A 72,089-nucleotide genomic window follows, 5' to 3' on the forward strand; every position below is an offset into this window, starting at 1 on the left:
TACCGATTTTGTGGTCAAATCAGCCGGTCCAATCCGATTTTAATAACTATGGTTTAGATTCTTGGTTCACACATAAGAGATTTCTCAGAATGGTAAAGGAGGAATGAAGGGGCTAGGAGAGCGTCAATTTACTGAAAATTTAAAGGCTTTAACAGTATCATTGAGTAGATGGTATAAGAAGAAGTTTGGTGATATTGATTTGAGGATAAACAAGCTAGAGGATGAGATCCGGAAGGTAGATGATATGTATAAACTCTGGGTAATTAGTAAATAATTAGTTAATAAATCTATTATTATTTTTTAAAAAAATAGAAAATTAAATTTAATAAGTTAGAAGGGTAGAAATAATTAAAATATGAATTTTGACACTAATTTCAAAGGTTTTGGCACAAAATTTGGCCAAACAGACCGAACCAAGCGAATCGAGCCCATAACGGGCCCAAGACCCAACCTAATAGCCTTTTAATGAAGAGCTTCAGCTCTTCTTCTTCCCCAATTCATATGGGTTTCACACTGAAGACACAAGGAGGGAGAAGAAGCCATAGCCAAACCCTTGATTGAGTTTCAAACCGGCACAACTTTTGATTTGGAGCTTCGATCACCGCACCGTTTGCGACCATGCAATCACGTCGAGCTCTACAAAACACACTGAACAAAATTGTTGGTAAGCCTTATTCTCATTCCTAGCTGTCCAACCCTTGAATTCGAAATTTATTGAGCTTTTGTGTTAAGATTTTGTGTAATTTTGGTGTTTAGGATCAAATTAATTTTGTGGACTTGCCGGGTCTTGTCCCAAACCTCCGTTGGTAAGGTGAGAATTCTCTAACACTTGTGTAATTGTTGGTATAGCAAATCCTATATTGATTTAGTGATATTTATATGGTATTAGATTGAAATCATGAGTTTTGGAGGCTAATTAGTGGTATTAAAAGCTTGAATTTGGGTCACGGTGGCTGAAATTCTATTTGTAGAGGCTTCGGAACTTTGGACACTTGAGGAATGGGAATATTGGTGGTGTTTCGGCATTAGGGAGAAATTGGCTAAGGTATGGTTTTGGTTTTTCGTAAATAATGTATAATGTAACGTGAAAACTTAGGCTAGGTGACCGTAGAATAAGTTGAACTACGTGAATATATTGAGGCTTAGTGGTTTCTAGTGATAATATTGAGTTATTATTAAAATATGATGATTATTGTTATGAATGAGGTTGGTGATAGTTAATGATATATTGTTGTTGATGATAATAAGTGATGATAATAAGAGTGTGTGGTAGGGTGTTACAATATGGCTAGTGAGAGAGTTTATGATGGAACTATGGAGGCAATGCAAAGAGGAGGGCCTTTGTTAGATTCTGTAAGAAATGGTATGTTAGGAAGGAAATATATTTGAAGCAGATGTCAAGGTCTCGACATGCTAAGCAAATGGATAAGAACACTAGATATTTTCATAACTTAGCCTCAGCAAGAAGATGGAGCAATCGGATTGACGCTTAGTGATAAATGGAAGATTGAAGAGGAATCAAGCAAGGATTAAGCTCGGCATAAGAGATTTTTACAAGAACTTGTATCATCAGGAAGTGTCACCTTTGATAAGTTTTCGTGATGGACTAGTTAATAAGATATAGGAAGAAGAGTCTGTAGAATTAGAGAGGTTGCCTTCAGTTGAAGAAATCAAAGATGCAGTTTGGGATTACAAGTCGACTAAGGCTCTTGGTTGTGACGATTACAATATGAACTTCATCAAGAAGTGTTGGGAGAAATTGGGTCTGAATTCACGAAAGTTGTTATAGATTTCTTTCAATTAGTTGAGTTACCAAGAGATTTTAATGTTACATGGGTGGCGTTGGCTTCGAAATTTGTTGAAGCTAGAAAGATTAAAGATCTTTGGCCGATTAGCATGGTAAGATGTATTTTCAAGGTCATATCAAAGGTGTTAATTCGGAGAATGCGGAGGGTAATGCTAGAATTAGTAGGAAAAACTCAGAGTGCTTCTGTGCAGGGGAGAAAGATACATGACAGGACTTTGATTGCGTGTGAAACTGTGCGGTGGCTGAAGGCGAGTAAGAAGAAATAGGCGATTATTAAGCTGGATTTTCAAAAAGCTTATGATAGAGTAAAATGAATCTTTGTGGATATTGTACTTCAGAAGATGGGTTTTGGGCAAAGATGGAGAGGATGGATTAAGGAATGTGTTTGTACAGCATCGATGTTGGTTCTGATAAATGGTTTGCCTTCTAAATCTTTTAATTAAGATGGAACGGGGCTTAAGACAAGGTGATCCTCTTTCTTTATTTCTCTTTGTTCTTGTTGTTCATAGGATGGTAGGAGAGATAGTAAGACATGGAAGGATTGCTCCTATGTTGGTTGGTAAGAATAATATTGAGTTGTCACACTTACAATTCGCGAATGACACCATACTTTTTTTCCCACAGGAAGAGGAGACTGTCAAAAACTATAAGCGACTTCTGTGGTGTTTTGAGTTGATGTCTAAATTGAATATTAATTTCGATAAATCTAGCTTGATTCCGGTTAATTGCAAACAAGAGTGGTTCCAAAGGATGTGTAAAGTTCTGGGGTGTAAAGAAGCTTCGTTGCCAGTCAAATACCTTGGTATCTCTTTGAGAGCGAATCTGATATTAGTCAAGATATGGAAACTGATAATTGGCAAAGTGGAAGACATACTCAATTTGTGGAAAGCCAAAGTACTTAATAAACCTGGTAAGGTGATTCTTATCAAATTTGTGCTGAATAGTCTGCCAGTTTACTACCTTAACTTATATAAGATACCCAAAGCAGTAGCAGAGAAGTTGATCTCTTTGCAGAGGAGGTTCCTGTGGAGTAGAAAAGATGGGAAGTAGGGGATAACTTTGGTGAAGTGTGAAATTGTGCAAGCTCCAAAACGTTTAGGGGGATGGGTGATGCAGTGATTCGGAATACAGCGCTGTTATTCAAATGGTGATGGCGATTTTCGAAGGAAGATTGCCCATTATGGAAGAAGATTGTGTGATCTTGCAATGACTTAAATCCAAATTTCCTAATCTCTTATCAGCTTGTACCTAAAAGAGGAGGTCTATGGAGGGATATCTATCAGTTGCAGATAAAAGAACAGAAGGTGAAAGATAAGATGGTTAGCGGGCTGGCTTTGGAGGTCGGGATGGAAGAATTCGATTCTGGGAGGATAATTGGCTGTCCTGTGGTGTGCTGAAGGACATTTTTCTACAGCTTTTCTCGGTTTTAAACCAAAGTGGATCTATAATAAGAGATTGTGGGTTTTGGGATGGGTTAGAGTGGATATAGAATTTTCAATGAAAAAGAAAATTATTCTAATAGAAGTTGGAATTAGTGAACCAACTTCATGGGGTGCTACAATCTGTCAAATTAGCATCTAAGAGAGAGGATAGAATATTGTGAAAATTTGATAGGTCAGGCGTTTATTCTACTAACTTATTTATACAGGTTTTGCAGGTTGAAACTATTTCGGAGGACATTACAAGTTATAGCTTTACTAGTTCTATTTGGAGGGAGTTGGTACCACCAAGAGTTGATTTATTCACTTGGTTTGTGTTAGTTGGCAGCAGGGAGAGACACAAATGGGGGTGGGGGTGGGGGGTGGAGGCCTCGACTCTCCGGCTTTTTTTTTTTTAAATAATAGTAATAAATTATTAAGTATGATTTAATTTTTTTAAAAATATATTTAGTATTTAGTCTAGTATAAATAAAAGTCTAATCCAACCTAAATATTAATAATCTCTAACATATAAAAAATAAGTAACAATATTAAAAAAATTTGAAAAAGATATTATTACTAATATTTTTTAATTAAATAAAATTTTTCAAATCTTATAAAGTGGATTTTTTTCTTCTTGTGACTGTCCTTCTTGATTTGTTTGGTATTAATTCTCTCTGTTTCAACTGCTACAACTGAGAGATCTTTTGCAGCTACGAATATTGTGAAGAATAACTTAGAAACAAAATGAAAAATGAATTTATTGCTAATTGTCTTTTAATTACATTGAGAAGAAAATTACTGAAAGATTTGACACAAATTCTATTATCAATGAATTTTATGATACGAAGAATCGGCCATTTTTAGTAAAAAGTACACATATTTTTTGTACTTTAAAATAATTCTTTATCGGTATATTTTTGTAATACATCTTACATTATATAATTTTTTTTACATATCTTTTTAATATTATATGTATTATTGGCCCCATGATAATATTCATGAATCTGTTCCTGCTTGGCAGGGTCAATACGAATGATAGATTGAGTAGATTTGGCATTATTGATCAAAATGATAATCTTTGTGTTTTATGTAAAAAAATTTACTGAGAACGATTACCATTTGTTTCTTGATTGTGAGTTTACTTAGCAGGTGTGGTGTGTTTGGTTGTTCGTCTATAATAAATTATGGTCTATTATGGGAACAATTGAAAAATATTTTGAGAGTTGAACAAATGTTCCTAACAAAAAGGGACGGCATAGGTGGTTGATTGATTTTTTTACTATAAATTTAAAATACTTGACTGAAAAAGAATAACAAAATATTCAAAAATGAAAAAGTCGGTGTTGTAGAAATTATCAATAAATTGATTAAAAATTATAAAAATTGAACTAATTTTAATTATTTTAATTATCGATTAGAATGTTAGAAATAATTAAAAAATAATATCTTTTTGTCTAGCTAATAAATTTTATTGTGTTAGAACTTTTTGGTTAAAAATACTTTGCCGTAAAAGTAAAGATATAAACAATAGCAGGTACAAGTGGAACGAGAAAGACTCAAAGACAAGTCTATTTCGCAGAAAAGTCCAAATTAGTGAACGGCTATAGCAATCATGTGCCAAATGCAAGAAAAAAAAAATGTGAACCTGGTAACATTGCATGTTAGTGGTGCACTTTTTATTTTTGATATTGATTCAAAAGTAGTCTTTTTTTTTTTACTGTGGATTATTAGGATATTAATCTCAAATTTAAAACGGTCTAATTTAAAGTGTAAAAATAGAATCTAATTTTTAGATTTTTGGGTATAAAAATCAGATTCTTCAATAAATATTAAATAATTTGAAGTATAAAATATGAGATTCTCCAATTTTAATTTTTTCTACAATTTTAAAAAATATTAAAATTTATAATATTTAAATATATCACTTATTTTTTCTCTGTAAAAAAATAGTCCTTAGTTGTGCCCTTCTTTTGATACTTTGTTTAATAGTTAATACAGATTCTTCTACCGGTATTTAACTACTAATAGTTTGAAAAAAAAGAAATTTTTATATACACTAAAGAAAAATATTTACTTTTTCTTGCTCTATTATTATTATTACTATAACAAATGTTTAAAAAAATGAAAAAGATATAAAAAGTTATGAACAGAAATACATGAGTGCAATGTTTTAAAAACTTAAAAATAGTTATAAAATAGAAAAGCTTTTAAGTATACTAGCACATCTATGTTTTAATAATTTTTAACCGTTAATTTTAATTATATATGTATTATATATTTTTTATAATTAAGATTAATTGTTAAAAATTACAAACACCGGTATACCACTATACTCCCAAATTTTTTTATAGAATAATAGGATTAGGCGGAAAAGTGCTGAATTCCGAATGGTGTGTGCGATGAGCAAGTCGTTTTCAGAAGTTACTGTTGCGTGCCGTTGTTGTTGCTGCGTTGTTGGTTTGCATTTTATATTATTTAATTAATATTTCGACACTCCAAAGTCCAATTCACACCAACCTTACTGTTAGGGTGGGGGAGTATGTATTGAAGATATATATAATATATTCAACAACTCATAGAATCAGTTACTAATAGTGTTTATTTTGATTAACAACCTGTAACAAATGCACTACAAAATGCTTAAATGTTGAGTTTGAGGCATGCTGGATTTCAATTGTTGACTTGCCACCATGCTGCTAGTTGATCATTTAAGAAAAATATTAATCAATTTCTCTAATCTGTAAGCAAATTATAGTTGATCAAAATAGGTTTACCTTTTGTGACGATTTCTTCTTTCATGTAAAAGGAGAATTGCACATTTGCATGTGAAGTATAAAAGCAGCACTCCGAGTGAGAACATGACAACAAATTCAATGACAATGATTGATCCTAAGCCTGTATCCACAAAAAGAGAAGAAATATCTTGCTGACTCATTCATATAAACAAAATCTAAAATACCATTATGCTTCGGCTTCTTATGTATCAACTGATTTTGGTACTTACTATGAGCAACAAATGAACTCATTAGTTGCTTTCTCATTAAAATAACCATAGCCTCAGTATATAAAGGCATTGACATTCCCTCTGCACAATTAGGATAACATCCATGGTTTCCCATGTCATTCAATGTCAATGTCAGAACACCTCCATGCTCACCACCCTGTCCAAAATAACAACAAATTACACACAATTTACTAACAAGTTTTTTTTTTCCTCCAAAATTAGGAGAGAGACTCGAATCCGCAACTTCTAGGTGAGTATGAAGAGACTATGTCATTTGAATTATAACTCTTGCAACAAGCTTTTGATAATACACTAAACAAAAAAAACTATAACTTAAAATTTTAAAATAATATTATATATATTTTGAATTGCTCACACCTCACATTATTCCAACTCGATATATCAAGGATTAATCTACCATGAATCTAAATTCCATTTAAGAATTTATCACTGGTCAATGGATTACTATGAGATTTGAACCCCAACATTTAATAAAGCAGATAGTTGAGTTATCCACTCGACCAACCCAAATTGATTAACATTTTATATCTTTACAAGACTCTTAAGATTCTATTTTAGTTTAAATTTATACTTAATATAATACTCTATGGATATTAACTATACTTAATAAATCTTAGTATTTGTTATATTAAAGGAACATATAATAGTTCATCTGCTACTAGTCATAAACTTTTGTGTAGTCTTTAAATTTATATTGAAGAGCGTGATTAGTGCTCCAACTTCAAGTTTAAAAAGAAACACAACTCACATGAAAAAACAGTTGCTCCATAACACCATTGCAGTCGTTGACTGTGCCCTGAAATCTGATTCCAGTAGCTTTGACCATGAAATGCTTTGAGATTGTAACATATGTCTGAAGAGGCTGCCATTGATAACTATCCTTGTGCTTCACTTCAGTTGTGTTGATCAAGTTAGATGGAAGATTTGTTACTAATAAACCATCATTTACTTCCATAGAGAAAGTCAACATAAAATTACTTTGACCTCCTGATATATATGATTCATCAGCAAATTTTAGAATAATGAGTTCAATATAATTTAAGGTTACATCTTATATAATTCATAATTTATGTAAAGCAAAAAAATTCTCATAGAGACTAGTTATCTTAATTAATAATGATATAAGACATTAATAGAGCTTCCAAATCATACCAGGGAAATTAGGAAGATCAGGATCTCCAATGGAAAAGTTGAACTTATCTTTCTCTTTGTCAAAAATAAGGGTCTCATCTTCATTACTCTTCAATACAATGAAGTTGGGAACTCTAATATATGGAGGATCATTGACAGGGTCAATGAAAATGGGAACACCCAATGAATTCATTCCATTCTTATTCTTAGCAGAAACCTGAATAATATCTCCACCATAAAAGTTCTCATTTCTGAAGAAAGAAACACAAGTTAATAATAATAACAAAAAGTTTAGGAGGTTAAAATGCAATTAATTTTCTTCTATAAGAAAACATACCCCAGATACTGAATTGAGTGAAGAGCATAATTAATTACTTCCACAGTGCCTTGTAGTTGCAAACTGCTTGCAGTTTCATTCCCTGAATTTATGGTAAGTTCATTCCACATTGCTTGTCCAAATTGCATCACCATAGGAAACAAAAGTATACTTCCAAATTGTGCACTCAAATTAACTGAAATATTCTCTATTGGATTTGAATATGCTATCTCAAACCCAGAGAAGCCACTGCAAGAAGGCACACAATAAGATCACATAGGGAAAAAAAGTGTAAAAATTATATTAATAAAACATTTTTTTTCATATGCTTACCCAAACCTAGGACATATCAAATCTTCTGTTGCTTGTAGTTCACTTGGAACAGAAGCAAATTGTGGTGGAACATTAAGAACAGATATGTTTACATAAGCATTAGCAAGGTTTTCATTCACATCAGATATTGTGTACCAAAATGAATCATTTCCATAATAATATTTATATGGAGTATAACGAAACATCCTTCCATTCTGTAGAAGTGAACCATGGTCTGGCTGAAAAAATAATAAACTCTTTCAGTAACCAATTATTGAGGTTTTAATTTGATTGATTCTGTAGACAAATCAAAGCTAAAGATACTTAAAATGGTAGAAGAAAATGAATCCTTTTATTGTAAACTAATGTAATTGATAACTAATTAAGGATCAGGATCTTCTCTAATTAATGATCTTACTTTTAAGAATTGAACTATAGTTGCATTATCAGCAGCAAAGTAATCATTTGCTAAAGCATCAATGGCAATTGATTGATCCTCCCAAACAGATACTATATCATTGTTGGCTTTGGGAAAATACTCACCTGTGACATGAAAAATCAGTTTTACATCTTCATATAAATTTTATAAAATATAATTAGTAATAAACATTTCAGCTTTTCAAGGGTCAACTACTGTACTATATAAAATAAATTAAGTTATAAATTAAAATCACTTAAAAAAAAAAAAAACAAGCACATCATAAGCAGAATGCAATTTGAACTTACTGCTATACACATTGATACTGAAGGGACATGGCAGAATATCCTTGCCATCAAAGGAAGCACAAATCTCATAAGTTCCAACATCTTTAGCCATATAGCTACAATTGTATGAACCATCCTTGTTATCCTTAATGTCCAAAGTTTGAAAAAGAGATTTGTTAGCTGAAGTAGTCTCCAACTTCAACCTTGATTGTTGTGCAAGAACAGGGTTTGAAAATGAATCCATAAGCTGCACTTGTATTTCATTTTCTGACATCTTTGCCACCTTAGAAGAAAACTTGACCACATTTGACAAGGAACCATTAACTTCACCTGCACCAAAATCAAGCACTATAAAGTAGAAACCATTTCTCTCTACAGAAGCAATTGATCTTTCCTAGCTAAACATTCTTATATGTTAAAGTTGAAATCTTTTCTTTTGGTCAAATGCAAACTAATTCTTTACCTGCTTTTACTTCTTTTCTGAGTGTATGACCCTTATTCAATAAGACATTTCCACAATATACATGTATATCATAAAAACCACTTTTCTCAGGTGTGTAATCTACATGGAAGGCACTCATAGCTATAGAGCTTTCACTCCTGTTAATCTGAAACCAGGGTAAAATGACATTAGAAATCCAAATAATTATTTACCACAAACAAGGAAGCTATAAACAATTTGGTATGAGAAAAAGAAATGAGTACAATAACACTTAGCTTATATTTCATACATTGTTATTAAGGTCCATTGAAGGGGAAGGGGCAACATTCATCTCACTGATAAAACCATATTGTTGCACTCTTGAAATTGACACAGTATCTGATACCAAAACCAGGTATGAGAGTTAATCAAAATTAGATTCTAGAAGAAAAAAATTATGAAATAGAAGGTTGATCATACCATTTTTAGTTAGGATGGGATAAATGAATGGAGAAACACTATACGAGTCATTTTCTTTTAGAATTTGTACTTCAACTATGTCTACTTCAACAGGAGAAGGATATTCATAAACATCATTTAAATAAACAGAGAATTCTTGCTTTATGCCAGCTACTGAATCATTCAAACCAGATCCATTAACAATACTTTTTATTCCATCACAATAACCTATTCAAAGAACAAGAACACAAAATCAGAACTACATTAAAATTGAAAAATAATCATGCAAAAAAAAATCAAATATAATACTTTGGAATCTGGATAAAATTTTACCTACAAAAACAGAATAAGCATATGGCATATTGGAAATGCTTTTGTTATGCTTGGCATCATATAATGTTAAGAGGAACTTTCCCGGTTCCCAATTTCCAAATGAAAATAATTGAATTCCAGCTTCCACTTCTTCAAAATGTTGATCTGATATTGGTATTGACAAGTTTGTATCTCTTTGGACGACTTCGGCATCGAAAGGATACAACCCTGAAACTAGATTCCCATACTGATCTAATTGATGAATGAAGATTTCCATCTTAGAAGACAATTGCCATGCATGTGAATCAATGTTCCATTTGGCAACACATTTAGAAACATCTACAGGTCCTAGTGGTACAAAATAGGAGAATAAGTGATATTTATTGCAAAATTAAAAGTAAATATAACTACTAATATAATTGTTTATTGATATTTAATTACAACTACCTGAATTCACTTTCAATGGTAATGGAGAGCCATTCAAGGTTTGATTCCCTCCTTCTATGTACAGTGAGAATTTTCCAGCTTTAATAACAAGAAACTCAATGATAACATAATCAAACTCGTTCCATCCAATATTGGATATGTCTGGCATACTAGCAATAGAACCATTATTTTCATATAGCGCAAACAACTTAAAGTCAGGCAAATAAGACACTTGAGTTGTCTTGTTATTAGAGATACTGTTCCCAAATGCATCTTTGAGGAGTACCGTGATGGTAGCTTTTGCACCAGCTTCGTACTCATGTTTCATGCCATTCCATGATGCAACGCACACAGAAGGGTACATATTCCCTTCAATCACAACAATATATTTTAGTGTCAAAAACTATGTGTACAAATTTTTAAAATGTCAATCATGTCCTCAACACCTTTTAACATTTCTACGCCAATTCACATTGAAAAACATATAACAACAAAGTTTCAAACCCAACCTAAGAATACACAATATTAAAGACCATTGTACTAAACCTGGTTCAACTTGAAAATGCAAGGATGAGTCATAGACTTGATAATAGTCATCTTTGATGAATACATTGAACACTCCAACCTTTATGGGAGTGAAATAGATCTTCCAATCATCACTGGGTTTACCTTTGAAAGTCAACAACATAGTAGACACATAAGAACTGTTCCCTTCTTTCCCATTAACACTTACAATAGGTTTGAAACCTTTCTTATCAATCATATCAGCACGCTCAAGAACTTTCACCTTTACGGCTGCAGTCTCACCGGCATGGAACGTATTCTTATCATCCCACCAACTGAACACAAGAATGGGCAATTCCGCTCTATCTGTGACAAAAAGAAAATGAATATAGAAATAGTAGAAGAGTATACGAAAATTTAAATTTTTTGCTACAGGGAGAACCGAAAGTAATAACTACCTGAAGATGTAAATTTAAAACAAGAGAATAAATATAAGAAGAAGAAAGCAAAAGAGAGTGAATTAATGGTAATGATTTTGAGAATCTCCATTTGCACGAATGTGCAGTTTAGATTTTGGACAGTAAATGTACTGTCTGTACATGCTATTGATCTAGAAATACTTTGGCGGTTACAAGCGCTAAACTTAAATGGTAACTAGTCAATAACTTTTCTTTTTTTTTTTTCAATCACATTTTTTAATAAATTAATTATCACATTAAAAACATTAATTTAAAATAATAAAATATTAATTTATAATTATTCTAAATTATTTATTTTTAATATGATTAAATATCATTTTTGCTACATATGTCTCTAAATAATTATTCAGCTATTTATTATTTTCTATTTCATTCCAAAATTTATTAAAATATTAATGATATAAAAAATTATCTTAACCAAAATAGTCAATAAAGATAAGAAAATTTTAGTATTCAAACAACAACAACAAAGCCTTGTCCCACTAAGTGGGGTCGGCTACATGAATCAAACGACGCCATTGTGCTCTGTCATGTATCATGTCTACAGAGAGACCGTTTACATGTAGATCTCGTTTGACCACCTCACGGATGGTCTTCTTAGGTCTTCCTCTGCCTTTCGCTCTTTGTCCATCTTCCATCTCATCCACCCTCCTGACTGGATGTTCTATCGGTCTTCTTCCCACATGTCCAAACCACCTGAGACGCGATTCAACCATCTTTTCCACAATGGGTGCTACTCCAACTCTCTCCCTTATATCTTCATTCCTTATTTTATCCAATCGCGTATGACCACTCATCCATCTCAACATCTTCATCTCTGCCACACTCAGCTTATGTTCGTACTCCCCTTTAGCCGCCCAACACTCCGTACCATACAGCATAGCCGGTCTTATAGCGGTGCGATAGAATTTACCTTTAAGTTTTAAAGGCACTTTTTTGTCGCATATAAAACCAGATGCACTCCGCCATTTTGACCAACCTGCTTGGATCCTATGATTTACATCCTGTTCAATCTCTCCATTATCCTGTATGATGCACCCAAGATACTTAAAACTTTTAACTTTTCGTAGGATGTTTTCTCCAATCTTCACCTCTATATTGGAGTTTTCCCTTCTCAGACTGAATTTACATTCCATATATTCCGTCTTGTTACGGCTTATGCGCAGACCATACACTTCTAGAGCTTCTCTCCATAACTCCAACTTCTTATTTAGGTCTTCCCTTGACTCTCCCATAAGGACGATATCATCGGCAAAAAGCATGCACCATGGCACAGGCTCTTGGATGTGCTCTATGAGTACTTCCAAGACTAATGTGAAAAGGTATGGACTTAAGGATGATCCCTGGTGTAATCCTATACCAATAGGGAATTCCTCTGTCACACCACCTTGAGTCTTCACACTAGTTGTGGCCCCATCATACATGTCTTTGATTGCCCGAATATATGTGATCCTTACTCTCCTCTTTTCTAAAACCTTCCATAAGACCTCCCTTGGTACCCTATCATACGCTTTTTCCAAATCAATAAACACCATGTGCAGATCCCTTTTATTACTACGATACCTCTCCATCATCCTTCTTAATAGGTATATCGCTTCAGTGGTAGATCTGCCTGACATAAATCCAAATTGGTTCTCTGTTACTTGTGTCTCTTTTCTCAACCTCCGTTCTATCACCCTTTCCCATAACTTCATAGTATGACTCATAAGCTTAATCCCTCTATAGTTTCCGCAACTTTGTATATCCCCCTTATTCTTGTAGATAGGTACCAAGGTGCTCTTTCTCCACTCATCAGGCATCTTCTTTGACCTTAAAATCTCATTAAAAAGCTTGGTTAACCAGTTGATGCCTTTTCCTCCAAGACCCTTCCAAACCTCAATCGGGATATTATCAGGTCCTACTGCCCTGCCATTTTTCATCTGCTTTAGAGCCTCTTTTACCTCGAAGTCTCGAATCCTTCGATAGTAGTCAAAGTTTTGATCTTCTTCCCTTGTGCATAATCGACCAAGGCTCGGAAGAGTCTTCTGTCCCTCATTAAATAACTCGTAGAAGTAGCTCTTCCACCTTTCATTAATCTTCTCCTCTTGAGCCAACACCTCTCCATCCTTATCCTTTATGCACTTAACCTGATCCAAATCTCTCGTTCTTCTTTCCCGACTCTTTGCGATTCTATATATACATTTTTCTCCTTCTTTCGTGCCCAAAGACTGGTAGAGACCCTCATATGCTCTTGTCCTTGCTTCACTTACAGCCACTTTTGTCTCTTTCTTAGCCGCCTTATATTTTTCCCAGTTATCTGCATTGCGGCATAAAGACCACTCTTTAAAGCATTTCCTTTTTATCTTTATCTTTTCTTGTATACTTGCATTCCACCACCAGGACTCCTTGTCTCTTGGTCCTATTCCTTTAGATTCACCAAAACTTTCTTTTGCTGTTCTTCTAATAACTTCTGCCATCTCCCTCCACATCTCTTCCGCGCTTCCATTCCCATCCCACTTTGCCTCTTCTCCTACCCGTCTTAGGAAGCTTCTTTGTTCCTCACCTTTCATCCGCCACCACCTCGTCCTTGGGTTCTTCGTATGATGTCTTTTCCTCAACTTTTGCTCAACGCGAAAATCCATGACGAGCACCCTATGTTGTGTTGTCAAACTCTCTCCCGGGATAATTTTACAGTTAATGCAAAATTTCCGGTCGACTCTCCTCAACAAGAAGAAGTCGATTTGAGAGCTTGTCATGCCACTCTTATAGGTTATAAGATGTTCGTCTCTCTTTTTAAAATATGTATTTGCGATGAGAAGATCAAAAGTTGAGGAAAAGTGCAAAATAGTCCAAAATAGTTCGTCTCTCTTTTTAAGAGTTATTTTTAAATAATGTATATTTTACATATTATTTTTTTATTAGGTTTTCTTAAGTTATTAATTGGTATTTTTTTATATTTATGTAAAATCATTATATACAAAAAATTGTATATGAGAAATAGATTGATTAATATTTATTTATGTCTTAAGTAAATATTTAATCTTTAACATAAAATTACTCATTTTCAAATTTTAAGTTTTTAAAATTATCTAATCTTATCCTGTTAAATCAAATTTATTTTTTATATTTCAAAATATATTATATTTTTGAAAATTTTATCTAATATCATAAATTACAATTATGATAAATTTTTAAAATTTTAATTATAATCAATAAATTTAACGTAGGAATCCATATATTAAATATTTTGCGGTGTTATGTTGAACATAATTGTTATTTTTAATTTGGAATCCATATATTAAATAATTGTTATTTTTAATTTGGAAAATTCCTCATATATAAAAATCTATTATACAGTATATAAGACTATTTCATTTTTTATTTATAGAGGCCAAAATAATTTTATTGTTTTTCTAGCTGGTATTAGAAAATTTTACTTAAATATAAAAGTTATTATATTTATATATTTAAATAAATGTTACACTCTATTACTTTTATAGAATCCAAAAAAATTAAAATTTTAACAAAAATAATTTATATTATAATTAGACAAATAACGTTTACTAATTAAATAATATTTAGTTATATTATTAGATCCTAGTATATAGTCTGTGATAGAGTAAGTCATATACTTAATCTACTTTATTGTATTTATATATAGTTTATTTATAAAAAGATTGGTATATATTTATTGAAAGGATTAATTTATTTATTATACAAAAAAATTAAGTGATTAATCTCTTTTGTTATGTTGATGTTTAATTCGATTAAAAATGATAATCTTTAACCATTATGTAAATGTGAAATTAACTATTTAAACTATTTTTTTGGTATATTTCTCATCCTTGGTGTCATTTGTTTTATAAATATATTTTATTTTTCGGTTTCTTAATCTATGTAAAAAATAACTTATATATGATTGGGTTATATAATTATATTTATTTAATCATATAAATAAATTCTAATACTTTTTTATTAATTGTTTTAATGATTCGAAAATTCTTAAAACTTATTACGGAAGCAAATATTTTTTTAAACAGTCAAAATGTCAAGATTTCTTATTACTATAGTTGACAAAAATTTGTATTTTAAAATATTATTAATACAAATATACAAATATGAAAAACCACCCAATTAATTTTTTGCATTTTTACTATGAGTCAATGCAAAATTCAGTAAATTTATTTATGGCAGAGTACTCATTTATTATTACTGTAATTAAAATAGTAAAATATAATCAATTAAAATTGTTTTCCCTCACTTCCTTTATTAATATAGTTAAGAATAGTAAATAAAATAAAAAAGAAAAAAAATTATGGTTAGATGCATCTTTATCATTTTATTTTTATTTTTGAATTAAATTACTAATCATTATTTATATCATTGCATTATTTTTATTGAAGCATCCACATATTTTGCATTTTAATTATATTAAGCATAAACAATTCAATTGTAGTGGTCTACTATTTGAATCAATCATCCAATAACTTAATTTCCTGGCTAAATCATTGATCACATTACTATATAAGTATCTAAGTATAATCAACCCAAATTTTTATATGCAAGAACAAATATAAAATATATATCGCAAGATATTTTTCGTGAATTTTTTCTTAGCATAAATATTTCGAAGAGCCTTCTCTCTTTTGAGAGGAATTTTTTGTAAAAAATAAAATTAGGTGAAAATTTTTTTTATTAAATTTAGACTAAAAATATGCATTATACATTATATATATTTTGTCAATTTTTTTGGTCAAAAAATAAACTTCACTTTTCTAACTCAATGTATTCTTGAGTGAACCTATTCCACTCATTCCTTTGAACATTCTTTCAAGTTTAAACTTAAACTCTCTTACTATGACTTCCAAAATAAGCCTAACCCATTCTTGTAACCAACTCCTAAAGTCAAAGTGCTCTAATCACTCATGTAGTTATTTTGATTCCCTCTTCTCCTATATGTGTATTTAAAAGGGGTATTTTCTCCATGTCCTCAATTTTTTGGCTGATGGGGTGTTAGCTTGAAGAATGTGGCATTGTCTTAGAAGATAAATGTGAAGGTGAAGGTGAAGATATAATACCAAAAACAGACAAACATCACAATTAACAACATTGTTAGTGCAAGCAAAGAGATGCCAAAGAAACTTCACTGGTTTTGAACAATCCAAGAATCTCCAAACTAAAGTACATATTTTATATGGCTTTGCCAAATTTTATTTGAAAAAAAAAACAAAAGTTTAAACACCTAATCTTGTCCTCGATTTCCTCTGCACAAATGCATCCCTCACTGTTAAATAAAAAAAATATATTAATCATCACATATATATACATGTTTTGCTGGTTCAACTCGTCTTTTTCTTGCAAGTTAACGAATTATCTCATGAGTTTTAACTTGTTTTAATGACTCTAATTATAGGCAAAAGCATACATATAAACAACTTAAAATGGTTGATCATAATAGATACTATTTTACTGGTCAAAATAAAAAATCTAAGGCAAACTAAAGAGTGATAACATCTTAAAAAATAGTTAGAAGTTAAAAAATTTGAGTATATCATATCATGACATAACTGATGTTGTCCCTGTATCAATTGTTTAACATGATATTACTTATCTCAACGGTATTACTTAAGTGTTGAATGAGACAACAAGGTTGTGCAGTCAAGTTAAGCCATACCTTATTAATGTTTGAAGTTGTAAAATTCATTCATTATATCTCTAAACCAATCAAAGCAGTTTTGCTCTCTTCTAATAAAATATATGCTTCAAATGGATCCTTTGTTAAGCTATTGTATCATCTGAAACCGCTTTATCACAAATGTAAAATATCAAAATTTTGGTGTTTACTTAATGGAAAAGATGGTCTTCAAATTGAGTTTTAGTACTATGCAGTATAACATAAAAAAAAATAGAAAGCAGACTACATATATGAAAGCCCCAACATGATCAATGTGTAGTAGCTACATATTTTCGAATGCTAATGAAAGTGGTGGGTGCAACACCAAAGCCAATCAGTAGACAGTACCACAATGTCATACTTTACATGGTCTTGAGAAGTGGAACCAAAAGGACCATTTATACATAATTTTGGACCATGAACTGATCTCTTTATGGTATAATGGAGATATATCACATTCTTGAGGTCCATCCTCAGTTTGAAAATAATCTTGACTTTATATTTTTTTACAATTGAATAAAAAATTGAATAAAAAAATTGAGGACATATCAAAATATAAAAAAAGTACAAAAACAAAAGAACAATGCTCATCAACACCATGTAAGCAAGTACCTTGAGAATAAATCGACATAAGGTAGATATCTAACCAAAAGAAAAATGAGAAAAAAACAAAGAATGAGGTGTTAATTAAAGTGTGTTCAAAGTCATCCCTGAAGAAATTAGCCTTTTCTTAATTGGAAAAGTCACTAATTTTTTTTCCAGGAAAAGCACAATGTTTCTTTAAACCGTTGGAGCTTGTAGCATATTTAGTCGGGAAGTTGCACCAGATTTTCTTCAAAATCCTAATAATAGCTATTGTTCAAATACAGATTTTCTTGTTTTAGGAGGCAAAACAAATTTTCATTGAAAATTACTTGATAGATACTTCTTAGGAACACTAAAATATATTTCTAGTGAAGGAAATAGAATGTATGCATTTAAATTTTACCTCGCATATGTATGCTTTTAAAGGTTGGAAGTATTCCAAAGTGACTTTCGATTAACCAATCTAAAGATTTCACCACATTTTTTACCCACTCCCATTCTATCTTCTTCAGCAAACACAACCTGGATGTCATATTCTTTTAGAATTTATAAGGGAAAATTTTAGAAAATTAAAATGCAATAATAAACCCAGAGATGAAATCATTTTGGCAGGCACATACATCCCCAAAGTGGTGATATGTCAAGAGATAAAAGCATTGCATTGATCATAGGGAACATCTCATATCCTAGTTCGATAAGTACTGATCTAGATGAGCAAAATGGAAATTGAGATCCAAAAGCATTATTACCTTATAAGTTTGCCAGGACTTTCAAGCCATCATGAGCAAGCTGCACTGGAATTCCCTCACTAATCCCTTAAATCACAATGAAACCATCTCATCAAAACATCATATGTTAAAGCTGCAAACAAAAAATAAACTGCTCCTGCTCATCAAAATTCAATTTAATTAAACCAAAATCTTTTCTAGTTCTTATCAATGCTTTTAAATGATGAAATATATATTTTTCAAATTTATTGGATGATACAAAAATGCCAGCAATTGACATTTTAGACAATGGAGAATAAAGAAAAGAAAAAAAAAAACAACAAAGGTCGACTGTTTAGCTTTATTTTCTTTCTTAATTTCATGTTCTAATCTCTTTTTAATAAATATTTTTTTGAAGTCACAAACTTACAGGAGGAATAGAAATTGCATCAAAGGTTATATATAAATTTAACAAAACAATAAGTTCATAGTTGCGCTTCTGTCTAGTAGCCATTGCCACAAAATTGAAGTTTGAATGAAGGAAAGCGTTGCAGCCGCAGTGGTTTGTTCATTGGTTAGCTGGGAATTGGGTTCTTCACTTCTTCCTACATTCTTATAGCTTCTGAGTCCTGCTTAATTGGTTGTTTTTGAATTTTATCTTTATTTATAATTACCGTAAATATTAAAGTTAATTTTTTACACGTTTAAAGAGAAAAGTAAAAGACAAATGTATAGAAAAAAACAATGCATTAATAAAATACTATAGAAATCCATAGAAGACGAAGAACATCAAGAAAAAAATAGCAAGATAGCAATTAAGAAAAATAAATTTATCCAAAATAGCTCAGGCAACAGTTATTTAATATGGCTAAAAAATTTGTGAACAATATTTTCTAATGTATTTGCACACAAAAATAACTTTTTTCAAATTTTGGATATAAACACCTCTACTAATGAAATACAATTAATTTTATGAAGAAAAAGTGAGAACAATTTTGAACAAAACAAAGGAACCCCCTTTAAAGTCCATTTGAATTATAATCACTTACCTTAAGAAGAAGAACATTACACACATACCCTAGTACTGCTTTCTCAATGCGTTTTGCATTAGACATCAAGAGATCATCTCCAACTAACTGCACAACATTGTAATGAGTGGAAATCATTCAAATAATGTTCCTTATGAATAACATCTCAATGGTAAGAAAAATGTTTAATAATCTGAATTTTGAGCACAGCAGAACAGTTTTAGTTCTCACAAAGCATAAAGAGCATTTCAGCCAAATTGGATCATTCATTAGTTCTGACTAAGAAAAACCTATACAAACAGCCACAACTTGGCACTACAATGATGTAGTGGATACTGAAAGGGTATCAAATTCTAAAGTTTACATGTTTACTCACTGAATCGAATTTGAGTTGAATTTTAACATTGTTAGCATTAGCTTGTCATTTGTCTTCATATAAGCATTTAGAATTCCACCCAGTTTAAGAATCATATTCATTGTTGAAGAGTTTCAATTTTTCAAAGAGCAAGCTAGTGCTGTAATCCAGGAAACATAGGATGATAATAAAAAAGCTCAACATACTGTTTCAAATAAAAAAAAAAATCATCCTCCCAACCCATATTTTATTGGTACAATTATGATAGAAACATATATACTGAAACTTGTTTAAGAAAGGTTTGTATTTCTCTTCTTTCAGCATTTTTTCTAAGTGCCTAAACCTAAACTAACTGTATCTGCATTAGTCATCACCAAGACCCAAACATAGCATAATGAACAATTTAGCTCAGCTCACCAAAATTGTAAAAGACCACAATGCTACCTACCTAATACATATATGAGACCAAGAAGTAACTCAAAAAATTAAATTGCCGCTGAAAATAACAGATTGGCAAAAGATAATCCTACCAATATATCTCCTACCCAAACTGAAACAGAGTTTCAGTAGTATGTGTATCCCAAAAGTTTCCCATTAATACAGAACACGCTCCCATTAATTCACCTCCAATGTTATTAAGTGAAACTGGAAGGGTATGCGCGATCTGTAGGAGAACAAATTTTAACCAAATGAAGAACAAATTTAAAAGATGAAAAACTGATCAACTACACAGAAATCTTAAATTAGTTGTACAACACAAACACAAAACTGTGAAAAAATTATCTTACAGAATTTTTTTTTGCATTACTTAATGATCTTCATTGCTCCAAAATTATCTGTTATAGAATGTCCAAAACAGTAAAAAAAATAGGAAGAAAAACATGAAGAATTTTAAGTATGAGGAACACTCCCTCCTCCACTTACACTCCCTGCCAAAAATAATTATCGGATCAACTATGAGGGGAAAAAGAAAAGAAAAAAGGAAGCAGATTATACAAAAATATATAATTTTTAAAAAATAATTCAACTTTGGAGATCTATTGAAAGGAAAAAAATTTTTACTCAGAAGTGTTAGATATAGCAAATTATGCAGTTAGCAAAATATTTTTGACATCAATCATAATCTTCATAGTTCATAATAAGGAGAAATCAAGAGCATTTCCATTTGATCAAGTAATGACAACAAAAGTGATTAAAAGCAAGAAATGCCTAAAACACATAAAAAAGCATGCTTAAGACAATATCATAAAATTCTATAAACAAATCATAAAATTCTATTACCATTTTATATTTTCCAAAATCCAAACAATAGAATTCAAGAAAAACATATTAAGCTAATAAAATCAAATAAGAAAAAACTAACACAACTCATGAGTTGCATTCCTCAGTGATACCTACTAAACCCAGTGCTGGTATGAGACTATGAGTAGATCATATTTAATTCAGATTCCAACATGCTAGCATATGTATGATGAATCTGATCAAAATCTTGAAGCTGTACAGCCTTAGCAATTTCTTTATGATTTTTCTCGTCCTACTTTCTCTTTCTTTCTTTATGCCGGTGAACATTCCATAAGGAGAAAAGGGAAATTACATCCATTTACCGAAGGTAAGAAACCGAAAAGAATACTCAATATATATCATAGTATATATCATCACATAATAATAATATATATGGAAGCATAGAAAATAGTAAGACAAAGAAACGTGATACCTTTTAGCTATTGCACAATATTTTAAGTTTGCTTTCTTATTTTGGAAGTTCAGCCTCATCCTTAGTCAGAGCTAATTTTGCTTTTTCAAATTCTTCCTTGTAAAGCTTGACACTGTCTTGATATGTAGCAGTCTTCTTCCCAGTCTTCCAGCAGGTATTTTAGCATGTTACTTTGCCATCAGTTCCATCACAGCAGACTATACATTACAACAATGGAGTAAAAATAAAAAAGTGAGACAATGATAATGAAAAAAAAAACGATACTCCAGTGAAAAAAGTGAGACAATCATAATCACTCTTATAATTGCTCCATTGAAACTCCAGTGTATTTGGTCCAATAGTTTTCTTAGATCAGGATTGTCTTGTTCCAATAGTTTTACAACAACTACAGCACCCTTAGCTCCAGCATTTGATGCAATTGAGTGGATAGGTGCCTGGATAATTTCTCAAAACAATTAATGATAAAGTGATCAAATAAAAGAATATACTTCTCCTTATCAACCCCACAGAGGCAAATAAGAGAGATTCTGATCTCAGGCTTCAACCCCACAGAAGGCGTTCATACCACACAAATTTATTCTTCCCCTGTTGTTCTTTTTTGGTAGAGAGACCAAAAATTGCACAAAAATTCATTACACACTTATAATCTAAATTACAATTGGAGAAGTTGCAAACTTTTTGCAGCACAAACAAAAATTCCAGGAAACCAAAAAGAAAAAGATAGGAAAGGAACATGAAGGATTTTAAGTACCTCATTTCTAGTTGAACCGAAACCACTCTGGTCAACCTCAGGGTCCAAATCCCCTACGTACAACAACGTCGTAATGATGACATTCGCAGCACCTGCTGCCCGGCTGCAAAGGAGCGGTTGTGATGCGGTTCTACAGTGGACGTGGGTTCGTCACCACCCTCTTCTCCTTCTCCCTCCGTCGTGTTTTCTTTTCTGCTTCGTTCTGTCTTTCTCTCTCTCACCCTTAACCCTTCTTCTTCGCCGGAGGAAGTCTTTATTCTGCCAATGCCACCTATTCCATGCCAAATATTGCATTTCTGTATCTCTTCTCATTGAAGAAACAAACATATATATGAGGATGAGATAGAAAGTAGAAACAATGATTTTGAAAGTGATAGACAGCTGGAAGTGGAACAAAATGGTTTTGAATTTGAACTTCATTGAAGTCCCGCCCAATACTCTTCTATATTACAAAATTTTTAATTTTTATTATTTTATTAATTTTTGTTGTTTTACCACTTGTCAAACATTTAACCTATACACTTGTCATTATATGAGACTCAACACTTGTCAAGTAAAGACCACAACTACACTCCTATTTAGAAGATAGATAGATAGATAGATATTTGAAGACATTGTTGTATTTTTTAGTTAATATATTTATTTAGTTACTTTTACTTTTGGTATAGAATTAAATTTTAACAAGATAACAATTGTTATATGTTAAAAATTTTGTTTAACTCAAGGTTCTGAAAACCGAACCGGTCATCAAACAGTAATAATGTTCTCATAATTTTCCAACCAATAATACTCAGAATTAAATTTAATTGATAATACCTGCTTCTTTATAAAGGAAATTAGGGTTAGTTTCAAAATTCAGCATTAAAACTAAAGGAAATAACATTAACTTGCAATAGATTTACCAGGACATGGACAGCAACTCGCACAAACTTGAAAGGTCTGCTTTTTATATCTGCTTCCTATTGAAACTACCGAGATTTACAATGGAAGAAATATTATTAAACAGCAAGTTTATTTCTAACCTGTTGATTACCCAAAAAAATCACACAGTATAGAAATTTTTCATTCAAAAATAGTACTCAAACACAGCAGAGCATCCGGTGCTAATCAAGAATCAAATAATCATTCAACAAAAACACAAAACATTCAATAATCATTCAATCATTTCTGAACAGAACATAAAGAATCGAATTTAGGGGAGGGTTTGGTGCAGAAAAAGCTTTTTTCCCTCAATTTTTCGAAGTACTTTTTTTAACTCAGCAACAAGTATCAACAACAAAGTTCATAGCTTAACTAACAATGATTATTCAACAATTATTCAACAAAGTTCACAGTTCAATTCACAGAAAAATCACAATTCACAGTAACCTTCGAACTGGCTTGAACAGAACTTAACTAACAATAATTAAAAAAAATTATTCAATTATAGTTTTAAAAAAATACCTAGAAGCTAGAAGCCTTAAAGTCTTAAACAGAGCATGCAAGAGGGAGAGACCGAGACAAGAGCAACTTCGAACAGGCTTTGGAACGGGACAGTGGCTACGGTGGAACAGAGCTGGCGTCGGCAGGACCGTGGTTGCGCGATGGAGGCTTCCACGTTTGCAAGGGAACAGCGCGATGGAGGGTTAGGAAGGTTGCGATGGCCGCTGCATGATGGAGGGGAAGTGAGGGAGAAGGTGGTGGCTGTTTGAAGTTGGAAGTTCCGACGGCGGCAGTAGCAGGCGGTGGCTGGAAGGGAGTGACGGATGACCAGGAGCCCGATGAGTTCTGGAGTCTGGGGTTGGGTTAGGGCTGGAGTAGTGGAGTTAGGTTAGGGCTGGAGGTTGCAAACGACGTCGTTTGCTTCCTAATTTAAAAAACCGGCCGGTCCACGGTTCGGTTCAACCGACCGGTTCCCGGCCGGTTCGACGGTTTAATTACGGTTTTTAAAATCAACGGTTTTAACATTTAACCAATTCGTTTTTAGCAACGGTTTACGGTTCGACCGGTTCGACCGGCCGGTCCGAACCGGTTTTCAGAACCTTGGTTTAACTTAAACCTCAAAATTAAATATCATTCATATTTTCTTGTGCGACACATACCATATAACAACCGTGGCAAACCATGGAATTCAATTTACTAACAAGTAACAACACTGAGTATTGCTTTATTTCTACAGATACAGACTAGACAAATAATCTTGATGATAAAAGATTTGTCGTGTATTTATTTTAGTAGTAATTCAATCTTTTAGTTCAATAAAAAACAACCATTTATAAGTAGATCTTTCATGGTATAGATGTTTAGTCGATATTGTAACCGAATTTTTTAGATTTAAAAGTTATTTATAGAATTCAAAATTCAACCTTTCAAACTCTAATTTAGTGCGATAATTTGAATCTAAAAATCCAATTTTACATAATAAAAATAAACATTTCAAAATTAACATTTTATAAAAAAAAATTACTAAAAGTCAACTACACATAGTTCGTATTCCCCTGTATTCAAATTGTTGATGTATTTAGGTCATGAGTATTTATTATTTAATAATTCTATTAACTCTATCTTCAATATTCTAAGACAACTTATTTTTTTTAGTTTGATACTACTAAATATTTAAAGTTGGATTAGTTTGTGTCTATTAAATAATAAAAAAATGTGATCTTAATATTATCTATATATTTTAAATGTTATCAAAATATGTTTGTCACAACAATTTAAGACGATTCTGAAACAAGAGAACCATTTTTTTTAAAAAAAAATCTAAGTCTAAGCTTCTATGCTATCTTAGAAAATTATAAGTTAGGTTAATTTTTTTAAAAAATCAAAAGGCCATAATAGTATATAAAAAAAATAATTGTTTCATTTTAAATTTATAAGTGATTAAAGATGTAATTTTCTTAAATTTGAACTAAGCATAGTCTTTGCATATTCATCTAAGAGGTTGCGGGTTCGAGTCTCCTTATTTTTGGTAAAAAAAAAAACTAAGCATAAAAATTAAAACTTTATTCTTGTCAATTTTTTTAATTTTATTTAAATTTTAGAAAAAATATTTTTTTTATTGATATTTATGTTAATATAAAATAAAATAAATAATTGACATAAAATAAAATATGTGAATAATAATCAAACTTGGAATTATTTGGTAGCTTCTACTTTAAGAAACTTCTATTTTAACCCGAATTGAAAATTACGGAAATTTTTTATATTTGAATAAAAAATCTCAAGATGCATGGTTATTATTTCTATTTTCTAGATGTTTTATTGCAATGTATGGTTGAGTGTTTTGAGTGATATACAATATAGATAAATCGATTATTACAATGACAGTTGGAGCAACCATGTAATATTTTCCGATCCCTTGTTTTCTTTGCATTTTTAAGGAGCTATTTCAAATTACTTTGACGAAGCTTTGGGATCATTTGATTCTCTTGTACTTTTTTTATTTCTCACCTTGTTTCAAGTGATGAGTCAATTTTTTATGTCTTGTGTATATTTTGTTTCAGCAGTTATATATTAAAGTCCAATTTCACATTCTTACAAATCCTTAAAATTTCATAAGACCATTTGGAATTTAAAGCTACAAACTCCTTTGTCCTAGTAAATTATTGTTCATAGAAGATGCATCAATTTGACATATTGAAAGGCTGATAGCTATCATGGCCTTGGTCTATAAATACACCTATGGGCTTTCCCTCCTTGTTTTGTGTTTTCTTCCTAAAAATTTTTGTTTCCACTATCAACTACTTTGCAAACAACTTGTTTATCTTTATCATTACAAACAAGTAAAGCCTTGTTTGTAAATAATAATAAAATTCATGAAAAAAAGAAAATGCCTTGGTTTAATCCTTTATCAAACAATTATTTAAAAGGATCTAAACAAAGGTCAAACATAGAAAGTACATTATCACATTGTTCATGTGTTCATCAATAAGATTTACATATACATGAAGGTAAAAACTCAGGTACAGCCAACTTTATGTAAAGTTATAACTGACAGCCGTTAGATATAAAGTTTTCACCATACATGAAATAATATTTATATAACTTGATGAGAGCAAAGTTTTAATACATGTTAAGGAAATAAAACTAAATGCATAAACTAAATTTCAAGAGGTAACTTCTTTTTGAATACAAAGTAAAGAAAGAAAACTATACATTCTTGTGGTTTTAAGAGTTATTTAGTCTTTAAATCTCTTTGATTGTTATTATTTGTTCATGTATGTTCTTGATGAGAAGGATAAAAAGAGATTTTCTTGTTTCATCTTCTAAAAATATTTAATCTGAACCAACTTTGTAAGAAGACTACATGTATGTGGAATGGAGAATTTCCCATTCAGCAACAAATATATAAGGAAAAGTCTACTGGACAGCAACTTTATTAAATTCTAACCAGCATATAATCAACAAAAGAAAAGTGAATAATCTGTCATTAAAATTATCATTAATGGTTATTTAATGGCTACAAATCACAAAAATTGCTGTTCGTAACACTCCTCAATATATAATTTGTTTGAGACCAAATTAAACTTATGTATTCATTAAGTTTGTATTGACCGTTGAAAAAAACGAGTAAAATATAATTATATAGTACTAGTTTGATAGCATATTAACTATTTTGTTGATGTGTTTATTTATTGAATTATGCTACGTGTACACTAAAATTAGTCATTAAAATTAGCTATCAGTATAAAATACATATTGAAATATAAATACACATAAAAAATAAATTAAATCACACATGTATACACAGATACATTAGTGGCTGATTTTAGTAACTGATTTTAGTGTACAAATAGCATTTTTGTTATTTATTTATTTAAGAACTAACTCACTACTAGCAAGGAGAAATCCAAAAAGCAATGAACAAGCAAGTGGAGGAATGGACAGATAGAATCTATTCAAAAATATCAAAAAATTGATTTAGAATGGTGCTAGCTAATTAATTAAGTGGATTAATTAATATCTTATATCTTTAGAGTGAGGCCCATATAAATATAATGTATGTAATTGGTTATTGATATCTATCTGTCTATCTCTCTTTACGAAATGTTGAAGCGATTATTAGTCAATTAAACTTTGAATCTTTGATGAGAAGTGATGGAAGAAACTTGCAACCCTTTCCATTCATAGAGGGAGTAAAAGAGAAAAAGGTGTCGGTTGTTCGAATTTTTTGAAACAGTGACCAACATTTTGGGACATTAACGAGGGTGTATATATCACATTTTAGTTACATCATTTCATATCATTCTAAATGTTCAAGGAATCCCATGAGAGATGTGTGACACTTTGACGCATCCACTTAAGTGTTATGATCGGATTGGTTTAATTTTGGAAGGTGTAGAATCCCATCTTAATTAGATATTTTATATTGGATAAAAGTTATGAAAGAGGTGCAAATTGTGTCGACATGATTATTTTGTGTGGGGATCTAATTAATTGATTATTACTGCTGAGGATATTGATTATTCAATTTCCATAGGTCATTTGGTGCAACTACATTGCACATGCATGGTCCTTAATTTTTAAGCTTAACGATGAGTAATAATCATATATCTACTATATCTATTTGTACCACATTCAAGGAATGGTGTGAGCCTGTGAGGTTTCATACACAATTTCTTTTTAAATATCTATATTTTATCATCATTATCATCAATGGTGGAACCAGGAATTCCATAGAGGAGGGCGACTCAACAAATACAAATAAACTAAACCTAATAATATAATGAAAAGTTAATAACACATGATCTATAAAAGTATATCTTAAGCCAATAATTGCATTATATTATATCATATATGTTAAAGTCAAGGTCTTTGAGACTTTTTTTTTTGGTGTCCTCAAGGTCTTTGAGACTTTGATACTGTTAGATCTGCTCCTTGATATTTCATAAAATTAAAATTATCAATATCAAATTTGAAATAAATTTTGATGAAATCTAATTTTTAATATAATGTTGCTTAGATTTTGGATATTACTCCTTATTAAATTTGAAATAAGAGAATTAGAATTTGGTTTATCTTATGTTCTCTTTTTTCCTTTGAAAAATGAGTTAATAATTATTTTTATTTTTTTAACATTTATTTTTGTTTTTTACGGTATTTTTTAATTCGATAAACTAAAAAAATTTCACCACGAATCTAAACTCTAATTAAGTGTCTGTTACTGAACAATGAATTATTACACACTTACTTAAACAGATAGTGAATTAACTATTAGATAATTAACTCAAATTGGTATACAATTTTTTAACATTATTTATTAAAAATTAAACCAATTAACTTTTTTTTAAAAATAGAACATATAACTACAAAAGATTGATATATAAAGCAATTGTGCAAGGAATAGATAAATACAAAAACATAAATAATAAATAATTAACCTTAAGTGTCAGTCTCAGTTAAAATATTGAACTAATATTTTTACTATTTAATTCTCGAAATTCTTAATTTGAATTATTTTCAAATTGTTCATTATTCCTAAATAAACCTAAATTACTATATTAATTCATGTTAAATTATATAATATAATTCTTTGAAAAGAAAATTAGTAAGACACCACTCACTCAGCAACACACATACACAACATGGATACACATATTTTTAAAACTTTTAATTTTGAAATGTTTCGGTTTGAAATAACAGATTGCCGAGAAATGATCGTGTCAGTCAAACATTATATTTTGACCAAGGGTATTAATGAATTTAATTAGGAATTTTGTCAAATATATACACATCACATTATCTAAATTTATATATCGAGTAAAGTATCGCAACGTTTGGGTAAGTTCAAAATTGTTTCTAACGTTTCAATCGTCATATTTAAATCCCTAACATTTTAAAATTGACTCAATATTGTTCTGCCATTAGGGACCGTTAATAGAATTGACGGCAGGACAAAATTAAAACGATTTTAAAACGTTAGGAACTTAAATAGAACGAAAATATTGGAAAAAAATGATACATAGAAATAAATTTTAATTTTATTCTTTAATAATATCAATTTTTTACTATACATAGTATTTAATTATTTTTTAATAACATCTAAGTAAATTAAACTTAATCATATTACTTTTATTTTAAATAAATTATTTTTTTTCATAATTTTAATCTTAAAGATTTTTAGTTATCATGAAATATTTGTAGAATAACTAGTATATAAACTTGCAGAAAAAAATAATATATATACAATAAAATATAAATTATACCTTTTGTCTCTAATGTATCAAAATTTTTTAAACTTATAAAAAAATAAATTTATTTAAAACGAAAGTAATGTGATTAAGTGTAATTTGTTTAGATGTAATTAAAAAATAATTAAATACTATGTACAGTAAAAAATTAATATTATTGAAAGATAAAGTTAAAGTAAAATTTATTTTTATGTATCGTTTTTGTTCCTAATGTTTTCGTCCTATTTAAGTCCCTAACGTTTCAAAATCGTCTCAATTTTGTCCCACCGTCAATTCTGTTAACGGATCCCTAACGGCAGAATAACATTGAGTCAATTTTAAAACGTTAGAAACTTAAATAAGATAATTGAAACGTTAGAGATAACTTTAAAACTTACTCCAAACATTGGAGTTTACTCTTTATATATCTATGTGGAACTTAAAAACTTCACTCTTAAACTCAAACAATTTCATCCCTTATAGTTTGGTGGCTGTTCTAATTAATTAGACAATACCATGATGAGTCCAGACATTAGGTAGAAAAATATATTTTAAGAAGAGAATGAAAAAGTTTAAAACTATTCTAAAAGGGATAACTTTGAAAGAATAGGTATAATTCTAAAAATTTTTTAATATAAAAGGTGTTACTTGATAGAGAATTTTGTGTGGACTTATATATATATATATAATACAGCAACACACAACAAAATATAATTTAAGTAAATTTGTTATTGAGTTTGTTATTATTATTGTCATTTGAAAGTAGTTAGTTAGAATTAAATTAGCACTATATAAGCTTGTTGCTATAGCGATAGTTAGTTAAGTTTTTTCACTGTAAATTGAGTTTATGTTAATTTCATTTCTTCTTTCAATTCCTTCTATTTGTGTGTTCTCTCTTTCTGTTTCGCTCACCTTTTAATTAACATGGTATAGTAAACATGAAAATCGAAGAGTGTTTTAAGGGATTGAGATTGAAGAAGGGCCTTAATCATTCAGACTTGATAATCATAAATGTAAGTTCTGAATCACTAGTTAGCGTGAAGTGATGGAACCACTTCACAAAATCGCACAACCAAAAGCACGATCACCATTGGAGAACCTAGATCCTCAAGGAATTTTAGTATTTTTGAATCAACTTTCTGCAATTCAAGCGGACATAAACAAAAACAACGGAGGACCAAGCCAAGATCTTACGAGTCCCTTTTAGTTACATCCCTCCGAAAATCCAAGTATATCCATAACTCATGAAATTCTGAATGGAAGGAACTGTGGAGATTGGAATAGAGCTATGAATCTTGCTCTAAAATCAAAGAACAAACCTAGGTTTATTGATGGTAGCTTAGATACGCCAGAAAAGCACGATCCCCTATTTGAGGCATGGAAACAATGTAACATATATGTACTTGCGTGGATCAACCGTTCACTAGAACTTGACATTGCCAAAAGTGTGAGCTGGAATTCTATAACATTAGATCTCTGGGATGACCTAAAACATAGGTACTACCAAGGTGATCGCTTTCGAATTGCTGAGCTACAAGAAGAGTTGTATGCAATTAAGCAGAGAGAAATGAGTGTGACCATGTACTTCACGAAATTGAAGGCGATATGGAAAGATCTAGACAGCTTTAGAGCAATTTCATCATGCGAGTGTGGAAGAAATTGCAATTTTGGACTAGGAGGTATAAGGAACTTTAGAACTGAAGATCAAGTTACTTGATTTCTTAGAGGATTGAATGAACAATATGCTGGGATTAGGTCACAAGTCGTGCTCATGGATCCGCTCCCAAACATCAACACTATTTTCTCTCTTCTCACACAACAAGAGGGACAATTTCAAAACCTAGATTTTGTCTCAAAACCAAAAATGATAGCTCAGACAATCACTCAATCTGCCACTCTCTTGAACACTGCAGAGACCTCTCAAGACAGAGGGAGAGGGAGGGACAAAGGAGGTAGAAATCCAGGCTTTGAAAGAGGACAGGAAGGCAGAGGCAAGATGCAATGCTCACATTGTAGCAAGATGGGACATGTTGTTGATACATGCTACAAAAAGCATGGATTGCCACCGCATCTTAAGCAAAGATATAACACATTATTCACCAACATAAGTGCAGCTGAATCTGAAGAAAGAAATGAGAATTTCAGAAACTCTTATAGCAGATAGGATAGTAATGTAACAAGTTTTGATTTCACACCTGAACAAAAATCAGCCTTATTAGCACTTCTCAGTAAGGAAGCGCAGAAACCAAGTCATAGTGCTGATCCTCACAAAGAGCCTTTGCCAATACATCATCCAGATAAGTTGGTACATATTATGCATTTCACACAAACATTCTCGCATTAAATGTTTTAAATAAGAATTTGCATCATGGGTAATGGACACAGGAGAAACTGACCATGTCTCTTACTCACTCAATAACTTTCGTACATATCATGAGATAGCTCCAATCCTTGTAAAATTGTCTAATGGTGCATTAGCCATCAGCAAAATTTCTGAAACTATCATATTCACAAATGAACTTTACCTTGTTGATGCATTATACATCCCTTCCTTTAATTTGAAACTAATTTTTGTTTCCAAGGCCACATTACATCTGCATTGTCATATAAATTTTGATGACAAAAGATGTAAGATACATGATACCAACTCGAAAAAAGTGATTGGAGTAGCTAGAGCTTGTGGGAGACTTTACACACTGAACAATGAAGCAGTGAGGCCTAACTTTACACAAACAGCAAGCATTCTTACCTTGCCAAAGTCAGAAATAAAAGGAATAAATCTTTGACATTTTCGATTAGAAAATTTACCTTTTGAAAGACTCCATGTAATGAAATCTATTTTTTTTATAGATTGTAACACAAAAATTGATCCATGTGATACATTCCATTTTTCAAAGCAAAAAAAATTGAATTTTTCAAACAGCAATACTATTTCAGCAAGCATATTTGAACTTCTTCATATTAATATATAAGGACCTCTTGCAATTCTCTTAATTGCTGGCCACAAATACTTTTTAACAATAGTGGATGACAAACCTAGATTCACTTAGACTCATCTAATAAAAACCAAAGCTGAAGTTAGCATAATAGTAAAAAAATTTATTTAATTTGCAAAAACTCAGTTCAGCAGCTAAGTAAAGTACATTAGAACACATAATGGGCTAGAATTTTCAATAAAAATTTACTATGTTAAAACTGAAATAATACACCAACCTTCTTGTGTTGAGACTCCTCAACAAAATAAAATTATTGAGTGAAAGCATCAACATATTTTAGCTGTCACAAAAAATTTGTTCTTTCAATTTGGAATCCCAAAATATTTTTGAAATTTCCTTCATGCAGTTTATGTCATAAATCGGGTTCTAAGCACTTTTCTAAACAATCAATCAACATTTCAAATCTTGCATAACACCACCTCTGATTTATCAATCCTTAGAGTATTCGGTTGCTTAGCTTATGCTAACACCATCACCTCAAACATATCAAAACTTGATTCGAGAGCTAAAAAATAAGTATTTTTGGGATTCAGGAAGAGTGTTAAAGGCTATGTATTCATGAACTTAAAAAATTAGACAAATTTTTGTTTCAAGACATGTACATTTTTATGAAGATCACTTTTTCTTTTTCTCATGAAACTGACTCCTTAACTACATCTGATCTAATCAACAATAATCCATGAGTATTGACCCCTTTTTATATGACATTTTTCAACTTCATGCACCCTCTAATATACACACAAAATTTAGCTAATCTTGAGTCACACTTAAAGGAGTATGAACTCACTGGTCATTCTTCACATAATGATGTTTTTCATAATGTAGACTCAACACCAATTGAGTTTTCTCACAATTCACCACCATTTACTATCTCTAACACTAATGCTAATAATAAAACAATTACTAAAATACCTATTGCTGAGCAGAATGTGCAAAGAGGACCTCAAGAATAAGAAAACATCCTTCTTATCTTCAACACTATCAGTGCTTAAATTTCACCACCAAGCCCATCTCTTTCGTCAATACCCACTATAAGTATTTTTTATCTAATTTTTTGTTATATAAGGAACTTTCTAAAAATTATAGAGCATTTTTTATTGCATTATCTACAAATATTGAGCCCAAGCATTATATATGATGAGGCTATGTCTCAACCTTATTGAAAAAAGGCTATTAAATCCTAAACTTGATTCATTTGATGAAAGCAAGACTTGGAAGATCACCTCTTTGCCACCTGGAAAGAAAGTTATAGGATGCAAATGGATTTTCAAGGTGAAATACAACTTCGATGGATCTATAAAACGTCATAAGGCACGTCTTGTTGCCAAGGGCTATACACAAGTCCCTGGCATTGATTACAGATACACCTTTAGTCTAGTCCTAAAGCTCACAAGCCTTCGAATGGTACTTGGATTGGCAGCAGCAAAAAATTGGTACTTGAAGCAAATAGATGTGAACATTGCACTCCTTTATGAAGAGGTGTGAATACTTGCTCCACCAGGGCTAAATGTTGGCAAAGGACAAGTGTGCAAGCTAGAAAAGTCGCTCTATGGACTCAAGCAGGCCAGTAGACAATGGAATAACAAGTTCAAATCTATTTTATTAGAGCTTGGCTACAAGCAGTGCCGTTTTGATTAAAGCCTCTTCACCAAACAATGTGAAACTGGTTTTACTACAGTCTTAATTTATGTGGATAATTTGGTACAGGCCGGAGATGACATTCTTGAGATCAACAAAATCAAAAGTGTTTTGGATGATCGGTTCAAAATCAAGGATATTGGGGACTTGAAATTTTTCCTCGGATTGGAAGTAGCGCGTTCAGATAAAGGGATCGCGTGATACCAGAGGAAGTATGTTGTAGACATGCTTACTGAGTATGGCTTTGTCGATTGCAAACCAATCTCTACTCCTATGGATTATAATGTGAAGTTGAGCAAAGATAGTGGAACTCCTCTGCTCGATTCAACTGAATATCGGAAGATAGCTGGTAAATTATTATATTGACCAACACACGACCAGACATTAAGCTATGCCATTAGTCGGCTTAGCTAGTACTTAGACAAACCGACAAGCTTGCATCTACACGCTGCTCTTCGAATCGTGCGATATCTGAAATCTGCACCTACTCAGGGATTGTTCTTTCCCACTTCTACTAATTTATGCATCATAGGCTTCTTTGATTTTGACTGGGCAGCTTGTCCAGACACATAACGTTCAACTTCTGCCTATTACTTTTATCTTGGGCCAGCTTTGATTTCTTAAAAAAGGAAGAAGTAGAATACTGTTTCATGCAACTCCTCTGACGCTGAATGTAGAGCCTTAGCTATAACCACCAAAGAGGCTATATGGCTGGGATACTTGATGAAGGACCTTGGAATGTCTCTAACTAAACCCATCAGCATCGTTTGTGATAGCCAATCAGCCAGTCACATTGCATCCAACCCAGTTTTTTACAAAAGAAGTAAGCATATTGAGGTGGATTGCCATGTGGTACGCGACAAGTTCATGAAAAGATTTATTCATTTGATGCCTATTTCGACCAAAGAACAAGTAGTTGACTTGTTGACAAAGTCATTGTCCCCTGCTGTTTTCTCAACACTTCGCTGAAAGCTAGGACTGTTGAATATCTACACTCCCAACTTGAAAAAGGGTGTTACTTGATAGAGAACTTTGTGCAGACTCATATACATATAATGCAACAACATACATCAAAATATAACTTAAGTAGATTAGTTACTGTGTTTGTTATTATTATTGCCATCTAGAAGTAGTTAGCTAGAATTGAATTAGCACTATATAAGTTTGTTGCCATAGCGATAGTTAGTTGAGTTCTTTCACTGTAGATTGAGTTTATGTCAATTTCATTTCTTCTCTCAATTTCTTCTATTCATATGTTTTCTCTCTTTACTTCGTTTACTTTTTAACAAAATGATAGAAATATAAGACATACATGCAAGGTTATGAAAACCTAATTAATCATTGAGTTATAAAAGTAAAAATTTAAAAATTCAACCAAGATTTATTTATAATTAAATTAAATATAAAAAAATTTATATTTATATATAAAATATATTTTTTAAAAAATTATATTTTATTTTTTTAAAACTGTTAAAAATTAAAAATCGAATAATTTGACCAAATAATTTTTTTTAATTTTTAACTCATTTTTTTACATTTAATTTTTATTTTGAATCAAGTTAGTGTAGTAATTAATTTCTGATTAATTCGGTGGAACGGACCGATTCAATTTAGTTCAAAGAATCATGTTACACATGTCTACCATTTTCAATAGTCTCCATTATTCTTTCTATCCAATAAGGCAATAACAGTATACATCAAAACTACTACGGGTATAATATCCAGTGCTCCTCCAAATTTACTCTTCTCTTTTAATCCCTGGGAATTTATTCCAAGGCATAAATAACAAAGCGCGCAAAGTACTAACTGATTAATAATTTTTCAATAATTTATGTTAGGCATGCACCAAGACAAATAAGGGCCATACACATATTGTGTGGTTAGGTAAGTAGCCAACTTTTTTTTCGCAACGTTATTTCTCAATTCGACAGGTTAATGACTAATCTGTCATGGATCTGAGTTTCATTTAAGAATTTTTTATTGGTCAATAAATTGCTAAATGCACAAGATAAAATTTAAACTTTCAACGTAACATTGACTTAAGTGAACGAATAAACTAACCACACCATTGATTCAAATTGGTTAGGTAAACAGACAACTAATACAACGCAATCTAGAAAAGTATTTTATGCGAATCTTGTGTACCAAGATAAAAGAACATGGTACAGAGGGTGTGAACTGTACTGTACTAAATTTCTTTCTCATAAAAGGAAATCTATGAAAGATCCTTCTAGTGTAGCTAGCATGGGAGTAAAATAAGTAAAGAACTCACATATTAAAAAACAAAATTAATATGAAAAGGGGAAGGCAAGACCGTAAGGAAGCATGAAATTGAGTATTCTTAATTGGTAAAAGTCTTCGGTGCATTAATAATGTACTGTTTGAAATATGAACAAATAAATTATAAAAGTAAAGCAAAGTTATTAGTACTTTGTGGGTAACAATGAAGCATACAAGTGTTAAAGAGTCTTAAAGGGAGGTTGTTGATTTTCTAAAGCCCTCTAATACGGCGTTCATGGAGTTTGAAAGTAAATAGGCATGCCTAATTTGAAGTGAATTTTGTCAATATTCAACATTATTTAGTCGTAAAGAACAAGAAAAGACGCATGCACACTATAGCCATGCAGCTTATAGCTAGGGTTAGCACCAAATGCGTTACATTATTCAAATCTTGTATATTTTGTATGTCACCGTCTTCACCAACTTCTCATTGCGCCACAAACAGAACAAATAATGATGGAAAAAAGGAAAATAGTAAAAAAAAGTTGCTTTTTGAAGAAGAAATATTTAAAAACGTAATTCGGTTTGATTAAAAGATATTTTATTTTATTTTTATAATTAAACACTTAATTTTAGAAAAAAAAAATCAAAATATAATAGTTTAGTTGATAAACACTTATACGCAGGTAGTTTTAAAATGACTACTCACATGTGAAGATAATAATTATTAATATAACACATGTTCATTTTAGCTATAATATTTACATTTTATTTTCATTTGAATAATCACGTAATTTTAAATTCTCATGAGCAGTATTTTATTTACAATAAAAAAAAAAGAAAATTATCTGCCTGTTAAAGAAAAGTGATTGGCATGTCAAACGTACGTGGTGAACGAGACATGACCAAGATTTTGTCAAAGTCTAAATTTTGAGTGAATATATGTTAATGGATTCACTTGTGTGAAACCACCTTTTCCTGTCTTATTGAACCGTAACCTATTAAGGAACATGTGTGGTATATAGGATCACATCATCGAATCACCATGATGGAAGCTAATAAGAGACTAGTGAGCTTCAATTCTTTCATGTAATAAAAATTGTCTATCTAACCGTAATTATTCACGTAAAGATATTTTTATATACAAATAATAATTAATATATAAATATATATTATATTAAATAATTTATTTAATTATTATTTTTGTATAAAAATATTTTTATGGGCAAGGTAAATGGAGAGATATAAAATGCATGGTGGGGAACAACGTTACAAATATGAATGAATTAGAATAGCAAATTGCTTTTTGAGGACAAGGTGTTTGCTCCAATGAAAAAGGTGTGGTGAGGTGGCTTCAAGCAAGTTATGTGATTTTTTGGATCTATATATATCCCATCATAAAATATCTTGCCTGCCTCCAAAAATTAACATGTGATACATATATTATATATATATATATATATATATATATATATATATATATATATATAATATTATTAAAGGAGATATTTTTTTGCTTACAATACAATCTAATTTTTATTAGTTAAACTTTCTGTTGTTTTTTTGATGTGGACCTATCTCCCAATACTGTAATTAATTTCAAATTTCAAAGTCCCTACAAACCGAAAATGAATATTAATTAAAAATAATATATAGCAAGGTATTTATTTTTAATTATATGTTTATGTAGTTGAAGGATAATATATATAAGTCTATAAATAAAGTTTTAATATAATCAAGGTTTTCATTATGAAATTGTATACTTCTGGTTTTAAAAATTTGAAGTAATCCTTAAATTTTCATTTTGTATATAATTTTATTAATTTTTGTATTTTTTTATATATTAACACGTACTAATCTATAATGTAATATGTTATGTAATGAGGAGATATTTTAATTTTTTCAAATAATACTGTAAAATATAATATTTTATTATATAATATTTTTAACATATTCTTTCTTATTTTATTTTAAACAATATATGATAACAAATTATAATTTACATAATTTTTTAAAAAAATAAAGTTTAAAAAAATCCATCAATTAGTTGGAGTGATTCTCCATCAGTAGCTAAGCAATTATTATTCCCCATCTCTATTCATTCATGTGATAGAATATTTCTATAATAATTTTTTTAATATTCATACAAAATTATTTTTATATAAAAATAATTACATAATTTGATATATTTTATTAAAAATATTTAATATAATATATTTATATTTATATTTTAATTATTATCATTATATAAATATCAGCAGTTACATCTTTAGGATAGGTAACAAGATTTTTAGTTTTTTATCATTCTATTTCAACAAATACTCTTGTGGTATATTAAAGTTATCCATAGTTATTCTAAAATAATTATGTTAGATATACATAAAATATTAATTATTTATATAAAATATATATAAAAATATAAAATATATATTAAAAATAAATTAAATAACATTTATATATATATAAATATATAGTAATTAATTTTTGATCGATATATAACATTGTTTATTTTAAAAAATATTATTTTAAATAGTAAAATAATTTAAAATTAAATATTTTAAAATATTATCAATTCAATAAGTATTTTATTATTACGTGGATCCAATGATCTTGTCCAAATATGGCTAAAGTACTCCTACAAAAGGAGTACATAATATATAATTAAACATTTTAAGATTTTATAATTTTATTTAATAATTATAATTATTGTTTATTTTGAACTAAGATAAGATTATAGCAAATATAAAATTATTATACCCAAATTTTGGGTACTAATTATCTCTAATTTAGATAGTATAATACAATCCAAATACAATTTTTACAGGCATATAGACTTTTGTTTACATCTACATCCATTACACCGGTGCGAATTCTTCATATTCAGTTATCTATATTTTCACAAATTTTAAAGTAGTCATTGTCACTTCTTAGTTACTAGTCATCAATACACATGTCACATTGAGATATGACTTACTAGTGTTTTACTTAACAAGGTTTATCAGAAAATAACAACCACATTAATTTATATTTGTATTTAGATGGTTGGGAATTTAAATAACCTACAAATTTTAATTGATTCTAATAGCTAAGTTTACCGTTTTAGAACTTTATAACTTAAAATAATAATAAAATAATTTTACATATATATATATTTAATTATATATTATCACATTTATAAAATAATTATTTTTTATTTTAACTATATAAATAATTATTAAAAAATAAATATATAAAAAAATTTACACTATCAATATATTAAAATTAAATTCAAATTAAGCATGTTTACAATAATTTCATTGATCAAATTAAATTTTGATATAAAATTATTTGTTTGCCTCCTTCTAATAATTTACTTACAAAATTTATGATATGTAATATTTTTACGACAAAACGGTTTTAAATTTTTTTTTGTTATTCGTATTTTTCCATTTGATTTTTTAAACAGAAAAAATAGAATATGAACACAATAAAAACGACTAAATATATTATTGTTAGAAAAAGTCTAGGGGTCAGCAATTTTTGTATTTTTTGGCCAGCACTTAATCATCAAAATAAAAGTGATAAATCTCTTATCATTAGATATTATTAGATGTAATCTCACACCATTAAAAATACTATTGATAACCAATTGATAATTACAAAACACCAAAATTACTGCCCCCTAATATTTTTCTTATAGTCAAGTGAAATCAATTAGTTGAAAAATAGATTTATTATAAAAAAAATAATCTTTCACTATATTAAAATTATTTTATTATATTGTAATTGGTTCTTTAGATTCTTTTTAATTTTATATCTCACGCATGTGAAAAATTATTAGAAATAAAGTAGTAATAACAATAAGAGGAATGCTAGGCCAATAATTTTGGTGTTTTGTAATCATTAATTCGTAACCAGTAATTTTTTATAATAAATCTATTTTTCAACTAGTTGATTTCACTTGACTATAATTCTAAAGATTCATAAAATTATTCACGTAATTTTTTTTATAAGCAAGCATTAGGTCAAAAGAGTTATATCGAACCTGTAAAGCATACATATGTTGTGCAAGAACTATAATGGTGATATTTACTACCACATGTATAAAATAGATGATTAACAATATGATATGAGAAATTATATGTATAAAAAATTGAGTGGAAATAAGTAGAAGAAGAATAGTAGGCAGAAGTTTTGTTTCCGAAAAGATATATATATTATTATTATTAGGAGTGTGTCACAGTGTGAGTTCCATCGAACAATTCGTAAGCGCCCAAAATTCGCCAAACATGATCTCAGTATACACAATGCAATAGCAATGAGTTCTGGGAGCACATGCACAAATTAGCAACATCTTCTTTTTAAAACGTGAAGTTGAAACTTGTGGTAATACAGCATATGTGTAATTCTTATGGAGCAGAGAATGTGCTTATGCCTCTTCATATTTGGAAAAGTGACAAAGATGGACTAAGATAGAAGAGAGCTTTAGGTATTCCTATTCATTCATGTATATATCGCACGGTTTAAATAAGGTTTTTTAGTGCGCTTACTCTTGCAACCTAGCTACTCGCATATTCTTAATTCCTATTCTCCAATTATATATGCATATCCTTTTTGTTTATTTCTAATTAATTAAATATGAGAAATACTATTTGTACATTAAAATCAGCAACTAAAATTAGTTATCAATGTATTTGTGTATAAATATATATGTGGTTTAATTTATTTTCATAATGTATTTATATTTCAGTATTTATTTTATACTGATTACTGATTTTGGTGTACACATGACGTAAGCATACAGAGAGAATGATAATCATCTCACTTCTTCTAACATATTAAACTAAATTTTTGTGCACGCTATTTTCTTTTGTTTTGAAATTTAACAAAGATCGAATTTTAGATTTTTTAGTCACAGAAATTTTGATATCATGTTATGATATTATTTTTTTAAAAATTTTAAGTTGATAGAAAAAGGTATATGAATGATTATATTTTTAACACAAAGATAAATAATATATATATATATATATCATTGTTTACTTAATGAGTAATGGAAATCATAAAAGATTTATAATTTTTTAAATCTAGGTCTTAATTATCTTTATTCTAGTAATTATTTATAATAATATAGAGGAGTAGTGATGAACAAATTAAATTAATGTATTTGTGCAAATAACTTTATATGTCTCTTATACATTATATGAGTGAATGGAACAACTCATCTTCTAGCTAGTGATTGAGATTGAACAATTCCACTTCTTGTATATAAGAACGTTTGAGTGAGTAAAGTGACATATAATTAATTTGTATATATGTATATATATGACCATGATGTAATTCATCATCACCTTCAATATAGCTCAAAATATTTTAATTTAATATCCGAGTTTGATTATCCTACATTAATATAAAACTATGAGTATTAAAAATATTAGACCAATTAAGTATTAAAAATATTAAAAATAATTAGTATTAACTTAAATATAAAATAAATATAAAAGGCAAATAAATATTGGCCCCTAATATTTTTGGACTATAATTGTTGAGTTTTTTATATTATTGGGATAATACTTTACATCATTGTATATTTAGAGCTGTGTATAAATATTTTATTAGAAATATAATTATTCGAAGAATTAATTTCATGACACACTTCAAATAATAATGTCGTATTAGTTTAGGCTTTTGAAATCATTATATATAGGCTCTTTAAATTTAATGAATATAATTCCAGCAATGTTGCTAACATTAACATACCCCACCATGCACCCTCCAAGACCTTATATAAAGGGTTATTCTTTATTGCTTTCTTCTCAACCTCGCACATCATCACAAACGTAACACACTTTATTGCTTATTGTTCCCCTCTTCTCTCACTACACTTTTTATGGTCCCCTCTTCATTCCACACACTTCCAATTTAATTTTTTGTGCTTCTCAGAGACTGTTATAATATCCTGTGACACAAACATATCCACATCCACTATCATAAAACAAAGAAAGAGAAAAACTAGAGCCTTCCTTAAGATATGGTTGCCGTCGAGAAAACCTCCAAGCCATACCCTACAACCGCAGAGGTATCACTAATTCTCTTCTTCATTTTCATTCTTTAATTTACCCTTTTCATCATATACAAATAGTTTTGACTTTATATGCATCTTAATTTTTTGTATAAAATATTACAGTTTGACTATTGACTGGAGAAGAAATATGGTACAAATTTATTTGCCAATAAACTCATTTTTTTACTCTCTTTTTTCTTATTCAAAATTTTTCATCTCATTTTATTTAAACCGAATAAGAAGTATAGTGACATTTCGAAACTCTAGTAGTCTTCTAAACAAAAATAGAAAATACAAATACAAAGTGAGATAAACAAAAATAGAAAGTGTCTGTAGGACAAAGAGGTGGGAAGTGGTGATTACTCTCCGGCCATGATTTGTTTTTGTTGCACACAAGTTTTACTATTTATCAAAAGAGTAATACTAAAAAAATAATAATACAAAATTATCTTATCTAATTTAATATCGATAATTTTATATATGTAATATTTATAATTATATTTAAAATTATTTATTTATTTTAATAATAATTAAAAATAAATAAATATATTAAAAAGTAAAAAAAAAAGTTAATTATAATTCTTTATGACTCACAAACATGATTATATATCAAATAACAAAATGACGTTGCAATTATTAAAGTCCAATAAGGACAATAGAATAAGTATTTCAATTATAAGAATTAAGTGTTTAAAACACTAATTAAAGTTAATTATGTTTAATTATTTTTTTTTCTTGATCATGAGCAGGTAGTGGATGAGGTAAAGAGAATGGCAGACATAGGTTTCCCAATAGCAGCCATGAGCCTAGTGGGATACCTCAAGAACATGATCATGGTTGTATGCATGGGAAGGCTCGGGAGCCTTGAGTTAGCCGGTGGTGCTTTAGCCATCGGCTTCACAAACATCACCGGTTACTCCGTGCTCTCAGGCCTAGCCATGGGCATGGAGCCGCTTTGCACCCAAGCCTTCGGTTCTAGAAACTTCTCCTTAGTCTCCATCACAATGAAACGAACCATCCTAATGCTACTCCTAGCATCCCTACCCATTTCAATCTTGTGGCTAAAGCTTGAACCTTTGATGCTTTGCCTCCATCAAGATTCTGAAATAACACGAATTGCAAGCGTCTATTGCTTCTATTCTATCCCTGACCTCATTGCTAATAGCTTCCTTCACCCTATACGTATTTTTCTACGTAGCAAAGGTACAACTTGGCCTCTAATGTGGTCCACTTTCTTCTCCATTCTCATACATGTTCCAGTACTCGCTTTCTTCACCTTCAAACTCAACCTTGGTGTTCCCGGGATCGCAGTTTCGGCTTTTGTCGCAAATTTCAACACACTTTTGTTTCTTCTATCATACATGGTATACACAAATATCTCAAACAACAATAAAGATTCGTCGTCGTTGTCGCTTTTTTGTCCCTTGTCACAATCTCAAAAGGTTGTCCATGGTGATGCTATCTTCAATAATTCTTGTCCAACAACTTTGAGTCGCAAAGAATGGGGGATGTTGATAAGATTTTCGATACAAAGTTGTCTTGGTGTGTGTTTGGAATGGTGGTGGTACGAGCTAATGACCATTCTAGCGGGTTATCTTTATAACCCACGTGTGGCTCTGGCAACCGCCGGCATAGTGATACAGACAACTTCGTTGATGTACACTCTGCCGATGGCGCTGAGCGCGTCCGTTTCCACTCGGGTTGGAAACGAATTGGGCGCGGGTCAACCCGAAAGGGCGAGCTTGTCCACCATGGTGGCCATAGGAATGGCACTAGCAAGCTCAGTGTTGGGATTATTATGGACCACTCTAGGGAGAGAGGAATGGGGTAGGGTTTTCACAAGTGATAGTGAAGTGTTGGAACTTACAATTACGGTTTTGCCCATAATTGGATTATGTGAGATTGCAAATTGTCCACAAACAACAAGCGTTGGAATCCTTAGAGGGAGTGCTAGGCCTGGGGTTGGAGCTGGAATCAACTTCTATTCTTTCTACTTGGTTGGGGCACCCGTGGCAATTGTTTTGGGGTTTATTTGGGAATTAGGGTTTGTGGGAATGTGTTATGGATTGCTATCGGCTCAGGTGGCTTGTGTTGTTTCCATCCTTCTTGTTGTGTATAACACCGATTGGGAAATGGAGGCGTTGAAAGCCAAAAGTTTGGTTGGAATTGGTTATGGTGGTTCGCTGTCACGTGACACGAATCATCATGGTTGTCGTCGACAACACCAAACAGTCAAATGTGAAGAATGTGTTGTCTTTATCCCTCACGACGGACAACAACAACAACAACCCAAACTCATTAATTGAGTTTAATTTCTATACACATTCTATAAAATTATTTTAAACTCCCATTCAATACAAGTGATATTCCAAATGAATGTGAGTTTAAATTTTTTTTATAATTAGTCATGTGTATAGTAATTTAACTCCTTTTAACTGCTGTAAGATCTTATCAAGTGACTATATAGTTTATTAATATTTTTGTTGTGTATGTTTATATATGATTATGTATATGTATTTGCTTTATTATATTGTATAACCACGTATATTTATTATTTAATTGGTCTTGTAATTTTCTTCCCTCCTTTTCTGGATACAAGTATAAGATCTGGTAACTACTCTAGCTACTAGTATCAAATTACTAATTGATAATTAAGTAGTGTGTTTGGTTTAAATAATCCCAATCATATTTCCTTTTTCCTTTCTCAAAATTTCACTATCATCATAATACTGCTCTTATATTTGCATAATTAATTTATTAATCTAAAATATAAGTGACAATTATATTATAGAAAATTATATAGGAGAAATATAAAAATACTTTAAAAATTATTGGTTTTGTAAAAATATTTAGTACAAAGGGAGAATCATACATATATATAGGCATGGAATAAGTCACGTGTGTAAAACTTTGGAGTACATACTTTCTTGGAATCAATTAATTTTAATTTTATTTAAAATATATTTTTAAATATTCTTCAGTTTATCAATTTAAATTTTTTAAAAAAATAATTTTATGAGATGATATTAAAAATTTCAAACCTTAAAATAAAATACAAAAAAAATTATATAAACTCAGAAAATTCTTCTATACCTAATTTCATTACAATTCTTAATAAAAAACAATCTTAATGTATTGATGGGGTAAAATATTTTACACAAGTATTTAATTACGTCTATTCTAATTATCTATACAATTAATATAAAAGATAATTATTTTTTATAACGTGACATTACATCATTAGACATATGTACAAGAAAAAACATAGGGTATCAACATATTATCTGCTAATTTATTGTCAACAATAATTAATTATTATATTTTAAACACATATATAAAGAGATACATTCAGAAAATATATCTATAAAGACATTTTTATTAAACACGGCTATAAAAAAGACATTTTTATTAAGCACATTCACAATGACACTTTCATTAAACACAATTATAAATAAAAGTTGACAAAAATTGACAAAAATACTATTAATAACATAACAAAATTATATATATAAAATTATTTTACACTAATAATATATCAAAATTAAATTCTTCTTACTAAATATAATCTAGTATAGTTGGAGCAGATATAAGTCTATCTACATCACTTTTATATATAAATAAAAAGAAAAAACAGAGATAGAGAAAGAAGAAAAGTGCACTACATGTTTTAAAATTTAGAGCTCGTTGAAAACGAGCTGAATACATTGAATGTCTTTGACGTTGCATTTCCAATTTATGAAATTTGAAGCATGTGCTAACATGTGTTGCATACACGATGCCATGTAAATATATGAAGGTACTTCCATTTACCAACATAAACTTAAACATCATTGTCTTATGTCATTTACATGCATGACGTACACTATACGTGAGATGTTATATCTTTTCCGTCCTTTGTATTCTCAAGTCGTACTTCATCATTAGGCCACAAACAATTTATTCTTGATGCCATTGATTTATTATTATTATTATTATTATTATTATTATTATTATTATTATTATTATTATTATTATTATTATTCAAAGATGCCATATGATGAATAGACTACACATTAGACCTATGCAAACAAGTTTGGCAGAAATGTAGCAATTTGAAAGCAACCGAGATTTTTTCAAATAACTAACTATCACTATACTTGTTCTATAATTATGCATCAATTATTAAATGGTACTTTTTCCTTTGTCATGGAAATATATAGATAATGAATGGCCCAAAAGAATTATATATACACACCAAACCGACGGATAGGAGATTAGGAGGCACATAGAAAGCCACTACATCTTATTGTCTGGTAATTTCAAAAAAAAAATCTAATGTTTTAATAAAATAATATTATTATATTTTACTTTGAATTTAATTTTTATACATTATTAATATAAAATAGCCTCACACATGTATTCAACTGATACATCAATAAAAGATCATTATTTTTCAAATTTATTAAATGAATAATTATCTAAAATAACAAATATAATCAGATGAATGTATTAAAAAATTATATTTTATTTAAAACTTTTTAAATGTAATATATAAAAGAACTAGAATTAGAGAAAATGAATTTAATAATTAAGAAAAAATAAATTTTTGGAAAATAGGAGTGAAAGTGTTAGAATAACTAACGGTCATATATTATATAAAGTGGTGATCGGAAAGAGTTGACTTTAGGTATTTGGAGTTATAACTAAATAAAAATAGCAATTATAATACTCTTTTTTCAATAATATAATGTGTTAAACTCTAAACTTCAAAAGAAAAAGGAAAAGAAAAAAAAATCTTCCGAAAACTCAACTAACTCTTCTTAATACTATCTGATATGTTAGTTAAGCAAAGGCTATAGTAGCCATCCTTGGGGATAATCGAAATCAGGTTTTACTTGTTTGTTCCTTATATAATTACCAGTAACAAGTTAGTGGAACAAAGATAGAATGTGTGTAAATTCCTGTGATTTTAATTTCTTGATACTACCAAGCTTTAATTTTAAAATATATTTAATTGATTTCGTTCTTCTTTTATTAATTCACCATAAAATTAAAGTACAACCGATATCTTGTAAGACATATAACCTAACTGGTTAACTGCCACTTAATTATTTTAGGCCCCACACCCAGAAATAAAATAAGATAAAGAAAGAGGCTTTTTCAAGCCATGAACAATCTAATTGATTAGTTGTTACTCAACTAATTGGAGCATAATTATGTGAACAAAATAATGGCATAATGGTCATGAACGAACCCATAAAGTTTTATGGGATAGGTCGCGGTACAATTAGAGTGGGGTGAGATTTGGATTGATTTTGAGTCAAAAATTTATTTGATTTAAATATTAATTTTATTTGTGGTGTAGTTTAAATTAGATAATTTTTTAAAAAATTTAATTCAATTTTTAAGCAATTTGAATTGAATTGAATTAGACTGGATTTACAATTTTATAAATTTTAAAAATTATATATATATATATATATATATATATATATATATAATAACAAGCTTTAACATTAAATTTTAAATAACTATAATAATATAATAAATTTTAACAATATCTTAAGAAACTAATGATAATATAACAATAAAAATAGAATTATATATTAGTTAAAATAAATAAATTAATCATATTTTGAATATAAAATATTTATTAAATATTAATAATACATAAATAATATAAAAATATATAACAAATTAAACATTTTAAATAAAATTGTAAATATAATAATAAAATAATAATATTATAGCACATTATGTGATTTGTATTGAATTAGATCAGTTATAAGAAGTAAATTTAAAATTCGATTTGATCTAGCAGTTTGCAAAAAATAAAATCTAATCAAATCTATATTAATACTAAGCTTTTGATTGTTTTACAGAATCAGATTCAAATTGTGATGGAACCTTGTCAGCAAAAAGATGATCAGCAAGGCCGTTAGCATTAATAATATGAAGGGCAAGCTTTTTCCAGGTTTAGAAAGTGTTTTCAGTCAATTTGTCAAAAACGGGTGCAGTGAAGAGTTGAGGAGAAGGGGAAGAAGAAGAAGAAGTGGGTGGGTTCTGATGAGAGATGATTGAAGTCATGGATCTATCACCTATGCTCTTGATATCATGAAAGAGTTTTCAATGAAACAAAAAGCTAAAATGATTTGATGATCTAATATTGAGTAATTGGATCAGATTATATAGATGAGGCAACTCTGTTATATATATAGCAAGTTATCACATAATTCTGTTATTAACACAAAACAGAAATAACAGATTTAAAAATAAATTAGGTTTGATTATCTTTTAACAACTATATCTTGATCTTCTTGATCTTGATCTGTTATATTACATACTCGATCTCTATTACAATTTTAATTAATTTTTGATTTAAATTAAATTAATAAACGAGACAATAACACTGTTCAAAAGAATAGACTAAACAATATAAAAATGTAGAAAGATTCCTTTGAAGTGTAAACATAATACAGTGCTCAACAGTGATTATATACTACTATTGCATATAAAATGCATTCAATACTTGAATCGGGATTGTATGCCCTTAACCAAGTGACTCAAATTTAAATTTTGAGAATGAAAAAAATTTATAAATCGAAGTAAATTGATTAAATTCTTGTAATAGGAATTTAGAGTTGATGGGATTTCCCCATAAGAGTAATATGAAACTTAATTATATAATTATAGTTACAATCCAACATCTAGAATGGGCTTAAAGATAGTCAAATGCCCAAGTTCCTTGTAGGTACATCTCATCGCGGTAGAGACACTAATCTATGAGCAAGGAAAATTTGCTACAATTTTATATTCTGATCCTCTAAATTTAAATTCCACAACTATAAGAGAGGTAGCAACCCTAATTTTGCATCTAAGTTTTTGATCCTATAAAATATCCATTTTTTTGTTTTAGTTATAAAATATCCATTTAATTTTTTTGTTTTAATCCATGAATTTTTTATTTTAATAAATAAAATAAATATAATAATTACTGAAATAAATAATTTAAAAAATATTTATCGAAATAAATATCATTTTTTTATCTTATTTATACTGTAAACGAGATATATATAAATTTTCAATTTTTATATATCTCGTTTATACTATTTATCTTCTCTCTTATTTAAAATCAATCGTTTATCTTTTTTATTATTTGAAACATTCTATTTTTAAGAATATGATCAAATTAAAAGCATTAACATTTTTTATTATTTTCAAAAAATATATTAAATTATTTATAAATACATATATCTCGTTTACCGTATAAACGAGATAACGAGATATACAAAAATTAAAACGAGAGGTAAACGAAATACATGCAAAATTATCTTATTTACAGTGTAAATGAGATAAAAAAATATTTATTTCAGTAAATATTTTTTAAATTATTTATTTCGATAATTATTATATTTATTTTATTTATTAAAATAAAAAATCCTTTAATCCATGCATTAGTTTGTTTCGTTAAATACTAGCCTAGCACGTAATACATGTCTTGTCATATCGACATTTCATATTTTTTTTTTAAAATACCTCAAACATTTAATTGTATTTAATTTTATTCTTAATGTTTTTAATTCCCCTTTTAAATTTTAGCAAAACTACTCTTAAACATTAATTTCATCTAAATTACTAATAGACCAGGGTGATCTAACAATGTGAGAATCTGACGTGACAAACAGTAACGAATTTATTATTCTTTAACTAAAATAATTTTAATAAAATAAAAAATAAATTTAAATTATTAAAAATTCTTAAATCTCTCTCTCTCTCAACAGTTAAACTGGATAAAAAGTCATGATTTTCTAAAGTTCTGTATCGTCACAAAAGAGTTATAGATGCCGAAAAATATTAATGTGTCATTATGGGAACCTTCTGTTCTGAAGAAATAAAAAACTTCAAATGACCTAGGATGCAGGTTTTGAGATTGTATAGATTATGATGTAAAATTTTCTATTCTTATGGAATTAGGATTTTTGAATTCTTGTGAATGGAGAATTTTGGTTTGGGTGTGGTTTAACTAAGTATTGGATGATGTTATTGTAGATTGAAAAAGACTACTCTTTCTTTACTTGGACAGATTGTGAGATAGCAGCAAAAAAAATGGTGAGGTTGTAAGATTGAAGATGAAAATTTGTACCTTGAAAACTAAATTAGCCTATACCAATTGTAAATGGAAGATTGTTGCTGTGTTTAAGATTATAAGGTGGATTATGATATTTTTCTTGTTGTATTTGTTGTGTAAAAAGGGACCATAGTGAGGTTGTCATACTAGAAGAATGGGAGATTTTGGGAAGGGGTTGAGGCATAGAAAAATTGTTGTAATAAGTATTGTCTTTTGTCTGCAAATTTCTATTGAGCGGCATATGATGTTTTAAAAATGTTCCTAAGTCGAAAACTATTTTTTTTACTGTTATCCTTGAAGTTTGAAATTTGCTTCATTTATGTATGTGATGCAAAAACTTATATACAATATTGTCTCTAAAATGTGACTTTTTTTTTCGAAAATGTCCCTAACAATCTTAAGCGACATAATAAGTGTTTGATAGTCTATGCTAGTGTATAAAATAACCAAATTGACAATGAAAACTTTCTTAGAAATTGAAACATAATAACATCAGATTTCATAATAATGTTATTATATAGTGATATATAGTAATTCATAAAGTACATTTATAATCTATTATCCTAATGATGTGACATTGGATAGTCTATTCATAAATTACATCAGAAGCCAACATTCATGTCCATGAAGATAAGTAACAAAAGAAAGTGATATAAGAAAATACATAGATATACCAAAACAAATTCATCCCTAACTAATTCCTCCTGCTACCATTGTTACTTTATGACTCCACTTCGCTGGATTGAACTTTGTCGTTGGGAGAAATTTGGGTTGCTTACGGCTGTACTTTTGTTCAGATTGTTGCTTGTCTAAATAGTTTCTGAAGTTGTTCCTCTTATTTTTATTTTTTTTTGTATTGGCAACAGTCATTTTTTTTTTTATATTTGATTCATTTGTAATCTTTTCCTTCTTTCCTGCTTTTCTGGCCATGCTTGTGCTTTAACTTCGAGTTTGCACATTAGAAATTTTCATAACCACAATAGCAAAAATGAAGTTGTAACTTGTAAGTAAGACAAAAATAGGAAAAAAAATAAACAAATAAAGTAAGATAAATAATTAGAAAGGATAAATACTGTTTTGGTCCCTAAAGTCTACGGGTCAAAATCGAATCCATCCTTAACCTTTTTTCAATTCAAATTGTCCTCAAAGTTTCATTTAATATTAAAATTGTCTTTTTGACTTTTATGGATAAAAATGTCCTTGTATTTGTTCTAACTCCAATCTCTTTATCCACCAACCCCACTCTTACTACCATCACCACCCCTTTATTCCCACCAAATACCAATAATCAAATTCAAGAACACAACATTCAATAATAATAATTTATTATTTAAATTCAAATAATTATCAATTTAATCCATCACCAACGATAACACATTCAAATTCAACAACAACAACATCAAATTTAGCAACAAAAATAACACACATCATTCATTTTTATTTTTTGAAAAAAAGAAAGAAAGAAAAAATTAGGATAAAGAGAGAAGACAAATAGAGTGACAGGGAGCATAAGAAGAAAGAAGAAAGAGGAGAAGGATAGCATGACGCCGGTTTATGGAAGAGTCGTTGCCGCTGCTGGAGAGAAAGACAAGAGAACGAGAGGCAGAGAGAGACCACACGAGGTAGAGAAAGACAAAGAGAGATAGTCCACTTCTTCTTCTCTTTTTCTAGTGGCCTTTGCGATGATGCCGATCGTGAAGTAGGTGCTGCCTTCGAGCTATACTACGACGATGGCGACAGAAGTAATCCACAGCCTCTGCGGCCGGCTATTGCAGAGATAAACGTGTTTGGGTAGTTGGAGAATCTGCCTTCATCTAATGCAGCGATAAAGTCGATGATGACAGTGGAGACTGCAGAAGTAAAGAAGATCTGAAACCACCGCCGTTGTTGCTCCTACTTCCTCTTTCTACTACGTCAACGGTAACGACGGCCCTCAACCCACTGGCCCCATCTTCTTTATACCGAATTTTCATTTGCTCTTTTTTCATCTGAATGTGTATGTATGATAGTTAGTCTGGTTAGGTTGATAAAAATGAAGATAGGATTGGGATCAGAGAGATGAGAGTATATGGTTAGTGAGATAAGGGTAAAATTGTCAAAATGACGATTTTAAAAATAATTTAACGTTGAGGACGATTTCGAATTAAAAATAAGGTTATGAACAAATTTGATTTTGACTCTAAATTTTAGAGGCAAAAACAATACTTATCCCTACTTGAAACTTACGAATGGAAGTCTCCATGGACATCCCCCCTTGTTATGCCCAAATGCATCACATTCCAAGCACCTTTGTTGCTGTCCCGCTCTAGAAATATTTGGACCAGTTGGTTCTTCATCTTCAGCCCTTGACCTTTTTTTAGTTGGCCTCTTTATCAATTTTTTATAGGTTAGAAGCAGTACATCTGGATACTCATTTATCTCCCACAACTGCTCTCCATTGTAAGGGCCAACGGAATATAGTAACAAGTAACATATGCCTCTTTCTCTCTCTTATAACAGACATTAACATACTTGACAATCTCATCCTTTGCATGATTTATAACACTAACAACATGTGCATAAGGCATCTCAGTAAGCTGAAACTTCCTACAAGAACATTCATCCTTTACACAATTTATGGTACCAGCATTCATGCTTAACCCTATCATGCAATTAAAATCCCATATTAGAATTCCATTTTTTATACAGTTATAACCAAGATCAACCATAAAAGAAAAAAAATTACAATCAAAATTAGTATCCTAATACACGGTATAAAAAAGTCAACATGAAAGAATATTAAATTAAAAAAATATGAGCTTCATATGTTTAATAACATAGAAAAACCAAAATAGGGTGAAGAACAACAAAAATAGTACCAATAAAAAATTAGGTTAAACCCTAACAACAAAAAATAAATGATCTTGCATTTTAAAAAATATCATCCAAACACTTGAACACATGATCAAGAACCCCCAAAACCGTAAAATAGGAAAGAAAAAAAGGGACGACGATGATCGTGTCTCACTTGCAATGCATCGCCGCGAGGGCCTCCGACTATGGCGTCTCCTTTCTGATGCGAGTCATGTCGTCGGTTTGCCAGGAACCACCGATGACCGCCTCCCGTGGCCGTCGAGTAAGCTGTGTATTTTTTTCTCTAATTTTTGTTGTTTACAGAGAATAAGTGAGAGTGAAAGGGTGTGCAAAAGGATGTGGTGTGAGTGAGCCAAAGAAGAAAAGAGAAGGTTAAACGTTTAATTGGGAGCAAATATGTAATTTCAATTTTTTTGCACCCATTGTTGCTAATCCTTGCCACGTTAAACTCTCACATTGCCAGATCACCCAGCTCCGTTAGTGATTTAGACGGAATTAACGTCTAGAGGATAGTTTTGCTAAAATTCAAAAATATTAGGAATAAAATTAAATGCAATTAAACATTAAAGATAATTTTAAAGAAAAATATAAACATTACAAACAAAAATCATACTTTACTTATAAAACCAAAGCCAGAAAAATTAAGTATTTTATAGCTACTAAAACTTTAGTTAACAGTATCAGAATATAACTATGAAAATTTCTTATAAGCGTTAGAGGGTAGTATGCATTGTTCTGAGAACTGGATCGAAAATTGACAATTTGGTCATCAAATCGATTCAATTCAGGATAAAAATCAATTAATAACAAACTGGTTAAAAATCGTTTAACTGGTTGAACTAGTCTAATTTTTAGTAGTTAACCAGTTTAAAATGATAAAATAAAAAAATATTTAAAAAAAATTATGTATTTTATAAATAAATATATTATTTTATTATATTTTATTCAACCTAGTTATATTTCGGTTGAACTTTTAAATCTTTGAACTTCTAACTCTACCAATTGGATTACCAATTTGGTTTTCAAAACCTTGTAGCAGGGATGAATCCAAAAATTTAATAGAGGATGGACCGAAAATTAAAATATTACATAATCAAATATAAATTGTATATTTAGTAATATATATAATCATGATTAGTCTTTTTTTTAATAAAAAAAATACTAATAAGGGCTTGCTATATAAAAAAGTTATCTTAGTTCTTGGAAAATTTTTCTTTTGATTTTAGATTTGATAAAATATAAAAATTATCTATTTTTTAATTAGTTTATTTTATAGAGCATTATTATGATAGTAAGTTATATTTTTATGCTTCATATCATAAAAAATTATGCTATAACATAATATAAATAAGTTGTTCTAATAATTTTGTTATATGTATTTAAAACATATTATTGAATAAAATATATAAAATATAATCATTTTAATGAATTTAGATAATATGTTATAATTTTAATATCATGAGATAAATAAATAAATTTTAAAATATTTTACTTTTATGTAGGTACTATAATATATAAAGATTTTTTTAACATCTAATTAAATGTTAATGTTTTTAAAAATATTAAAGAATTTTTATATGATAATAGGTATAAAATTAAAAAAAATATTTAAAAGAAAAAAAATTTAAATGTTTAAAGATTTAAAAATTTATTTAATTAAAAAGTGATTAACAATAATAATTTTTCTCAATTTCAGAATTATTACTTGCTTTTGAATTTAATAATTTAATAATTATTTATATAAGATAATTATTTACTTTATTTTTTGAATAAAAAATAAAATTATATAATATATAATAACTTTATACACTTAAGTTATTAATTTTTTGTTAAAAAAATTAGGGAACCATCATCCTTCCCTGCTTGGTGATTGTAATTTAAGAGCTAATTCTAATTCCTTTTATAAAAAATATATATGCTATGGACCAAGAAAATAATGATTAGATATTTTATTACTTTTCAGTAGTTCATCAAGTCGGTTGATTGCAAGGTATTGGGATGAGGATCGGGACCTAAACGCGAGTTCTGAAGTGAGGAGCTGTGCCAGCGGACGTCGGTTGGTCGGCGGTTGGAGCCACCTGCAAGTAGGGGTGGAAAAAGGTCAGGCGGTCTGCCAGGGGCCTGCAGCCTGGTCTGTGTTTGGCCTGACCTGGCCTGGCCTGTTATAAAATAGGTACAGGCCCAGGCTCTTTTAAAAGCCTTAATACATTAATAGGCCAGGCCCAGGCTTACTAATTAGCCTTATAGACCTGTCAGGCCTGCCTGGGCCTGTTAAAATATAATTAAATATATAAATAATTATTTATTATTAATAAAATTATGAGATATTTTAAATTTATTATATTTTATTATAAATATTTTTGTATATTTTAAATATGTTAAAAGTTTAAAATTTTTTATAAATATTAAATATATGACATATTACATATAACTATTTTTATTAAAAAATATTTTTTTTAAAATAATATTTTTATTTTTGTAAAAAAAAAATTATCAGGCCTTTTAACAGGCTTCAGGCAAGGCCAAGCTGAATAACAGGCCAAACCTAGTACTTTATAAAGAGTCTATAACAGGCTGCATGCCAGACTCAAGCCAATCAACTGTATGACAGGCCAAGCCTGTTAAGAGCAAAGCCTGACCTGGCCTGGCCTGTTTCCACCCCTACCTGCAAGGACACTTTGATGCTTAAGTTAGCATCCGTACGATGAGGCGGCTAAGTTAGGATAATGATGACGTACCTAGGAAGAGGGGTAGGTCCCTCTCCTTTATCACTATTCATTCAGGTGGCCCCCCTTTTGCTAGGGTCAAACCCTTTAGAAGCTTCCACCAGTTATTAAGATCTCCTTAGAGAAGATCGGGTCATATGGAGGGCGTCTCCTCGTACGTACGGGACGCGTGTCTGCTTGATGGACCTTCAGTTCTTCTTGGGTTAGGCCAGAACAGTGTCCTCAATACGTCAATGCGTGAGATCCATGACTGGCGCATTCACCTACTCGTGTTCTCATAATGACACTCTCTACCCGGCATGGGTTCGTCGTCATGGGTCTGGGCTTCTGGAGGCTTCCTCGCGCATGCGAGTTGCCCCCAACACCCATTTTGAGGGCATCACTTTGATTATTGCACACAAAGAATTAAATGCCCTTAAGTGTGACTTAAAAGCACGTGAAAAGTTCAACTTTGCCCTTGATCTTTCGCACTTCTTCCTTTACGGTTACTGTTACCACCTTTACTTTACATTACCATTTCTACTCTTCCCTTTCTTTTCCAAAACTGCCACCGCCACTCACTCGTTTCCTTCTCTGCGACTGCTACTTTCATCTCTGCCTGTGGATTTCACGCTGCTCTTGCGAGGCGATCACCATTGCCTGCTTCTAGCGCCCTCCTACATCGCAGATACTGGTATGTGATCATCTTTTTTGCCATTTTGTTTGTTTTCTGCCATTGTTGCTCTGCTTTCTTTTATGGATATTGTTTCTTAATCTGCATTGTTAGGTACTTCTTAGGGGGTGCCATAGGTGTCCTTTTCGTAGCTTATGCTAGGGTGGTTTAGTGTAGAATGACTTAGCTTAGGCCTAAGATCTTCCTGTAGCCTTGCGATTAACTTAAGTCGTTCCCCCACTATAAGTATGGCTATGCGACCTCACTCGATGACTTTCCCTCCGCCTAGGCTCGTGAATTGTTACATATGGTGCACCTCCGACATGACGAATACTGCCTCCAGAGTGACCACAGAGGAACTGCAGGAGCTCCGCGACGCAGGAGTAATATGCGGTGGTGGTCTCAAGGAGAGGGACTACGAGCTTATAGTCCTGAGTCCTTGGAAACGCATCCGCCATCTTAATCTTGATGTCCCCCCGTGTCCCTGACTAGATGTGGATGTACAAGTCCATGTTTTCTGTTCTTGGAGTTCGGCTTCCTGTTTTTTCCTTTTGTCCAAGCACTCTTAAATAGATCTGATGTTGCTCCCTCGCAACTTCACTCGAACAGTTGGGCTATTAATCGGTGCTTCGAGATGGTTTGCGAGTACCTGGAACTCCCGGCTGCCGTCAAGGTCTTCCTTTTCTTTATCCTACTCACAAATCCTTTCCGAAAGGACAAGCACAAGAAGGGGTATCTCTCTTTTTGGACTGTACAAAACTATAGGATCTTCAGTCTCTTCGAAGATTCCTTCCATGGTTTTAAAGAAACGTTTTTCAAAGTGAGTCCAACTCGAGGTCGTCACCTTTTTTGGCTCACCCTTGAGGGGGAGAGGCATATCCCAACCTAATGGAGCTTTTACGCCAACTCCAACTATTTAATCAAAGTGACCTACGAGAGCATAGGTCGGCAGAACTAGCAGATTGTTGACATTATGTTGGCCGTGTTTAGCTCTAATCCACTTAACCTACATCTATTGATGGGTGATCGGGACGTTGACCGAGATTGCATAGGTAAGTGTAGGGTATTCGATCCCATTATTATTCTTTCATTTTCTCGATTTGTTTGTTTCTATTTTCCTTACAACTTGGTAACCTCATTTAGTTTTTCCTTGCAGTTGAGATGGCCGCTGGAAACACTACCCTTAGTCGCTTGATGACCCACTTTTTTCCTGATAGAAACAACAATGCCCCAGTTTTCCTGAAGCTCGGGAGAAGGTTCCCCAGCTCAACGAGCCGGTGCCCGAGCCCCAACCTGAACCTCATCCCGGACACAGTGCTACCGGCGAGGTTGACCATGATAAGGGAGTTCTGGTTAAGCATTCCTCGGGAGGTCGGGAAGAGGGGGGATGATGTGTTGGAAATCCCCAATCCTAAGAAAAGGAAAGCTGGGTCTAGTCTAGGGCAACTCCTCTCCGTGATGGAAAAACACTTCGACGCAAGCACCTTCATTGACTCCCAATTGCTGCTGGGTACCAAAAGTTTCTTCTGTGATGAAGACCTGGCAGCACAGGCCAAGTGGACATATCGTAACCTTCTCCAAACTGCTGCTATCGTGAGGAAAGTTGAACCGGTCTTAACCCAGTGCCAGACTCTGAAGGAGAAATATAGGATGGCTTAGCATGAAATTTCTAAGTTGAATGTTGAGGGAGAAACTATGGGGGACCAAGTTGGCAGGTGTCGAGAAGCAGTTGAAGGAGGCCAGGGAGGAGATCCAGCGCCTGACTGATCGAGATATCAACCTCCTGAAGCAAATCAATGATGTTCAAGGTTGGGCCATTGTGACAGAGGACAAGGTCAAGGAAATCGAGAAAGAATTGGCTGATGCCATGAAGTTGACAGATTCTACTCGCCTTAAGGCCACCAACATGCGAAAAAAAGAACAAAGAGATCATAAAGGATGTTCGGGATGCCATTTCTGCTACTGAGGAGGCGATGAAAGCCCAAGTGATTCTCCTTGCTCCTAGTTTCAATACTTCTACCATTGGAGCTTTAAAAATCATCAAAAGATGGCAAGAGTATGGATATGTCGAGGAAGTAGTTACTTCTGGTCCTGTAGTCAAACTATTTCTCTTTGCTATAATTGAACTCTTTAGCTGCTTTTGTGTTGTTGGGTCGATTTATTGCCTTGTTAGTAGACCTTTGAACTTGTGATTTGTAAACTTTTGAACTTGTAGAAACATTAGCATGTTTTATCTAGTTTGGTCGTTTAGTTGTGTGATATTTTTGCTAATTTGGCCGTTTAGTCGTATTTCAATGGATATCCATTTTCTCCCACGTAGGGGGCTCCCGGGTTGATCAGTTTTCAGGAAGCCGTAGTTAAAACTTGGAAATGATTTCTCCAAAAAATAAAAAGGAATTTTATTAAAAAACGGGTCTCGTCAAAACCCTTTGCTGCCGTTTTGGGCTAACGACAAGGGAAAAGACTACCGCTTCTTTTTATAAACTATACTTCAACAGTACAAGAAAGTGTGTGAGAAAAGTAAAGCTAAAACAAGGCATAGGAAAATCGAAAGCAATAAAATAAGGATGAAAAATAACGAGGTATAACCAAATCATGCTCGGGAGATCGTTAGGACGTGAGAAGCGTTACCCCTCACGAGTAGAATCTCCTTGGGTTCGCCGCGTTCCAAGTTCTCAAGTGCTCTTTCTCGTCTAGCCGCTCTAGTTTGTATACGCCTTTCCCTTGTACTGCTTTCACTCTGTAAGGGCCTTCCCAATTGGGAGATAACTTTCCTTCCCCTGGTACTGGTGGCCCAATGTCGTTGTGCCATAAGACTAAATCTCCTTATTCAAATATTCTATTTCCCACTTTGCAATTGTAATGCAGCCTATCCTCCACTTCAGTGCTGCTTCCGACGAGTGGATCATCACCCTTGTTTTGTCTACTAAGTCTTTTTCAACTGCCTCGTCACCTCCTCCTAAAAGGAGCCTTGGACTGGGTTCTTTTATCTCGACCGAAATAATAGCATCTACCCTGTAGGTAAGATGGAAGGATGTTTTCTCGGTGACAAACTATAGTGTTATCCTATTGGACTAGAGGACTAAGGCTGGCTCGTCTGCCTAAAAACCTTTCCTCTACTCCAGGCTCATCTTCAACTCTTTTAGTAGGACTAAATCCGGCATAAGAGATCGATTTTTCACGTCGGATTTGGTGCTGGCTAGTATCGACAGCAGCTCTGCTCAAGCGTTCCTTTCCCTGGAAACGTATTGCACAACTACCTCATCAAAACTCCTACTCAGCTATTTATTCTTTTCTAGGTACTTATGCAACATCGGATCCCGAGCTTGGTACGTTCCGTTCACTTGGGCTGTTACGACCTGCGAGTCATTGTTGATTTTGAGTGTCACCATGCCGAATTCATTTGTTAACTTTAAGCCCCTAATCATGGCTTCATATTATGCATGGTTATTCAAGACCTAGAACTCGAATTTGATAGACTGCTCATAGGTCACCGCCTCTGAGTTTTCTAATATTATTCCCGCTCCACCAAAGGATTGGTTAGACGCTCTGTCTACGTGGAACTTCCACCGTGTGCTCGAAACCTTGGGGGTCTCCAACTACTTCTGCTAGGAAGTCGACCATTGCTTGGGCTTTACTGGCATGACGAGGCTTGTACTAAATGTCGTACTGGGATAGCTCTATTGCCCAAATCATCATCCACCATGTCAGATCGGGCTTCTGCAATATCTTCTTGATCGCCTAGTCGGTTCTTACTATGAATGGATGTGCCTAAAAATATTACCTTAACCTCCGAGAGGAAATCAGCAGGGTGAAAGCCACCTTTTCCAACCTTGTAAACCTTTGCTCTGCCCCTTGGAGCATTTTACTTATGAAGTATACAGGTTGCTGCTGTTTACCTTTCTCACGCACCAAAGTAGCGGCTAAAGACTCTTCTATTACTATGAGGTACAGCTATAAGGACTCCCCTTCCTTCAGCTTTCTGAGTACGAGATGCGTCGACAATACCCTCTTAAAGTGATTAAAGGCCTCTTCGCACGTTGGGTCCCACTTGAAGGCTATACCCTTTTTCACCAGGTTAAAAAAAGGTAGTGCCTTGACTGCTGAGTAGGGGGTGATCACGGGTCGGGTTGGTTCGGGTTTGAGGTCAAATTAGAATCGAACTAATTGAATTATAATTGGTTCGGATTTACGTTTTTTTTATGTACCCGAACCAAACCAAATCGATTAAGAACGGATTGATTCGGTTTGGGTAATTGGATACCCAATGAAACAAAAATTCATAAAAAAAAAATAAAAAAATGAAATTTTTATCTTAAAAATTCTTTAAATACAATAAACATGCACCAAACACATTAAAAACTAAATACATCAAAATCTAAACATATTAAATACCAAATACATTAAAAACTAAACACATTAAAATTCAAACATATTAAATACTAAACACATTAAAATCCAAACATATTAAACACCAAACATATTAAAAGCTAAATACAAAAGTGCAATAGAAATAATCCTTCAAAGGAATAATCTTTCAAAGTCTTCACTCCATAATCCTTCATTCCACCAATTAAGCATGTTCAAGAGAAGAGTTGTGATCTTCAAAAAATCAATATATAATTAGATAATGTCAATATATGAAATTGATTAATTGAAAGTAATTCAACAAACAAATAATTAGTGAAAAAATGTTGACCTCAAATTGTTGTAAACAATATCAACTCCAACTGTTTGATTAGATATTGTTAATGCTAAAAGTTCTACATTAATAATAATTAAATTATTATTAAAAACTCAATAATAATAACAATTACATAATAATTTAAAGAAATATAATTTAAAAACAATTACCTAATTCAAGTTTTTCTTGGTCCTCATCAAGTTCTTTCTTTAAATTATGCCTTTCTCTTTGTCCTCAACTAATTTGTGAGCAAATTAGAGACTCAACAGTAAAAGGACTTAAAAAGCTTTTAAATTGGTCAAGCACACGACCACTAGCACAAAATGCCGACTGAGAAGATACGGTAGAAACAAAAATAGCCAACAAATGCCTAGCCATGTGAACAAGAGCATAATACTTCATTGATTTCAACTTCCACCAACGTAAAATGTCAAAATCGGGAATGTTATCCTCCACATCATCTTCCATGTATCTTTTCAACTTATTCCTTTTGACCTCACCTTACTTTTTTTTAACTTTCAATCTAAACTCATCCTCGAAGCCATCTTCCTCCTCATTTACATTTTCACCACCAACTCCATGATCATGAGAGGCAATACTAGAATTGAAACTACAAGAAGAACTACCATTCGGAAGGGGATATATCATGGAGTAATACTCAAACAACTTATGAATGATATTCTTCAACTTTTTTAATATATTTTTGGCTTGATTCAACCTATACACCCGATTAAAACAAAATTCAACATACTCATACTTTTAATGAGGATCAAGAAAAATAGTCACAAAAAGAAAGTAATTTATGCCATCACCCTCCCAATATTTGTCTAGTTTCACTTTTATTTGTGTCGCCATCCTTTGCAAACTAACATCATTAATCTTTCTCCACTTATTCAAAATTTTTGAATGTCACACAATTTATTGAAAAAATTAATACATGTAACATTCAAAGAACCAAGTAAGAGTTGTATCATAAAATATTTTCAAGAACTTCACAAGCACACGTGCCCTTTTCCAATCATTATCATCAGGAGGTCTTCCTTCAGACTCAAGCACTAACAAATAAATGAGTCTTGATAGCTAAGCCGACTAAAAACTAATTCAAACTTCTCAGCAGCATCTAGCATTAAATAGGTAGGGTTCTACCTAGTAGACACATCTAACAATACCATAGTCTTACAAGTTATACTAGCCTCTTGAACACTCTTCTTGAAAGCTTAAATCCTAGCAGGTAACAAACTTGCATGCAATTCTGATTTTACTTATTGAGCTATCAATGTCCTTCATACCATCACCGACAATTAGATTTAATATGTGAGCACAATATCTGATATGCATAAAATTACTATTTAACAATGTTGACCCATTTCAATTATCCATACCTCTAAGTAAATACAAAATTGCAACATCATTAGCACTAGCATTATCAACAGTTACACAACATATCCTTCTAATACCCCACTTTTGTAAGCATTGTTCTAAGGCTCTCCCTATGGTCTCACTCTTATGATCAATAATCAAACCAAAATTCAATATTTTTTTATGCAATATCCAAGACTCATCAATATAATGCGCAGTCACACACATATAATTTAAATTCTGAATTGAGGTCCAGGTATCAGTAGTAAGAAAAATCATTTGGTAATTTTCAGAAACATCTTTCTCAACTTCTCTTTCTCACATCTAAACAAAGCCATACAGTCTCTAGCAATTGTGAAATGTGGGAAAACCTTAAACCTAGGTTGTGCTTCACTCATAAACTCTCTAAAGCCTTGAGCCTTAACAAATTCAAAAGGAAGTTCATCAACAATTTTTATCTTTGCAAGAGCAAGACGAGTCTGCTTTTGATTAAAATTAACAAGCTTCATAGTAACAGCATTAGGGTCATCCTTAAATTGGTTCCCAATTGCAATAGTTTTCTGCCCCTTTTCAACTTGTTTATGAAGGTTTTTAGTGTAAATTCTTAAATGTTTATGCAAGTTTGTTGTACCATGACTATAACTATTGCATGCATATTTTTTTTTACAATAGTTGCAACAGGCTTCATTGGGAGAACTTTTAGAAAAATTAGCCCAAACACTACTAGGTGCCTTACTGGGTTTATGTTTTACCTCTTTTAGAGGCTCACCAGTAACTCCAGTAGCTTTGGTTTGTGTTTGTGTATCAGGTTCTAATGAAGGATTTGACGCATGCAATGGTGGGGAGCTGGACTTTGCAATGTTCCACCCGAAATACCATCGTCAATGGCAGTAGGAGTGGCTGCAATTGGAGAACAAGTGCTTCCAACAATAGTGTAGCTTACAAGGTTAGTTTTTTCCCATTTTTGAAGCTGCGAAACACATGAGAAAAGTACAGAACCATCAATTACACATAATTTTTATACATTTTAGTATTTTACAAGAGCTCATAACAACAAAAATTGAAAAGATTATTAACAAGAACAAAAAAATTATAATTTTAACAAAAAATTAAACAAACAAAAAAATTGAACAAAAAATTATCACTTTAACAGATAACATGAATAAAAATTAAACAGAGAATAAAAAAATTAACACTTTAATAGATGACATAAATAAAAAATTAATGCTTACCTGACTAGAAAAGATGACCACCACAGATGGAGATGACAGTGTTGTTGACCAGTAGATGACGCTATAGACGTTGACGCACGCTAGAAGAAGCTGGCTGCTGGAAAGGACGACACTGACGGAAGATGAAGCTAGCTACTGGAGAGGATGCCGCTCATGGAAGACAAAGCTGGCTGCTGAAAAAGATGACGTTGACGGAGAAGACGACGCTGCCACTACCAGAGAAGCCAATGGTGAAGACGATGCTGACGGAGATTACGAAGGATATGCCGACGACGCAGAGGAAGCTTTTGCTGATTTGGTTGCGTGAGTAAAGGTGAGGTGGTGAGGATTGAGGAAGCTCTGCTAGGGTTTATTCCATGGATGAAGGCGCCGCTGCAATATGTATTTAGGTTAGGGTTTCTGGGTTAGAATCATGGCATATATATATTTTAAATTTTTATTTTTTTATTTAGTTATCACATGGTCAGGTCCACGAGTTAGTTCAGATTTTGTACACCCAAAATCGTTACCCCAACCAATTACTAGAGAGAGCCATTAGTTTGGGTTGAGTTGGACACGATTATCTGTTAGTTTCAGAACCAATTTAATTGGTTCGGTTTGGTTCGGATCGGACGGGTAATCGGGTACCCGATACCCGTGATCACCCCTAGTGCCAAGGAAATGGGCAAGAGCCATCAACCTTTCTGCTAACCTTTGCACGTCTTTGACACACTTGGGGCTCGCCATGCGAAGCACAGCTTCACATTTCTCTAGGTTGGCTTCTACCCGCCTCTGGGTGATCATGAATCCTAGGAACTTCTCTGCCTCCATGGCAAAAGCACATTTCGGGGGAGTTTAGCCTCATATTGTGTTCTCGGAGGGAATCAAAAACAACCTGCAAGTCAGCCACCAGAGACCCCTGTTCTGCCATTTTGACAAGCATGTCATCGACATAAACTTTCACCGACTTTCCTATGTGGTCCTTCAAGACCTTGTTCATTAGTCTTTGGTAGGTCGGCCCCACGTTTTTAGGCTGAATGACATGACCTTGTAGCAATATCTCCCGTCTGGCGTTATGAACACCGTCTTCTGCTCACCAGGTCAGTGCATCGGGATCTGATTGTATCCTAAGTAGGCATCCATGAAACCCAGGAACTCGCATCCTGCCACCGCATCCACTAATGCGTCTATATTGGGGAAGAGAAACAAGTCTTTTGGGCAGGCCCTGTTGAGGTCCAAGTAGTTTATGCATATCCTCTATTTTTCATTTGCCTTCTTCATGAGAACCACATTCGACAGCCATGTGAAGTAGTCCAGCTCTCTGATAAAGCTGACTTCTAACAAGTTGGCCGTCTGCTTGGCCACCTCATCTACTCTTTCCGTGGACATCCTTCACTTCTGCTGCACGATGGTCTTTGCTCCCGGTTTCATGGCCAAGTGGTGGGACATAAACTCTAGGTCTATACCCGGCATATCAATAGGGATACAGGCGAAGAAGTCTCCATTAGCACGGACGACCTCGACCAAGGGTCTTTTCAGCTCGTAAGGTAGGTTACGGTTCACAAATATGAATTTGTCCTCTGTTTTCCCTATTTGGAATTTTTCCAAGTTGTCTTGGGGCTTCGGCCTAGGACGCTCATTGATCCTTGAGTCCAAGTCCGCCAGGAAGACACCGACTGCTTCCTTGGATCTTCTTCATAAGGACAAACTGGCATTATCACAAGCGATGACCATTTCCAGGTCTCCCCAAATCGTCTCTACTGATCCGTCGTCCACCATGAACTTTATTATTAGGAATTTGGTGCAAATGACCACCAGCAGGTCATTGATTGTTCTTCGTCCGAGGATGATGTTATAGACCGTGGAGTCCTTTAGGATTACGAACTCGGCCATGGCAAACTTCTTACTCGATCTGGATCCTATGCAGATCGGCAAGACGAGGGAGCTGTCTGGCATAATGTAGTTATCACCTAACTCCACGACCTTATGGCGGTAGCCCTTGAGGTCACTTTCTTTTAGCCCCAGAGCATCGAACACATTTTAGAACATAAAGTTCGAGCTGACCCCCATGTCGACTAGAATTTGCTTGACCAAATTCGTCCCAATTCACGCAGTAACCACCATTGGAGGGTCCTCGGATAGGTCGTCACACTACCAGTCCCCGAGACCAAATGATATTTCGGGAAGTTTCCTGGGGGAGGGTTTCCTCCCAGTCATAACGGCAAGTACCTTAGCTTCCTTATTTGCCGTCGACTTCGATTTTGTTGGGGTGTTTCTTCCAATCACAGCATCCACTACCATCGTAGGACCCGTGTCTGGGTTCTTCAGAACGCTTTGTTTCAGAATGACAGCCCGACCTTGGTCTTCTTCTGACTAATCCCTTTCTTTCCTCCTCGGTTCCCGGTGAATCAAGAGAATTCACTCAACTTGCCTTCCCAGATGCCCTGCTCTAATGTGTCTTTTAGTTCGATGCAGTCTTGCATCTTGTGTCAGAAGCCCTTGTGGTAATCGTAATAGAGGCTCTTATTTCCCTTGTCATGTCTTTTAATTGCCTTGGTTTAGGAAAAATATCTTTATCCGTAATTTCCTGAAAAATCTCTGCTATTGGGGCAGTTAGGGGTGTGTAGTTCGTGAATTTCCCTATCTAGAAGTGCGGTTTGAATGGCCTTCAAGTTGTCATTTCCCTTGGGGTATCCTGTGATTTTTTTGAGTTGGCGATCTAGTGGGAAGGCTGGGCGTCTAGCTGTCGTATATTTGCAGCCACCACCTGGCTGAATTTCTCATCATTTATGTATTCTCTCACCACACATTGTATCTCCTGAATTGTCCAAACGGACTTGGTGGTTAGGTGCTTCTGGAAGTCCTTAATCACCAAGCCATTCGTTAGGCACAAGCTAGCCACGGAGTTTGTAAGGCCATCGATTTCTAAATATTCATCATTGAAACGGTCTAGGTACTTCCTCGTATGCTCACTGACGCATTATGTCATCCCTAAGAGATTGATCGGGCGTTTCGTCTTGGCGATCCGAGTGGTGAATTGGGCTAGAAACTTCTAAGAGATATCTGAGAAAGTAGTTATGATGTGCTCCTGTGGGTCTTTGGTACCATCATATCTCATGTCTGTCGGTTTATCGAAGTTCTTAGGTAACCGGACTTTGAGGATGGAAGAATGGAAAAGGGTGGCACCGATCATGACAGGGTCTTGACGTTTCCTTCTCCGCTCCTCCTTTCGTTCCCGGCTTCTTGACTTGTCTCAAGAGTGATGGAACTAGGTGCGACCGTCAGTCTGATCGTGCTCTTCATTCTTCTCCCCCGGGCATTGCCGTCCTTTCGACCTCCTTTGCAGGGATTGGGTGCATGAATAGCTTTGTCGGGCCTCTGCATGCCAACGAACGTTTCGGGTAGCCTCAAAATTATAGCGGTCCCTCGCCTCCAGCTCTCTGTCGAGGTTTTAAACCCTATACCTAAGCTCTTGCATGATCCGGGAGTTGTCACTACCTGTTCCCCCGAAAGGGCGCCTTCCCGGAGATCGGCTGGTCGAAGGGGGTCGACTGCCGCCTTCAAGAGGTCCCTGTGTATAGCCTACTCATGAGGCAACCCCCTTTCGTTCGCTGTTTGCGCCTTCTCCTAGCTCATCCTCCGAGTGGAGGAAAACCTCCATCCTCAACGCATGTCAGATCCCCACAGACGACGCTATTGTTCGGTAGTTCACTGAGTCAGTTGATTGCGAGGTATTAGAATGAAGATCGGGACCTGAACGCGAGTTCTAAAGTGAGGAGCTGCGTCAGTGGGTCATCAATTGGTCGGCAGATGGAACCACCTGCAAAGACGCTCCAATAATTAAGTTAGCATCTGTACAAAAAGGCAACTAGGTTAGGGTAATGATGACGTACTTGGGGAGAGGAATAGATACATCTCCTTTATCCCTATTTGTTTGGGTAGGCACCTTATTCTAGGGTCCAACCTTTCAGAAATTTTCACCAGCTATCAAAATCTCCCTAGAGAAGATCCAGTTAATGCTTAATGGACCTCCAACTCTTGTTGTATTAGGCCAGAACAATTATTAACAAAGAAACTGAACCTAAAAAAATTGCTCACATGTATAGGACTTCTTATATCCACTAAACGATCTAGGGAAAGAAAATGTGTCAACTCCTAGCAATAACCTTTACAGGAGATTTTATTTTATTGGATTTAGCTAATATAATAAAATAAAATATTAACTCAAAGTATTAACTAATAAAAAATATTAGTCTCTTAACATTTTTTATTCCAACAATATGTTTTTTTTATGGTGATTTCTTTTTTTTTTTTTTGATAATCTCATTCTAATAGTATCTAATATCTAATTTTATAACTAACTTTAGTTGGTTCAGTGGTCAGTTTAGTTGATCATGAGAGATACCGTAGGCTACATATTGTTGTTTTTTTAGACAAAACTATATTTTTTTTTTTTTGGTTTCCCACGGTATCCCCCAGTCCGGCAGGCCAAGGACTAATCTGCCGCGGTACTGAGCTCCATTTAAGGGTTTACCGCTGGCCAATGGGTTGCTGCATGCACGAGGCGGGATTCGAACCCCCGACACTTGCTTAAGCGGACTAGTGAGCTAACCACTAGACAAAACTATGTTACATGTTTCGATGCCACGCTTGGGCTCTTTTGGTCTTGGGCTTTAAATGATAGTATTTTTGAAGCTTGATTGGTCTACTGTAACTATTGGGCTTCCTTTGGCACAGTCCACCAAAAACAAAAGAAACATTAATTATCAATAATTTTGCTATTGAACATTTTACAAAAAAAAGAAAACAACAATCAGCCAACAAAATAATGAATAATAAAAAATTTAGGAGAATGAAGTAGAAATTCAAGGAAATCATGTTTATTAATTTTTAGTTGAAAAAAACTTATTTCCTATTTTTTCCTCCCTTAATCGTGTATAAAAAAAATATTAGCAATTAGCAACTTAATAAAGTCTTGGGCTAAAACAAACATCTTAATAATAATAATAATAATAATAATAATTTCGTTCTAGGTATTATATTGTTGAATAACTCCAATAATAGTGAGTTTTGTTTTTTGTTCTGTGGTGTTCAGTAATAATAATAATGATTCTCGCTAGCTCCCTCAATGAATAATGAATGAATAGTAACAGTACGAAATAGCAAAGGTAAAAAAGGTTCATTGGATATAATAAATGTGAAGTGAAAAAACAAAGAGGAATAGGCACCATGTCCATTTGACATAACTCACCCACTGTCACTCTCTGTCAATTTAAGTAGATATCTCCATTATCTATCGCTTTTGGTTTGTTCCTAAACCCTTTTTAGTTCCAATACTGGCCATCTTCTTAGCTGGCCAAAAATATTTAATAATGGCCCCCTCATCACACAACAAACCAAGACAATGACACTTTTGTCCTAATCTTCTTAATTCACTTTTCTCTTTTATATATATCAAATTTAACCCCCCCAAAAACAAAAACAAAAAAGCACACTTGATCTTTATTGTAGCGGTGTCTCATTTTTTTTGTTATCTCACTTTTGTCTCTATAAGCAATTTTTTTAATTTAAAAAGCAATCATCATTTAATCTCTACTTGACTAGTTTATTAGAGATATAATCATTCATGTTGTCTTTTCCTATCAGTTTAAACTTTAAACTTTTGAAATGAGTAGTGTTATGACATGATATCAGAACTCTATATTCAAAAAGTATAGGATTCGATTCTTGGTTAACTCAAAAATTGAAAGAATAGCATATATAAGGCAAATAAAAGAAGAAAAGAAGTCCTATGCAAAATTCAAGCAAACTCAAAAAAGGCTCTTACTTGAGGAAGAATACTAGAGATATAACTATTTACATTACCTCCTTCTATTAGTTTAAACTTTTGAAATAAGTGATTTTATGACATAGTTTAACTAATATTTATTTTTTTTTATGATGAAGATTCTGATATTAAAGTATTATAGCACATTAAGTTTGTTTTAGAAAAGAAAAAGTGATTGAATACTATATGTTAACCCTAGAGCTACATAAATTTAAATAAACTAATGAGGCATTGATGAAAAAAGAATGATCATCTGATTGCATCTGCTATCTTACTTGTGATGACAGTATGGATTAGGGTGGTCACTGATAAGATAAGACATGCTTTAGAGAGTAGAGTAGTAAGCTAGGAAGTAGGAACCATGAAATTAAACCCAACAAGCTACCTAGGTATGTACGTAGGAACCATGGCCAAGAATAATGAAAGCAAGCAATTCAATTCCTAACCAAAATTAAACTCAACTCAACTCAACTCCTTTTCATTAATGTTAAAGTTTGCAAGTGCCTTTATATCAACTAACTAACCTTAGCTTATTCGCCATTTAATGTTCTCGTACGCATGACTGACCTATGTGTATATATGGCTACGACAAAAAAGTTTGTTATATTAGGGTTTCACACCTTAAATTAAAAAAAAATTGTCGTTTTTTTAATTCATTTTTATTTCTTTTATGAGTCTTATTTTTCATTCTTATTCTGTTGTATTAAGCTGGACTTTTATGCTTTGTAAATTAAAAACTGTTCTCAAACTCACTCTTTTAAAGGTATAACTAGGTCATAATAAGATACCGAAATCAGATTATATTCTGCCAAATTTAACAAAGATTTAGTATATATAAATCCTTTTTTAAATTCGTAAAAGATATATTATAAATACTACCTGTTTTACGATATGTTATCTACTCTAATTTTTATATTTTTTGCTTAGATCATTACTAACTTGATCGTCAGAATATTCTTATAAGTACTACGAACTTTAGTTTCTATTCAGCTCAAACATTGTGACTGATTAGAAGTCTCAATTTCCTCTAGAAGATTAAATTCAAAGTAATTATTGTTGAATAGAAACCAAAATTTAAAAAAAAAGGAAAACTAACCAATATTTATAGATTCTTTGTTACATATAATGATATCCAACAATTGGCACAACTAATAATATACAAAGCATATGTTTTTAGTGAATCTCACATCAACTGTGTTAGATAATTATCGGTAGTTGTCTAGTTATTTACATAGTTATATAAATTATAGGAAAAGTTTAGGGGGCAGCAGTTTTTGTGTTTTTTGGCCAGCACTTAACCATCAAAAGAAAAATGAGTGATTTTTTACCATTAGATATAATCTCACACCATTAAAAACACTATTGATAGCCAATTGATAGTTATAAAATATCAAAATTGCTGATCCCTAGCATTATATAGAGATGCATGCCATTACAACAATGTGTCAAAGACAAATAGTTATGCGAAAGTTTATGTTGCCATCTTTGGGAATAATTACTGTTCATAATGCCTTATAAAGGAGTATATATAGATTATATTTTCATATATAGAATCATTCGTGATAGTATGTTATGTATATGTTAGAATGATTAATTGTAGTTTTGTTCCGGCAGGAATCAAATGAGATAATATAAGATGAGAATATATTACATTTAATTCAAAATCTTAAGATAATAAGTTTATGGTCTCTCATTTTATAAACTCCTCACTTTTTTTTATGTGGGACTAACTTCATACACTCTTTATACTTGTAACATTAACAATCTCCTCCTCAAGTGTGAGACTCTACATCAAGCATCAACTGCCCTCTAACTCTTCTACCACATATGAGTATTCGTCCATCACACTGCCGCAAAATACTGCGGGACACGCTGTCCGGACCACCTTTATCGGAAAGACTTTCGATACTTCATCTTAAATATCCTTTAAAACCATCAGACCGATTAACCATCGACTCTGATATCACTTGTTGGGACACCCATGGAAAATTCTTAACCACCGGAGAGACTTAGGAGAGAAATTAAGTGAGATAACATAAGATGAAAAGATCACATCCAACTCAAAATCTTAAAATAGTAAATTCATAGGTCTCTCATCTTATAAACTCCTCCCTATTTGAACTATAGAAAATAGAGTAGCATAGTAATTGATTTGATTTGTACGTTCTTCACACTTTGAATATGTTAAGATTTTGGACTTAAAAATATTAGCTTACGTTTATTTACACAAAAGATACTAAAGTAGGAACGAAAAAAAAAATATTTAACACATAAGATATGGATAAAAACATTATGTTTAAAGATATTGAATTAGTGTATTTTGTATTTAGCAAAAAAAATATGAAAACACTAACAAAAAAATTATTTTTTATTATTTCAATTAAACTTTTATAATTATATTTTTTATTATTATATTTTTTTCTAAATTTTTACATGAAAAAAATAAAATAAAATTATATTTTTATAATTATTTTAGTTTATTATCAAATATAATATAAGAATATTAATTTA

The 72,089-nt window shown here is 31.8% G+C and overlaps 3 protein-coding genes and 1 long non-coding RNA gene across 25 annotated transcripts; 2 read left to right on the plus strand and 2 right to left on the minus strand.

Moving 5' to 3' along the window:
* Window positions 1-1,944: 1,944 nt before the first annotated feature.
* Window positions 1,945-3,204, plus strand: LOC130974738 (uncharacterized). The gene is made up of 4 exons (XM_057899593.1): window positions 1,945-2,055; window positions 2,146-2,207; window positions 2,317-2,722; window positions 3,049-3,204. Exons 1-4 carry the CDS (start codon window positions 1,945-1,947, stop codon window positions 3,202-3,204), a joined length of 735 nt encoding a protein of 244 aa, XP_057755576.1.
* A 2,562-nt stretch (window positions 3,205-5,766) lies between these two features.
* On the minus strand, window positions 5,767-11,388 carry LOC130974739 (protein GAMETE EXPRESSED 2). The gene is made up of 16 exons (XM_057899594.1): window positions 11,298-11,388; window positions 10,882-11,205; window positions 10,357-10,704; window positions 9,931-10,257; window positions 9,619-9,825; window positions 9,449-9,537; window positions 9,181-9,325; window positions 8,739-9,047; window positions 8,431-8,555; window positions 8,034-8,251; window positions 7,722-7,949; window positions 7,406-7,635; window positions 7,002-7,240; window positions 6,233-6,389; window positions 6,003-6,123; window positions 5,767-5,921 (listed from the first exon to the last, which is right to left on the minus strand). The coding sequence occupies exons 1-16, from the start codon at window positions 11,386-11,388 to the stop codon at window positions 5,858-5,860; spliced, it is 3,222 nt and encodes a 1,073-aa protein (XP_057755577.1). The 3' UTR covers window positions 5,767-5,857.
* A 4,736-nt stretch (window positions 11,389-16,124) lies between these two features.
* Window positions 16,125-23,896, minus strand: LOC130974362 (uncharacterized). 22 transcript variants are annotated; one of them, XR_009084491.1, is made up of 11 exons: window positions 23,555-23,896; window positions 23,014-23,079; window positions 22,112-22,415; window positions 21,657-21,794; window positions 21,361-21,557; window positions 20,435-21,197; window positions 20,177-20,310; window positions 19,313-19,399; window positions 18,306-18,371; window positions 17,960-18,078; window positions 16,125-16,581 (listed from the first exon to the last, which is right to left on the minus strand). It is a non-coding gene; the product is annotated as an uncharacterized LOC130974362 (long non-coding RNA). The 22 variants fall into 22 exon arrangements; XR_009084489.1 differs by lacking the exon at window positions 21,657-21,794; XR_009084482.1 differs by having other exon boundaries at window positions 21,361-21,794.
* An 18,189-nt stretch (window positions 23,897-42,085) lies between these two features.
* LOC130973100 (protein DETOXIFICATION 55-like) lies at window positions 42,086-44,604 on the plus strand. Its single transcript, XM_057897511.1, has 2 exons — window positions 42,086-42,174; window positions 42,909-44,604. Exons 1-2 carry the CDS (start codon window positions 42,127-42,129, stop codon window positions 44,463-44,465), a joined length of 1,605 nt encoding a protein of 534 aa, XP_057753494.1. The 5' UTR covers window positions 42,086-42,126; the 3' UTR covers window positions 44,466-44,604.
* Window positions 44,605-72,089: the final 27,485 nt, after the last annotated feature.

The sequence above is a fragment of the Arachis stenosperma genome, chromosome 4 (genome assembly GCF_014773155.1).
Source record: "Arachis stenosperma cultivar V10309 chromosome 4, arast.V10309.gnm1.PFL2, whole genome shotgun sequence".
In the NCBI taxonomy this organism is placed as follows: domain Eukaryota; kingdom Viridiplantae; phylum Streptophyta; class Magnoliopsida; order Fabales; family Fabaceae; genus Arachis; species Arachis stenosperma.

What these genes read in the sequence shown, in the direction of transcription:
- LOC130974738 (XM_057899593.1), top strand. Translation starts at nt 1,945, where the DNA reads ATGCGGAGGGTAATGCTAGAATTAGTAGGAAAAACTCAGAGTGCTTCT. An exon ending in TGTGTTTGTACAGCATCGAT is followed by an intron (nt 2,208 to 2,316) that starts GTTGGTTCTGAT and finishes TGTTGTTCATAG; the next exon opens with GATGGTAGGAGAGATAGTAA. An exon ending in TACTTAATAAACCTGGTAAG is followed by an intron (nt 2,723 to 3,048) that starts GTGATTCTTATC and finishes ATCTCTTATCAG; the next exon opens with CTTGTACCTAAAAGAGGAGG.
- LOC130974739 (XM_057899594.1), bottom strand. Translation starts at nt 11,388, where the DNA reads ATGGAGATTCTCAAAATCATTACCATTAATTCACTCTCTTTTGCTTTC. An exon ending in TGCTTATTCTGTTTTTGTAG is followed by an intron (nt 9,826 to 9,930) that starts GTAAAATTTTAT and finishes TTCTTTGAATAG; the next exon opens with GTTATTGTGATGGAATAAAA. An exon ending in TTGATATGTCCTAGGTTTGG is followed by an intron (nt 7,950 to 8,033) that starts GTAAGCATATGA and finishes GCCTTCTTGCAG; the next exon opens with TGGCTTCTCTGGGTTTGAGA.
- LOC130973100 (XM_057897511.1), top strand. Translation starts at nt 42,127, where the DNA reads ATGGTTGCCGTCGAGAAAACCTCCAAGCCATACCCTACAACCGCAGAG. An exon ending in CATACCCTACAACCGCAGAG is followed by an intron (nt 42,175 to 42,908) that starts GTATCACTAATT and finishes GATCATGAGCAG; the next exon opens with GTAGTGGATGAGGTAAAGAG.